Source organism: Eschrichtius robustus, chromosome 12 (assembly GCF_028021215.1).
Source record: "Eschrichtius robustus isolate mEscRob2 chromosome 12, mEscRob2.pri, whole genome shotgun sequence".
NCBI lineage: Eukaryota > Metazoa > Chordata > Mammalia > Artiodactyla > Eschrichtiidae > Eschrichtius > Eschrichtius robustus.
In genome coordinates, this window is record NC_090835.1 from 96,161,570 (window position 1) to 96,233,658 (window position 72,089).

At 41.0% G+C, this 72,089-nt stretch overlaps 2 protein-coding genes across 2 annotated transcripts; both read right to left on the bottom strand.

Annotated features, from left to right (window-relative positions):
- Positions 1 to 3,695: 3,695 nt before the first annotated feature.
- Positions 3,696 to 7,805, bottom strand: LOC137773873 (E3 ubiquitin-protein ligase MYLIP-like). The gene is made up of 2 exons (XM_068558938.1): positions 7,251 to 7,805; positions 3,696 to 5,161 (listed from the first exon to the last, which is right to left on the bottom strand). The coding sequence occupies exons 1-2, from the start codon at positions 7,644 to 7,646 to the stop codon at positions 5,072 to 5,074; spliced, it is 486 nt and encodes a 161-aa protein (XP_068415039.1). The 5' UTR covers positions 7,647 to 7,805; the 3' UTR covers positions 3,696 to 5,071.
- A 781-nt stretch (positions 7,806 to 8,586) lies between these two features.
- Positions 8,587 to 30,280, bottom strand: LOC137774124 (E3 ubiquitin-protein ligase MYLIP-like). The gene is made up of 4 exons (XM_068559230.1): positions 30,140 to 30,280; positions 29,348 to 29,538; positions 9,333 to 9,530; positions 8,587 to 8,776 (listed from the first exon to the last, which is right to left on the bottom strand). The coding sequence occupies exons 1-4, from the start codon at positions 30,278 to 30,280 to the stop codon at positions 8,587 to 8,589; spliced, it is 720 nt and encodes a 239-aa protein (XP_068415331.1).
- Positions 30,281 to 72,089: the final 41,809 nt, after the last annotated feature.

Sequence of the window (72,089 nt, forward strand, 5' to 3'; positions counted from 1 at the left end):
CACCAAACTTAGGATCTTTATTCCAGAAGTCTCTTTATGACTTGGTTCTACTTTCTTCCTATTTTATCACCCTTTGTCCCTCACCTGCAGGCTCTTCCACATCCTCATGCTTTGTTTTCCTTCCCGCCAATCCAAATTCTGTACTGAATGCAAGGCGAAGAACAACTTATCTACTTCAAAAAGCCTTCCGCAAATGCACCCAATCCACAGGGACTTCTTCACATTCTTTAAACATTTATGAAAAATTATAAGCATATATATTTGCATATATACGTATATACGTACATGTATGTGCAATACTATTGGTCTTAGAACTGTTATCATCTTTTTGTTTCACACAAGTGTATAGGAGTTTTCTTCTCAACCAGAAGAATCGCTCCTTGATAGAAGGCTTGCTTGCTTATGCTTTTGAGATTTTTCTTCCCCTTAGCATTAGCACAAGTTTATGAACAACAGATGTTTAGCTTTTGCTTGAAGTGTATTTTTTTTCCATAAGCATCTGGCAGGTGTGTTAAATCTGTGTAATTGGTGTGGTCTTGACATAGTTTTGTTTCTAAAAGGCATAGGGCTCTTTAACATCTTGCAGTTTTTAAACAAACTCATTTCAAGGAGATTCTGCAAATATGAATAAAAGTACTTTGCAATGTTATAGGATTTCTGTGAGAAGGCACTAAATATGATAAGCAATAAGAAAGGCAAAAATGGCTGCATTTGGTCTTAAATTCTGACTGTGCTCAAACTCCACGTAGGCTTCTTCTTCCACTGCTTGGTAAAACTATCTTAAAAACATTGGCTTCCTGGTTTATTCTGAGCTCTCTCAGCGCCAAAGCATCCGTTGCACCATCCTGCTTCAGGCTTACTTGCAGTGACTCATACATGCACTCTCCCAAGGCTTGTGTTTGGAAATCTGCTCAAACTTCTGGGCTATAGGGCATTTCTTTCTCACATTTTTCTTGGAAGAGTTCATGCTTTGCCCGAGAGTAGTCACCCGTGGGGCTTCTGATCCTCAGTGTTCAATGGCAGGGTTAAGGGGACAACCCCAGAATGTACCCACATTGCATTTGAGCTCCACATCTGCAACAGGATCAACGTAGAGTAGACATATAGGGTGGGGGAAATGTCTCTAGCTTCACTGCTAATTTTTGTAACCCTTAATAAAAGGATGAAAGAATGCTTTTGTTCACATCTCATAGATCGTGACTTTTGGCAGAACAGCCTCTTGAGCCTTCTGTTTCTCCAGAGTTCCAACGCTGATTCCTCTCTGCTGTACCTTTTGGCTCACCCTCTCCATGGCCCCCTCCTCTATGCCTACTGAGTCCTCCCATTTAAAATGCAAAACGCAAATGCTTCTCTTGAGCCCGCCTCCTCCTACGGTACCATCTTGACTTAACTCCACCTTGTCACCAATGCATGTCGGCCCCCCTTTATCACTTCCATGTCCCTGTCTCACTTTCATACTCAGCTCACTACAATCTGGCAACCTTGGAGTATGCCCTCAATCTCAGAATACACCCACTCTTTCTTGGAACTTGGGACCACCTGATATTGCCACACTCGTACGGCCTTTTCTGGCCCTCCAGCTCCTTGACTCTGCTGGCCTGCCTGTTTGGACGTAGTGGACACGCCCGTTTGAAGTTGTCTCCGGGCTTGGCTTTCAGTCCCTTGATTTTTCCTCGTCCCTTTGTCTTTCTCAGACTCCTTCCTAGTCTCACCGTCCACCTTAGGTCTAGGTCATTTCAGGGTTCCAGCTTCAGCTTTATTCATTTCCCCCCTTAATGCTCTCCCTATGATGACTTCTTACATTGTCATGTCTTCAAATATCAATTAAATGTAATGGCCACTGAATGCTTCTCTTTACCTTTTCCATCCTCTGTAAGTTCCAGCCCAAGTTTTCAACAGACCCCAGGTTTGCCAGTCATCAAGCATCTCAAATGCATCATGTTCAAAACCAGATTCGATTCCATTCCTACCCCCATGGCTTGCTCCCCCTCTGTTTGTCCCTCTGTTAACGACTATTTGTTCCAAGATATAAGCAGAATTGGTGTATGACTTCTCTGCCTCACTAAATACTGCTCATACTTCCGAAGGCTCTTGATCTGTTTCATTTTCATGTCGATAGATGATCAAAACTGAGTTCTTGCCTCTGCTCTCTTCCTGCTCTTGTGTATGCTTTCCTCTGTGGTTCCTTGTGTTCCCTGTGCAAGAAACCAGATCTGATTGCCACTCTCCCATCCCAAAAGTTCCTGGTTCTGAAGGCAGTGGAGAACCAAGTCCAAATGAAGCCTGGAATTCAAGGTCGCTCACCACGGTAACTCTAACCACGTTCCCTTCAGAACTTCATTTCTTACCACTTCATTGACCACAGGGGGATGGGCCAGCCTCCCAAACTGCATTCTAACCCTGTATGCACCATACACTTTCTTCTCCACCTGATAAAATTCAACTAGAATGTTAAGGCTCAGCTCAAATGGTCTTTGTGAAGCACCCTTACCCTTGGCTCTTAAGGAGAATTAACCATCACCTTCCGTGCCTACACAGCGCTTTTCTTTTAGCTCTCTTAAGTCACCTTGTAATACACTAGTTTTCATGTTAGTCACTGAGCTTGAGGAGTCCATGGTGTAGTGGGGTGAACAATATCTTATCCATTTGTTGGCCTGTCATCCATCCATCCATTATTCTGGTCAGCATTTTGAGACTACCACATTTAAGATCCTCTCCAGTGTTAATATTCTATCATTTTGAATATTATTTAATTTCTATAGAGAGAGAAAATAGTGTAAATTACAGGTTTAAGTACATGACATGGGCATCCTGTATCATTCGTGTCTTGATCATTATTAAATTTCCAGTGCTCAATAGTAACTTAGCAGGTGCTCAATAAATGTGTTGATTGAACAAATAAGTTAATTCCTAGAACCTGATGGGAGGTTGACTTAGGTATAGGAATAGTGGAAAACAAATCTTGTTTTTCTCAATTTTTAAAAAGTTGTTTGCTTGAAATCACTGCACTTGTATCGAACTGAACCTCTGTAGCAGCTGAAATTACTTGACTGCTACAGACAGTTCTGAGTTACATATATTATGTGCACTGTTCTCTACTCCACAAAGTATTTCCTTTGAGCACACACTGGCACACTCAGGGCAGTGAGGTCCCAGCAGCAGCAGGCTAGCCGTCCTATAGAATGCAGCCCTAGAGTCTGTAGGCTGAGGCCATCTCTGCTGGGACCCAGCCCGGCACTCACCTGTCCTGACCAGGCAACGCACTAGCGGCATCATCTGGGTTTACAGTTTTAACTTCCAACTTCGCCATTCCCCTCCTTCTCCAATACTTTACAGTCCTTTTCCCAATTTTTACTTTTCGTCTGCTTGTGTATATTACCCTATTTTCACCTACATTGCAATCCTATAAACCAGAAAACATAGATGAATGAGTAACTGGGTAAATAGTCTCCTCGATTAGAGCCAATACCTTAAACATTTTCAAACTTTCCACGAAGGACCACATTAGATACCAACCATGACATCATCCATGCTCTATTAAATGAATAAAAACTGGCTTAAATGACAATAACTGTGAAGATACAAACACCCGTGTTTGCTTTAACATCTTTATTATCCTGAATATAAAAGACAGAAATTCTTTAAGATATAACAGAGTTCTTTATATGTGAAACATTACTTTTTTACAAGTGAAAAAATAAATACCTCTTGGAATAAAGGCTTATATGCTAATATGTGCCATAAAAAAGTAGAGTTTTAATATCTGACAAAATGTCTGTGCAAAGAAACAAATGCATAAACACATTACTGCTACATTAAGGCAATATGAAAAGTATACTCAGAAATCTCAGTAAAGTGACAGTGTAGGTTTCTAGCTTTAACTTAGCTAGTATTGCACCCAATAAGGTCATCCAGGTTCCAGACATCCTAGAAAACCAACAAGCTGACCAGGTTCCAAAATGCCCAAGTGGGAGTGGAAAACATGATTAAGAATACAGAAACAAAAAACCCCCGAAACCCCTCTAAAACATATAGAGGGACAACAAAAAGTTAATACACTTAAGCATTTACTACCAAAAAAAAAAGCTTACAATATCTAGGATATCTACGATAAGGCTGTAAAAGGCTCGATGGCTCAAGCAAAAGCAACCCCACCGGTTGAAGCTGGAGAAGGGTGCGTCGGAGAACTCACGAACCACCCCTACTTTGTACACGGCGAAGCTTCATCTCAGCGAGCAATGCTCTTCCTTCCAAGGAACATGTGCTCCCTTTGCAATCTTAAAATATTCCACCAACTCAAGAGGCCCAAGGAGTGCTGACTACTCCACAGAAATCGGCTAACCAGACTGGTAGCATTTTATAATTGAAAGGCTTGGGGACAGGGTAAGGAGAGGGGGAGGGGGAAAGAATAGGAAACCATCCAGGTGGAGTGATCTGTTTTCCACTGGTCAGACTGGTTTAAATCTGACAACTTTGTGTCCACTCTAAAAAAGTCCCCGAATCGAGTTTTAAATATGTTTGCCCCCCAATCTTTCTTGAACAAGTTAGAAAAACAGAAATGACATTAAAATGACAACTATCTCTTTAAGAAAAATTTTCCTATTAAAAATGTCCAGAGCTCTGTGACCCGTACAAAAAGAACCAAGTAAATCCTTAAAATGAATTCTTACAAAATTGGCTGCAAGTAGGAAACTTACCTTGGGATACGTTAGGGAGACTTAAACATCATTTTCTAAAAGGTACTCACTTTTGGGCTATGCTGCCACTTAACTGATGTCAAAGATCTTCCTGATTTCTTTACTTGATCATAAAAAGAAGAAAAGTCCAAGGAATGTGTCTGGGTCCCAGAGCTCTTCCTGGTCGCCAACCCAGAGGTGCTGATTCTACGCATGGTACATTTTGGCGGTGAGGAGTAGTCATACTGTTTCTATTCTTCTTTTTTTTTTTTTCCCCTAAACGTTGCATGGCAGATGGGCGTTGGAGTATTTATTCTCTCCACAATCTATCATGTTTATAGTTTATACTAGTGCAGTTCATGGAGACATGGCATGTCCGGTAAGTACACAGCAGATCAGATCACAGTCAGGTTGAGAAGACTGGTGTGGGTCGGCAGGTAGACGTGCTGGACGTGGTCCACCCGTGACCTGCAGACAGGACAGGACTGGAAAAGAGAAGCCGACAGTATGGGTTAGGACACTTCCAAGGATCTGTGTCTTCAGTGTTCACCCGTGGTACCTATTACAGTGCTTTTTCTAAATACGTTGTGGTCACAATTATTTCTAGCTTTCCACTGGGAGAGATCTTTGCTTTCTAACAAGTCTGACATTTTATACTTGACAAAGGATTAAAAATAAATACTATGAAAAAGTATAAATGAATGAAATTAATCAGGTTTTCAGTCAAACTCTAAACAAGGCACCGTGAGTAAAGTGATTACTGAAGACTTCTTGCTGTGCAATGAGGCTGTGGTCCCTACATGGGCTGATTATGAAGTCTCAGGCAGGGATGCAGGAGACCCTTCTGGAGACTGTGTCCTTGGCTCAGGTGGCTCAGGGTGCATCACTGGGTGGATGCCACGTGGCCAGTGAGCATGGCTGCTCCTAGTCACAGGTCACAGCTCCACACCCCTGGCTGGCCTCTCCGCAAGCATGTCCCTTCCTCAGCCACATGGGGAGCCTTAGGCATGACAACCAGACTATGTGGATGAAAGAGGCAAATCCATGACCACTTCTGGGGAAATAACTTGTCTTAGGAGCGTGATCTACTCTAAGGAAGGACCAAGTAAATCCTTGGGCATCCTCTTGGCTCATATGTAGCCCTAAAAATAGTTCTGAAATTAGCAGCTTCTGAGGGACTAGATGTTATTTAGGGTTGATTTTACATAAAATCACAGTGACAGTTAGCCAACGGTTCTGGGAAATGAAAACAAATTGAAAATATTATTGTAAAAGGAAATGCAAGGTGCAAGAAAGAAAAAGATACTACGTAAGAGGTGCTTTTATTTTTTTTACTAATATTAAAATTAGTTTGACTTGCTAAGTGAGAGCTAATCCAAGGGGACCTAGGAGGCATAGGCAGTACTAAAAAGAAATGAATCACCAAAAATTAGGCAACAACCCACCCATGGATAACTGAGAGTTAACTATCACTCAAAACTCTAAGAATTCTTTCCCAAATAATACAAGTAAGTAAAAAAGACCATCCTCCGAAGTGTCAAGAAGCAGAGACAACATGAAAGGGAAGAGAAGGAGGTGACCAGCCCCCAGGAGGCCTGGATTCCAGTGCCCGGCTCAGCCACTAACTAGATGTGGTACCTTGTGAATCTGAACCTCATATCCAGGACTTGAAAGAAGCCTATGATTTAGTAATTACATTGTTGGAAAGAGTGTGCTAATCTAAACTGTTTCCAAAGGGCAACACCTTCCAAGTCACAGATACAAAGACCCTCTGGATGGAGATGGACATTCTCCATCTGTGCCTCCACAAGTCAGCGCCTGGCCCATGCCAGCCGGCTGACCCCTCACCTGGAGCTGGGAGGACCCTCACCTGGGGCTGGGAGGACCCTCACCTGGAACTGGAAACTCCCCCTCACCTGGAGCCAGGAGGACCCTCACCTGGCGCCAGGAGGATCCTCACGTGGAACTGGAAATGCCCCCTCACCTGGAGCCAGGAGGACCCTCACCTGGAGCCGGGAGGATCCTCACCTGGAACTGGAAACGCCCCCTCACCTGGAGCCGGGGGGACCCTCACCTGGAGCCAGGAGGATCCTCACCTGGAACTGGAAATGCCCCCTCACCTGGAGCCGGGGGGACCCTCACCTTGAACCGGGAGGACCCTCACCTGGAGCCGGGAGGCTCCTCACCTGGAACTGGAAACGCCCCCTCACCTGGAGCCAGGAGGACCCTCACCTGGAACTGGAAATGCCCCCTCACCTGGAGCCAGGAGGACCCTCACCTGGAACTGGAAATGCCCCCTCACCTGGAGCCAGGAGGACCCTCACCTGGAGCCAGGAGGATCCTCACCTGGAACTGGAAATGCCCCCTCACCTGGAGCCAGGAGGACCCTCACCTGGAGCCGGGAGGACCCTCACCTGGAACCGGGAGGACCCTCACCTGGAGCTAGAAACGCCCCCTCACCTGGAGCTGGAAACATCCCCTCATCTGGAGGCGGAAGGACCCTCACCTGGAGCCAGGAGGACCCTCACCTGGAGCTGGAAACGCCCCCTCACCTGGAGCTGGGAAGAGCCTCACCTGGAGCTGGGTGGCGCAGCCCTCGCAGCACACAGTGTGGCCGCAGGGGCAGAAGGCTGAGTTGATCTCACCCTCGCAGCACAGCACGCACAGCATGGCCTCCTTGAGCTTGCGCAGCTTCTCCTGGAGGGCCCGGGTCTGCTGGCAGCCAAGGCCCTCGCAGCTGCCGCAGCTCATGCTGCTCTCCGAGGACTTCAGGGGAGAGTTTGGGGGGCTGGGGTCGCTTCTCGGCACGAGATCCACCACACCCGCGTTGTACAGAGCCCTCCTGGCGTGGTCATACGCCTCCTTGGAGGTTCTTTTAATATCGAAGACATACTTCTTGCCCAGGTTGATGTTTTCGTTCAGAAACAGAGAAGCCAAGTGGCCCTTCAGGTCTCGGCTGTACTGCATCATGACGGCACTGGTCACCGTGTCGCACCTACGGACAGAGATGGGACACCCACCTCAGTACGGACAGGCCTGGGCGTCCCCATGAGCCAGACCTTAAACACTGCTGTGAAGAAGGATGCTCATGGGAGCAGACATTAAATATTCTTGTTTGTGTGCTTGAAAATGAATTCTTCCAGTTTCACAGGTGTTAGGTATTTCAATGATTCTACCTCTATGCTTCTCAAGTGTCTCCAAAGGAAGGACCCCTGATCAGGCAGCTGTAAACCAGAGGGCACCTCCACCTCCAGGGACAGAACTACAGTCCAAAGCAGCTTATGGCAAGAAAAAGGACATTTTTCTTTGTAGTCTTAGCTTTCTGTTAAAAATTTCTACAAATTTTCCATTCTGCTCCACAATGAGTGTGTCTACTTTAACATAAAAAAAGGGTTGGTTGCCTGCCAATTAAACTTCTTAGCTTTTAATAAACTTTCCAAATATTTGAGTCAAATCGCAAGTCTACTTTAAAGCACCCTTGGAAATAAGGCTATCAATACAGTTATCGAGACATCCTCACTACACACTGAGGATTCAGGGTAGCAGCTCTCCCAGGAAGGAAAGACGACTTGGGTCATCCTGCGGGAAGAGGGCAAAAGCAGCGGCTGAACAGGCCCCACCGCTCAGTCACCTGGGGGAGGGGGAGCTATGAGGAAACGGGCTAAGAGATAAGCAGTACAGCGAATCCATGCAGCTCACACTCTCACTCACACACACACACACACACACACACATCCTGAGGGAAAAGCAGGATGATGTTGAGAAGGACCCCACTGCTATGGCAGAAATGAAGGGTTTGAAAACAGCCGATTTCTTAAGCTCTGTACAAGGTTCACTGACACAGTGATACCAGGACCCACAGGAGCCTTGCTGTCACCTGGAAACCTCAGCACTGTGGCAGACGCCGGGGTTACGGGGTGCACAGGGGTACGTGCCTGTAAAAAGCATGCGTCTCGGTGATGGCTCGGTAGAGCCCGCTGGCTGCCCTAGTGCTGATCATCTTGAACAGGAGCACGATGCTGTTCCCAGACTCCTTGGTGACGGTGAGGTACACATTCTTCCCTGACTGGGTAGCCATCTGCACGACAGGGTAAGCAATCCTGAAAGGTGGGAAGAGAAAAGTGAGCAAGCCCAGGGGAGATGGGTCACCGTGTGTGTGCTCCCGCAGGGTTCCCACGTGCTCAGGGCCCAGCCATAAAGCTGGACGCTCTGCCTGGGACCATCAGATAAGCACTCTGCTCCCTAGGTAGAAAGGCTCTTTGAAAAGCAGTTGGGGGTAAGTGGAGAGGCGCACTGGAGCAAGTTTTGGAGGGGTGTGTGTGTGTGTGTGTGTGTGTGTGTGTGTGTGTGTGTGTTGTGTGTGTGTGTGGATTTGTGTGTGTGTGTGTGTGTAGGTGAAATGAGATTTTTATAGCTGTGGATGACATTTGAAAAATATTAACTCGGTCACATCAGTACACTTGAGCCTAAATTTTAAAAAAATATTGGAACGGTTATCAAGGCCTGAATAAAATGAATGTACCTACCCAAAATGAAACACATTGTTCCTAAAGGATGACTGTATAGTAAATCCCTCTCCATTTCCTATTTTTACCATCAGAGCTACAAAAGTACGTACACACTTAGGTCTAAACAAAAATTTAAGACTTGGGTTACCTATTAATTGGGCTGAAGTCATCTTTACAAATTGAGATTCCTTCAGGTCCAACCCCAATGAGGAGTTTCTGCCCTTCGCTGTCCCTCACAGAATGCCATTCTGTGCCGTAGTTTTCCATTGCCGACACAATCTGCAAAACTTGGTATTCAGCCGAAGCCTGGCTGGTCCCCTCCAACTCCTTATGCTTTGCCACAATGCTGCAAGACACCAAAAGGGCAGAGAAGCATACAGAGAGATTAACTGATGCAGTCTTCAGAGATAAATCGGTATCATTTTCACTAGTGAATTATACTGACACTGTCATCTACGAATCACAAAAACTCAAAGCTATATACTATTGATGTTTCATTTATTTAGCAAACTTATTGTAGAATACTTTTAAGACACTGTTCAAGATCTCAACTATTAAATAATTAGGAAAAAAAACTATTGGGGATGCCAGACGGGGATGAATGAAAAGAACTATGGAAAATCTCTAAAAACGTACATAAGAGGGGCTTCCCTGGTGGCACAGTGGTTGAGGGTCTGCCTGCCAATGCAGGGGACACGGGTTCGAGCCCTGGTCTGGGAAGATCCCACATGCCGCGGAGCAACCGGGCCCGTGAGCCATAACTACTGAGCCTGCGCATCTGGAGCCTGTGCTCCGCAACAAGAGAGGCTGTGATAGTGAGAGGCCCACGCACCGTGATGAAGAGTGGCCCCTGCTTGCCTCAACTAGAGAAAGCCCTCGCACAGAAACGGAGACCCAACACAGCCAAAAATTAAATAAATAAACAATAAAATTAAAACAAACAAACAAACAAACAAAAAATACGTAAGAAATTTATACATAGCAATGTCTCATGCATTTGTCTAGATTTGCTTTCTAAGTTTCATTATAATATAGCATTAAATGGGATTGATTAGGTCATTTGCAACTGAAAAATGCAGGATCTATTTTATCTATTGGGGCGGACAGCCTCCAATACCGTCCTTAAAGGTCCCCACCTCCTGGTATCCATGCTCTCGTGTAACTTCCTTCACTTGAGTGCACGCTGGAGTAATGACTTGCTTCTAATGAACAGAATAAGGCCAAAGTGATGTGCTGTCACTCACTTCTGAGATTAAGTTAAAAGAGACTTTGAATCCATCTTGGGTGTTTGTTCTTGCTCTGACTCAATTGCTCATCCTTGGGGAAGACAGTCACCACAATATCAAATAGCCCCCCGAAGAGGCCGCCGTGGTGAAGGCACAGGCCAGCCAACAAGCCATCTGAGCCAAACTGGAAGCAGATCCCTCCCTCAGCTGAGCCTTCAGATGAGACTGAACCCCACCAGCAGCTTGACTGCAGCCTCCTGAGAGATCTGGAGCCAGAGAACCCAACCGGGCCACGGCCAGATTCCTGACCCAGAGAACTGTGAGATGATTTTGTTGTTTTAAGCCACTAAGTTTAGAGGGGCAACCCTGTTACCCAGGAAGAGATAATTGAGACATCTTTGTTAGGTCTCTTGGTTTAATCCCTGCTGGGACGAAGAAAATGCCGATAAACATGACAGACTTTTTAAGAGATATGCATTCTTAAAAGGTCAGAGATTTTACAATTCCTGTTATATAGTATTTTGTATAAGGGCATTTATTTGTGTGGATTATATTTTGTGTTTTTAAGTTTCTCAAAGAAAAGGCTAAGAATCTTTTGAAAATAGTGGGTTATATTGGGCAATGGTCTAGTCTCAACCTCACAAATTACCTGTTATCTATCATAGTTTGATTTCCTTCTGGAAACTCTTATAAATTTGCTAGATGTGGGACAGTAAACACGAGCCTGCACTGCAGCCTCACCTGCTCAAGGTGGCACTGGAGAGCTCCTTGGCACACAGCCCCTCAGAGCTGTACTTGGCTGTGTTCTGGCTGTAGTCCCCAAACTTGGTCTGCGCCAGGAGGGCACTGAGTTCCACCGCTTGCTCTGGTGAACACTGGAGGTGGCCTGCCAGGAGGGCCTCCTTGATATGCAAGAAAAAGATATGCCTGCAAAGCAATGTGAGAGTGAGGTTATGCTGGGGGACTAACTTGGTATCGGACCCAACTGCTTAGCAATTTCATAATCCCATTTAAGTAAGGAAAAGAGAGCAAGGAAGAAAGCTGCCTTAAAAATGCTTACTGTTACAGACCTTTTTTTTTTATCATGAGTAGTAAGGCAAAATAAGTCTAAGGATTAAGTTTCTCTGAAACAAAAAGTCTAACCCGAACAAAACAAGTCTAACTATGACAAGTTCAGTAACATTCAAGTTACAAAATAATTATATACATGTTTCTGCATTATACTATTTAAAAGAAATTATCTTAATCAGAAAAACTTTATCTTGATGTGTAATTGTTATCTTAAAATCCTCACCTTTATTCAAATGACCCTCAAATCTCTAGTTTTAACCCCAACTTCTCTCCTAAGGATCATATTCAAATATCCAAGTGCTAACAGACTTCTCCACTGGATGGTCTTCAGTATCCCAATTTCACCTTCTTCAAAGCCAAACTTCCTCCCCAAACCCACTTTTTCTCCCATTGGAAACCAGAGACTGATTTGTTATTTTTACCACAGACTCACTTTTGACTCTTCATCTTCCTTCTGTCTCTGAAAACTCTTTAAATCCAGTTCCGTTTTTCCCATTTTTACCTCCTCTATCCTACTTGCAGCTCTCAACTGTCAAGAGAATTTACAATATCCTCTAAGCTGATCTCTCTTCTAGACTCCGTGAATCCATCTTCCAAGCTGCTTGCTTCTGATATAAACTTGCCATTTCTCTGCTCAGAATCCTTCAAGGGATCCCCATTGTTTGCCAAGGAAGCACACGTCAGCATGAGCCCAGGGTTCTCCACATCTAGCCCCAGATTTCCAGCTACATCTCCTGTCATTCCCTCCAGCCACCATGCCCCAGGAAAGGGACAATTCCTCCTTCTGGAAAAACCAAGCACATTCACGTCCCCACGTCTTGGTGTTGCTGTTCCCTCTGTCCTGAAGGCCACTCCTCCTGTCCCCTCATTTGGATACACTTTTGTCTATATCACATGCAAACTATTTCTTCCTCTATTATAATATTTGACAGGTTCTAACTTCTAGTACATTTAGCTGCGCCTAAGCTGACTTCATAAGTGCCTCTAACATCAGAGAGTTCTATAAATGTACATAAAACTACACGCTGTCTGCAACTAGCTTATATCCCCATCCTAGTTTCATTCCATATGAGCCTGTCCTAATTGTATACAACACTGTATTCTACATTTACCAAAAGGTATGTGAGAATTAGAAGTCCTGGAAAACTTCAGATATCGTTGCCTGCCAATCCGCGTTGCCTAAGATTCCGAACAGAGTATCTAAACTGTCATAGGCAGACTGGCCTGGATTATGAAATTTGTCTCTGGCAAATGTATAACCTTCCTTTGATGACTCAATACAGCCTCTCAATCATGCTGAAATGCCATGCTATTCCTTCTGTTAACAAATGAATTATGATCATCATTGTAAAGCTCTGAACAGGGTTCCTAAATTCAGCTCCCCCCTTCAGCTGGATACCCTTATTCCAGTCCTCGAGATGCTTTTATTTATATGCTAACCTTGTGTCTGACATCCAGGTAGAAGGGATAACGTGAACAATGCAAAAAAAGGAGGCAAGGGAACTTGAGGGTAGAAATAAAAGGAGGGGATCTGTTGAGAGTCTCAAAACTTCAGGCTGACAAGAGCCATTAATCCTCCTTTAAGAAATGTTTAAATTCAATGTTTTGTGCCTTCTATAATGATAAAGAAATGTTTAAAATTATCAGACTCTGCCAAACACTGCAGTTTTTTCTTTATTCAAAGCCCCCTATGAAGAAATCACAGTAAGAATGCATAATAGCACTGGAAGAAGATAAGCATGGTTTTTATTAACCCAAACATCTGCTTGTCTTTAAAGTATTTCTGACATACTGCTAAACTGAGAAGGGGGTCCTTACTGGGGCAAAGAAATAACTACAAAAATAACTTGTTTTAAAATAGCTATCTGAGGACTGAGGTCTAGCCGTCCCTTAAAATCTTGATGTTACAACACTGCTTCAGCCCTCAGAAGGCTTTTTAGAGGACTGTTCGGTAAACGTCATCTTGGTTAATGTACCTCTGTCTCTGCATTCATCAGTGGACATGTTAGTAGGGAACAAAAACCTAAATATATACTTCCATTAAAGAAGAAAGCATGTGCTGAAAGATTTTAAGGGTATCACCCAAAAACCTAAATATATACTTCCATTAAAGAAGAAAGCATGTGCTGAAAGATTTTAAGGGTATCACCCAAAAACCTAAATATATACTTCCATTAAAGAAGAAAGCGAGGATTAACCAAGATGGCGGAGTAGAAGGACGTGCTCTCACTCCCTCTTGCTAGAGCACCAGAATCACAACTGGCTGCTGGACAATCATTGACAGGAAGACCCTGGACTTCACCAAGGAGGATACCCCACGTCCAAGGACAGAGGAGAAGCCACAGTGAGACGGTAGGAGGGGTGCAATCAGAGTAAAATCAAATCCCATAACTGCTGGGTGGGTGGCTCACAGACTGGCGAACACTTATACCACGGAAGTCCACCCACTGGAGTGAAGGTTCTGAGCCCCACGTCAGGCTTCCCAACCTGGGGGTCCGGCTACGGGAGGAGGAATTCCTAGAGAATCAGACTTTGAAGCCTAGTGGGAATTGATTGCAGGACTTTGACAGGACTGGGGGAAACAGAGACCCCACTCTTGGAGGGCACACACAAAGTAATGTGTGCATCGGGACCCAGGGGAAGGAGCAGTGACCCTGGGGGAGACTGAACCAGACCTACCTGCTGGTGTTGGGGGGTCTCCTGCAGAGGCGAGTGGTGGCTCTGTTTCACCGTGGGGATAAGGACACTGGCAGCAGAGGTTCTGGGAAGTTCTCCTTGGCGTGAGCCCTCCCAGAGTCTGCCAATAACCCCACCAAAGAGCACGGGTAGGCTCCAGTGTTGGGTTGCCTCAGGCAAAACAACCAACAGGGAGGGAACCCAGCCCCACCCATCAACAGTCAAGTGGATTAAGGTTTTACTGAGCTTTGACCGCCACAGCAACAGGGAGGGAACCCAGCCCCACCCATCAACAGTCAAGTGGATTAAGGTTTTACTGAGCTCTGACCGCCACAGCAACAGGGAGGGAACCCAGCCCCACCCATCAACAGTCAAGTGGATTAAGGTTTTACTGAGCTCTGACTGCAACAGCAACAGTCAGCTCTACCCACCACCAGAGCCTCCCATCAAGCCTCTTAGATAGCCTCGACCACCAGAGGGCAGACAACAGAAGCAAGAAAAACTACAATCCTGCAGCCTGTGGACCAAAAACCACAGTTACAGAAAGATAGACAAGATGAAAAGGCAGAGGGCTATGTACCAGATGAAGGAACAAGAAAAAACCCCAGAAAAACAACTAAATGAAGTGGAGATAGGCAACCTTCCAGAAAAAGAATTCAGAATAATGATAGTGAAGATGATCCAGGACCTCGGAATAAGAATGGAGGCAAAGATTGAGAAGATGCAAGAAATGATTAACAAAGACCTAGAAGAATTAAAGAACAAACAAACAGAGATGACCAATACAATAACTGAAATGAAAACTACACTAGAAGGAATCAATAGCAGAATAACTGAGGCAGAAGAACGGATAAGTGACCTGGAAGACAGAATGATGGAATTCACTGCTGCGGAACAGACTAAAGAAAAAAGAATGAAAAGAAATGAAGACAGCCTAAGAGACCTCTGGGACAACATTAAATGCAACAACATTCACATTATAGGGGTCCCAGAAGGAGAAGAGAGAGAGAAAGGACCAGAGAAAATATTTGAAGAGATTATAGTCGAAAACTTCCCTAACATGGGAAAGGAAATAGCCACCCAAGTCCAGGAAGCGCAGAGAGTCCCATACAGAATAAACCCAAGGAGAAACACGCCGAGACACATAGTAATCAAAGTGGCAAAAATGAAAGGCAAAGAAAAATTACTGAAAGCAGCAAGGGAAAAACGACAAATAACATACAAGGGAACTCCCATAAGGTTAACAGCTGATTTCTCAGCAGAAACTCTGCAAGCCAGAAGGGAGTGGCATGACATATTTAAAGTGATGAAAGGGAAGAACCTACAACCAAGATTACTCTACCCGGCAAGGATCTCATTCACATTTGATGGAGAAATCAAAAGCTTTACAGACAAGCAAAAGCTAAGAGAATTCAGCACCACCAAACCAGCTCTACAACAAATGCTAAAGGAACTTCTCTAAGTGGGAAACACAAGAGAAGAAAAGGACCTACAAAACCAAACCCAAAACAATTAAGAAAATGGTCATAGGAACGTACATATCGATTATTACCTTAAACGTGAATGGATTAAATGCCCCAACCAAAAGACATAGACTGGCTGAATGGATACAAAAACAAGACCCATATATATGCTGTCTACAAGAGACCCACTTTAGACCTAGGGACACATACAGACTGAAAGTGAGGGGATGGAAAAAGATATTCCATGCAAATGGAAATCAAAAGAAAGCTGGAGTAGCTATACTCATATCAGATAAAATAGACTTTAAAATAAAGAATGTTACAAGAGACAAGGAAGGACACTACATAATGATCCAGGGATCAAACCAAGAAGAAGATATAACAATTATAAATATATATGCACCCAACATAGGAGCACCTCAATACATAAGGCAACTGCTAACAGCTTTAAAAGAGGAAATTGACAGTAACACAATAATAGTGGGGGACTTTAACACTTCACTTACACCAATGGACAGATCATCCAAAATGAAAATAAATAAGGAAACAGAAGCTTTAAATGACACAATAGACCAGATAGATTTAATTGATATATATAGGACATTCCATCCAAAAACAGCAGATTACACGTTCTTCTCAAGTGCGCACGGAACATTCTCCAGGATAGATCACATCTTGGGTCACAAATCAAGCCTCAGTAAATTTAAGAAAATTGAAATCATATCAAGCATCTTTTCTGACCACAACGCTATGAGATTAGAAATGAATTACAGGGAAAAAAACGTAAAAAAGACAAACACATGGAGGCTAAACAATACGTTACTAAATAACCAAGAGATCACTGAAGAAATCAAAGAGGAAATAAAAAAATACCTAGAGACAAATGACAATGAAGACACGACGACCCAAAACCTATGGGATGCAGCAAAAGCGGTTCTAAGAGGGAAGTTTATAGCTATACAAGCCTACCTAAAGAAACAAGAAAAATCGCAAGTAAACAATCTAACCTTACACCTAAAGAAACTAGAGAAAGAAGAACAAACAAAACCCAAAGTTAGCAGAAGGAAAGAAATCATCAAGATCAGAGCAGAAATAAATGAAATAGAAACAAAGAAAACAATAGCAAAGATCAATAAAACTAAAAGCTGGTTCTTTGAGAAGATAAACAAAATTGATAAGCCATTAGCCAGACTCATCAAGAAAAAGAGGGAGAGGACTCAAATCAATAAAATCAGAAATGAAAAAGGAGAAGTTACAACAGACACTGCAGAAATACAAAGCATCCTAAGAGACTACTACAAGCAACTCTATGTCAATAAAATGGAGAACCTGGAAGAAATGGACAAATTCTTAGAAAGGTATAACCTTCCAAGACTGAATCAGGAAGAAATAGAAAATATGAACAGACCAATCACAAGTAATGAAATTGAAACTGTGATTAAAAATCTTCCAACAAACAAAAGTCCAGGACCAGATGGCTTCACAGGTGAATTCTATCAAACATTTAGAGAAGAGCTAACACCCATCCTTCTCAAACTCTTCCAAAAAATTGCAGAGGAAGGAACACTCCCAAACTCATTCTATGAGGCCACCATCACCCTGATACCAAAACCAGACAAAGACACTACAAAAAAAGAAAATTACAGACCAATATCACTGATGAATATAGATGCAAAAATCCTCAACAAAATACTAGCAAACAGAATCCAACAACACATTAAAAGGATCATACACCACGATCAAGTGGGATTTATCCCAGGGATGCAAGGATTCTTCAATATACGCAAATCAATCAATGTGATACACCATATTAACAAATTGAAGAATAAAAACCATATGATCATCTCAATAGATGCAGAAAAAGCTTTTGACAAAATTCAACACCCATTTCTGATAAAAACTCTCCAGAAAGTGGGCATAGAGGGAACCTACCTCAACATAATAAAGGCCATATATGACAAACCCACAGCAAACATCATTCTCAATGGTGAAAAACTGAAAGCATTTCCTCTAAGATCAGGAACGAGACAAGGATGTCCACTCTCACCACTATTATTCAACATAGTTCTGGAAGTCCTAGCCACGGCAATCAGAGAAGAAAAAGAAATAAAAGGAATACAAATTGGAAAAGAAGAAGTAAAACTGGCACTGTTTGCAGATGACATGATACTATACATAGAGAATCCTAAAACTGCCACCAGAAAACTGCTAGAGCTAATTAATGAATATGGTAAAGTTGCAGGATACAAAATTAATGCACAGAAATCTCTTGCATTCCTATACACTAATGATGAAAAATCTGTAAGAGAAATTAAGGAAACACTCCCATTTACCATTGCAACAAAAAGAATAAAATACTTAGGAATAAACCTACCTAGGGAGACAAAAGACCTGTATGCAGAAAACTATAAGACACTGATGAAAGAAATTAAAGATGATACCAACAGATGGAGAGATATACCATGTTCTTGGATTGGAAGAATCAACATTGTGAAAATGAGTATACCACCCAAAGCAATCTACAGATTCAATGCAATCCCTATCAAATTACCAATGGCATTTTTTACGGAGCTAGAACAAATCATCTTAAAATTTGTATGGAGACACAAAAGACCCCGAATAGCCAAAGCAGTCTTGAGGCAAAAAAATGGAGCTGGAGGAATCAGACTCCCTGACTTCAGACTCTACTACAAAGCTACAGTAATCAAGACAATATGGTACTGGCACAAAAACAGAAACATAGATCAATGGAACAAGATAGAAAGCCCAGAGATTACCCCACGCACCTATGGTCAACTAATCTATGACAAAGGAGGCAAAGATATACAATGGAGAAAAGACAGTCTCTTCAATAAGTGGTGCTGGGAAAACTGGACAGCTACATGTAAAAGAATGAAATTAGAATACTCCCTAACACCATACACAAAAATAAACTCAAAATGGATTAGAGACCTAAATATAAGACTGGACACTATAAAACTCTTAGAGGAAAACATAGGAAGAACACTCTTTGACATAAATCACAGCAAGATCTTTTTTGATCCACCTCCTAGAGTAATGGAAATAAAAACAAAAATAAACAAGTGGGACCTAATGAAACTTCAAAGCTTTTGCACAGCAAAGGAAACCATAAACAAGACGAAAAGACAACCCTCAGAATGGGAGAAAATATTTGCAAATGAATCAACGGACAAAGGATTAATCTCCAAAATATATAAACAGCTCATTCAGCTCAATATCAAAGAAACAAACACCCCAATCCAAAAATGGGCAGAAGACCTAAATAGACATTTCTCCAAAGAAGACATACAGACGGCCACGAAGCACATGAAAAGATGATCAACATCACTAATTATTAGAGAAATGCAAATCAAAACTACAATGAGGTATCACCTCACTCCTGTTAGAATGGGCATCATCAGAAAATCTACAAACAACAAATGCTGGAGAGGGTGTGGAGAAAAGGGAACCCTCTTGCACTGTTGGTGGGAATGTAAATTGATACAGCCACTATGGAGAACAATATGGAGGTTCTTTAAAAAACTAAAAATAGAATTACCATATGACCCAGCAATCCCACTACTGGGCATATACCCAGAGAAAACCGTAATTCAAAAAGACACATGCACCCGAATGTTCATTGCAGCACTATTTACAATAGCCAGGTCATGGAAGCAACCTAAATGCCCATCAGCAGACGAATGGATAAAGAAGATGTGGTACATATATACAATGGAATATTACTCAGCCATAAAAAGGAACGAAACTGAGTCATTTGTTGAGACGTGGATGGATCTAGAGACAGTCATACAGAGTGAAGTAAGTCAGAAAGAGAAAAACAAATATCGTATATTAATGCATGTATGTGGAACCTAGAAAAATGGTACAGATGAGCCAGTTTGCAGGGCAGAAGTTGAGACACAGATGTAGAGAATGGACATATGGACACCAAGGGGGGAAAACTGCGGTGAGGTGGGGATGGTGGTGTGCTGAATTGGGCGATTGGGATTGACATGTATACACTGATGTGTATAAAATTGATGCCTAATAAGAACCTGCAGTATAAAAAAACAAACAAAACAACTAATACTAAAGTTTTATTGGGTTATTTGTATGGAAATATGTTAATATAAATGTTTCAGACATTACATGAAATTTCTAAAAATCTTGTATTTGTATGGAAATATGTATGGAAATATGTTAATATAAATGTTTCAGACATTACATGAAATTTCTAAAAATCTTATATGTTCTGGTATAATGTTATAAGTAATAATCCTAGTTATTACTTTAAAATGTATATCTCAGAAATAACTAATTTTCTTGTCAACTGCATTATTATGAACTTTCATCAAATCTTTAACCGTGGTCATTTTTAAGTCTTTTGTCATTTACAGACAGTTCTGGGTGTACTCTGATGATTTTGCAAATATGTTCCTATAAAAGGGTTTCATCTTCAAAAAATTCATGGAAAAGACTCTGACAAGTACAGGTTTCTGGTAACTGACTGTACTGCTGAACTGAATGAATAAGCATTTTCAGAACTCTAATGAAAAACTGATGAACTCATAAAAGTGCTAACAAAAGATCAAGATGAAAAAAAAAATTAATTACATGGGACTGAGTGAACTGATGAGGATGAGTATAATTTTTGTGACTTTCTGTCTGAATTAAAAAAAAAAAAAATCCCACAAGGACTCAGAGGCAAAGAATATACAAATCAATTTTCACTGCAAAGTAAAGGAGCTGTTACAGTGGAGGATTACTGGACTGAATGTCAATATTATGACATAGTATGAGTGTGTTTCATGTTTGGTAATTGCAATCATTGTTGCTTTTGTTGTGGTCATCCATGTACAATGCTTGGTGTCAGTCTATTTATCTCTTGTAAAAATAAAATACAGTGTGTGTGTGTGGGAAAAAAAAAAAAAAAAAAAAGAAGAAAGCATGTGCTGAAAGATTTTAAGGGTATCACCCAAAAACCTAAATATATACTTCCATTAAAGAAGAAAGTATGTGCTGAAAGATTTCAAGGTTTTCACCCAAACTAAGTCTTCTCAATTTAATTACTGCTTATATGAAAGTGTCTTTTAACTTATTTCCTAAGTATTAAGTTAGAGACTAGTTTAGCCTGCAAAAGAAGAGTTTCAGAATTGATCCAATTTCCTTTTCCAAACTATCCACCACGACTTCTGGACAGACAGCTGCCAAAATCAAAGGCAAAGAAGAAGCAGTAACAAAATATTAACAGGTGGTCAGCAGCCTGAGAGTAATGTGATCCTTTCTCGGTGTGTGAGTCAGAATTTTTAAAAAGGAGCTGGGGGACAATAGCCTTTTCAACATACTCCACATTCTAGGCTGCATTGCGGTCGATACCCTGTAAGTACAAAACTCCTCCTCCTTATCATTTACAGAAACTTTCTGGCAGGGCCCTTCCTGCATTTTACCGTTTCATGGCTATAAAGCAACCTTTTCATTTCAAGTCAACAAATTTGCCACACATGGCCACTGTGCCAAGCCCTATGCCGGGGTCCCAGGGTGAATATATCTGATGGCTCCTGTTCCGATGGAAGGTACAGCCTCTTGGTGTGAAGGACTGTATCCTATCAAAATAACTCTGGCTACAAACTGGCTCTTGGGTGATAAGTTTATGCTCTCCAGGAGAAGAGCACATGCAGCAGTGACAGCAAAGGTCACAGCGGCGGCAGGCCATCAGCAGACCCTATTTCATGTGCTCTTTCGAAGAGGGAGAATGGCAGGGCATGCAGAAACACTTCCACAAGGAATCCAGTGATGGCTCAATAATTAGGGGTGGTTTTCAGTCAAGTATTTTTTCCTGTTATTTTCTCTCCAACCATCTGGCCTGTAACTGTCTGGCTCATGGATTCCCCCCCCCCACCTCCCTTTTTGTAAAGTGGTTAAAAGTTACCAATAATCTCAAAATAAGCAGATGTGGTCAAAGAAGTCAGGCCTGCAGTGAATTTTTTTTTTTTTTTAAGTAAAGATCAAAAGTGGTTGGCTTGGGGCTTCCCTGGTGGCGCAGTGGTTGAGAATCTGCCTGCTAATGCAGGGGACACGGGTTCGAGCCCTGGTCTGGGAAGATCCCACATGCCGCAGAGCAACTAGGCCCGTGAGCCACAACTACTGAGCCTGCGCGTCTGGAGCCTGTGCTCCGCAACAAGAGAGGCCACGATAGTGAGAGGCCCGCGCACCGCGATGAAGAGTGGCCCTCACTTGCCACAACTAGAGAAAGCCCTCGCACAGAAACGAAGACCCAACACAGCCATAAAAAAATTAAAAAAAAAAAGAGTGCATAGGCATTATCTTTAAAAAAAAAAAAAAAGAAATCATCTAATAATCAAAGCAGAACTCTCTGCGACCCGATCGGGAGTTGTCGATCCGCTCACCGCAGTTACTCTCAATGACTGCCCTCCAGTTATCTTCCCAGTTACATGATTTTGAAGAGCTTTTCATGACACAAATATAAAACAACTATCTCCACATTTACTATTAAACTCAAAATTAAGTAACTAACCTAAAACATCTCGAAAATGGCTAAGTAGCTATTTTTAAAAAGTCTCCAGTCGTAGTAACTGAAGTGAATTTCTCTCCAAGAGACTGACTGAACTCGGCCCTCCGTTGTAACGGTTGGTTTTTCCCTCACAGAGCGAGACACCCACTGAGATCACCCGTATGCCCGCCTCAGTCCAATGAGTCATTAAACCACAAGCTCTAACTGCCAAGTTATATTTAAAAATTATCAAGTCACAACAGAATTGCTATAGGTTTGTTTTGTATCTTAAATTCCAGTGAAACAAAAATCAGTTCAAGATAGATCACAGGCCTAAATATAAAAGCTAAAACTGTAACCCTTTTAGAACAAAACATAGGAGAGTATCTTCATGACTTGGAGGTAGGTTCCTCAGGATGCAGTAAGCAAAAACCGTAAAAGAAAAAAGTGGATAAATGAGACTTCACCAAGGTTAAAAACTTCTACTCATCAAAAGGCATCAAAAACACAGGCAAACCACAGGAAAAAAAAATACACTTATAAAACATATATCTGACAAAGGACTAGTATATATAAAGAATTTGTGCAGCTCAAAAACAAAGACAACTGCTCAATAAAAAAGGGCCAGTGACTTGAAAAGATACTTCGCAAAAGGTGTACAAAAGGCCAATAAGCACATGAAAAGTGTTATTAATCAACAGAGATGTAAAGCCACAAACTAAAACCACAATGTGCTACCACTGTAAACCCACCTGAAACCTGGCAGGGATGTGGACGAAATGGTCCCCTGTATATTGTCGACAGGAGTACAGAATGGTACAATTGCTTTGGGAAAAGGTCTGGCAGTTACTTATAAGCTAAACAATTACCTCCATGACCCAGCTCTTCCATTCTTATTTACTCAAGAGAAATGAAAACACATGTCTACAAAAAAGACTTGTGCTTGAATGTTCATAGCAGCTTTATTCACGATAGCTGGAAAACAGGTGTTCATCAATAGGAGCATGCATAAACAAACAGCAGTACGTTCCTACAGTGGAATACTATCCAGCAATAAACAGGAACAAGCCACTGATGTATACAACAAGATGATGGGTCTCGAAAAATTTATGATGAACGAAAGGAGCCAGACACAAAAGAGTACATACTGTGCGATTCCACTGACATGAAGTAGAACAGGCATCACTAAACTATGCTGGAAAAACATACAACCTGGTTGTGGGGTGGCGGTAGGGAAGGGGGGGGCGGGAACGACTGCAGAGAGGCATGACAGAACTTTCTGGAGTGATGGTAATACTTGATAAGGGTTTTGTTTAAACAGGTACATCCATTTGCCAAAACTCATTAAGTGGTATATTAGGATTTAGGCATTTCATCATATATAAATTCTGTATCAAAAGAAAAAAAAAGAACTGTAGGCAAATACTGAGTTCTAGTTAGTGATATGCATACTGAAGTATTTAGGGGGATGTGTACTCACACACAACTTATTTTGAAAAGCATCAAAAAATAGACTGATGGATGGATAGAGGGATCAATGAATGGATAAATATGTGATAAAGCAAGTATATTAAACTGTTAATGGTAGAATCTAGGTATTGGGTGTTCACTGTAAAAATTTTCAACTTATCCGTACATTTGAAATTTTTCATAGTAAGAGGTTGAGAAAATAACACCAGTAAAAATCCCTAGGGTCAAGGTTCAGAATTCAAATGAAGAGCCACACCGAAAATGAACCATCACATCTACCGCACTTCATGGAAGGCTTACAATTGAGAAACCTGTCACAGCCAATAATTACCAAGTCAGGTCTCTACTCAGGTGTAAGGAAATCCTTCTCAAAGCCCAAAATGCAAAATGGGAATCACTGATAAATTTGCTTTCTCCTCAGGCTCCAAAGCAGTTAAAAGATAAGGAGGGTACAGGTGAGGGAAATTCCTAATTTCAAAAGTGGTTACAACTCACAGCAGAAAAACACTTGTAAGCATAAAATCTGGACTTCTAAAAAATATGATTACTCGCAGTAGATAGCTGTCCCTAGGCAAACAACAGTCCGGGCAATCTTGTAGTTTAAGAGCATTAACTACAATCTCTTTCTCAACAATTTAGATTTGTGTGGAGGGCTATCAGGTCCAGAAGAGGTCTGGGATCAGGCTTTAGGGGTACACGACTCAGAGAATAAATAAACCTGGAACCTGACCCCACTGGTCACCCTGAATCTGCCCTTTGTGCCATCTAAATATTTAAATTTTATTTATAATGACATTCAAAATGCACAGTTCATTTTGGTTACATAAAAATCAATTTCTCAATGTTCTCTGATATTTCATACACATATATAAGTATCAGAAATTCAAAAAGAGACTGAAGGGGCCCAGGTGGGCGGTCTGTGGCTAAAGTAACCATATATAACACCACAAACATCCCGTACTCTGAACAGAAAAAAACCTTAAAAGATAAATAAGAATTCAGAAATGTAATTAATACTTTCTTTGGAAATAATATACACGTCTGTCTTTACCATTTTTTACTTTCCTGGGGCCTATGTTGTATTTGGGCATACCAAAAAAAAAAAAAAAAGAGACTGTGTCATCCCACTCTTAGGCATGTAGTTGATATGAAGAACATAATACTCCTGCAATGCATCCTATGGAATTTATCCATCCTAAATCACACAAAGGTAAATTCTGTAATCAACCTTTACCATCGTGACAATGTTTTTTGTTTTAAATTTATTTATTTTATTTTTGGCTGCGTTGGGTCTTCGTTGCTGCGCACCGGCTTTTCTCTAGTTGCGGTGAGAGGGGGCTACTCTTCACTGCGATGCATGGGCTTCTCATTGCGTGATGTTTTATAAGACTTTGAATGTGATTACAGGCACTGGCTAGGGTCAATGTGATTCAGCGGTGTACTGATTTGAGATTGTCACCTCCACCTGCCTATAGTTTGCATGTGGCATTTGCTTTGTGGGTTTCAGTGATGCCATCTTCCTTCGATTTTCACTTGTCTAAGTAATATTTGTTGAGAGACAGGGAAAAATTGAGTTTAATAAGTAGCCAGGACCTACAAATTGGTTGAAATTAGATAAAGTGAGCCTGCGGCTTGAAAACTATCTGAACTTCATAAAAGGTCCAGGAGCGTGGTAGTTCACTCGAGATAAGAACTAACAACCACAATGAACAAACGGCTTGGAATGAGGTAGAGGGGGCGAAGGAAGGAAGCAAGCAAACAAAAGAATGCCAAGCACTGAGCAAATTCTTAACTGAGAAAAATCACTACAAAACATTGTTTAGTGGTGAGATTTCTTTTAGACATTCTCAAACTTTTCAGGTTATAGAAGCAAGCTGGCAAACATTTCAATACCTATAAGAAAATTTATATTATCACAGTATCAGTTAACCCCATTTTTTTTTTTATTTCCAAGTTCTTAATTCATTGATTCAACAAATATTTACACACCAAGCACTTGCTAGATTCTGGGTATACAAGGTTGATCAGCTCCTTGCTTAATGGAATTTAGATTATTAGAGCGGCTGACAATAAGCAAATTGTCACATAAGTAAGTGGAGTGTTACACACTCATTAAATGCTATAAAGGAAAGCTACACGATGTCTTGGGAGAGTTTAGTCTCCTGAGCATGCCTGGAGAAGCCTTCCCCGGGGAGTGATGAGTGAACTGGTGAGTGAACTGGGGTCTGAAGTCAAACGCATCACTGCTCGCAACTTTTAAGATCCTAATGAGATGCAACGTTCAGGATTATAGCATTTCCGTGAACATGTAGTTCAGCACTCACGGAGCCCCTGTATTGGGATTGGTTTCTGGGATAGAGGATTCAGGTGTTGGTGAGTCTTAACCAAGCAGGGTGCCTCTAGCAAAGAACACAGAGCTCTGCTAAAATGTGGCAGTCAGGAGAAACAGAAAGATTTTATTGGGGATGGATGGTATAATTACCATCCCTGAAGATGAAGCATATAATTCTCTAATCTCTGGTTTTGAAAATGTTGACAAAATCTGGTCTGAATTGCTGTGAATAACCGAAAGCCTTTGAAAGGTAATAATTTCAAAGACGATTATGATTTCAGATCTACTTCCGGAATATATTAATTTCACGTTTCGTTTTAATCCATAGCATGGCAAACATCTGCTGAAAACACCTGCTGTCGCCAATCTCTGAAAGGTGCCAGCTGAGTCTAAACAAAACTCTCTGGTTACTTTCCAGAATCCCCCATTCCAGAGCAAACATAATAATCCAGGTAAAGAATCAAATCTAAAATTAGGCCACATCAGAGGTCAGACTAACTCTATCTACCAATCTAAGCAGACATTGGATGTATTTTTTCTCTCTTCAGAGAAATGTATTTAGAAAAAGCATTAGGAAAATAATATGGAGAGGAAGCAGAAGCCAAGAAAAAAAAAATCTACTGCTAGAAGGGATTTTAAAGAATCTCTTTCAGGGTTTTCAGTTGGGCTCAAGTCTTGGAAGGCTGTACATGCTGGTGGTAGACTGCTGAGCTGGACCTAGAACGCAGGGGCTTCTGCCTTGCCCCTAGAACTCTCCTCTTACAGACGGGCCTTCCTGCCTGTCATTCTCACAGCAGCTTCCCTAATCTGATGCAAACTAATATATTAACTGCCCCCAGTCAGGCCAGCTCTACTGTGAGCTTTAATTGTCCACAGAGACAACTTGGCTAGGATATTTCAGCACCATTTAATAAACTGTCCAGACACTTTCTGTATATTAAATGGAAATGACTTATGACTTGACCTCATGACTTGACCAAGAGATGGTAAAATATCACCTCTCATAACTGGACTGGCAAAGCTGAGCTTACTCATTATGTAAACAGATCTATTTTATTTTCATGGCATTTTCTATAAATATTTTATAACAAATGATTAAATATCAAAAATGTTTATCAACCAGCTTTATCTTGATAACATAATATTAGGGAAAATAAGTATTTCTGTTCTGTAGTATCATGCACATAAACACAATGCTAATTAGGATCAGCACAACTACTGATCCTAATGAAAAGGTACAATGCTAATTACAACTCACTTTATCTAGTTATTAAAGCAGAATGCTATATAAACTTTAGGTGGCATTTTCTTAAAATTCTGTATTTATTTCAGACAACCCCACAAAAACAAGTAAAATACACCAATATTTTAAAAGTCAAAATCACATGAATTTTTCAGTATGATTTCAAAAGGAATGAAAATCAATTAAAATTACCTAGTCTAACTAGGTATGTGCAATCTTTGAGTGCTATTAGACATGAATCTCGAGTCAAAGTCAATTGAGTCAATAAAGTAGGAAATTTGATTCCAATTCTAATTCATAAAATGTCTCTATTTCTTGCATGAATAGAATGGAGTTGATAATAGTTATTAACTCTATTACAAGAAAGCACAGGTAAAGACTAGTAGCAAATTGTAAAATCTGTAAGCATTTATAATACAGATGTACATATTATATTATGACTGCAGCCATTGGTTTTTTTTAAAGATTTTTTTGATATGGACCATTTTTTAAAAGTCTTTATTGAAGTTTTTACAATATTGCTTCTGTTTTATGTTTTGGTTTTTTGGCCGCGAGGCATGTGGGATCTTAGCTCCCCGACCAGGGATCAAACCCACACCCCCTGCATTGGAAGGCGAAGTCTTAACCACTGGACCGCCAGAGGAGTCCCCTAGTCATTGTTTAAATGATGTATTTGGTCCTCCAAACTTCTGCAGATTTAAAAAATAAATCCGTGTCATCAAAACAGATTTGAATCTGGAGGCCCTGAAATAATTGCAAAATAATGATAAAGCTACACAATGAAAATTCCAAGATGTTGTGTTTTATATATATATGTACTATTTTCTTTTACTCAACTGCAAGTTATCACACTGAACTGCAAAGTGGAAGCATTCACAAATCCGCCTTAAGGTAAAAAAAATTAAAAAATAAAAAACCCAACCTATCCTGATTCATATAGACAGCTAAAACATCCTTAAACATGGAATCACTTGAATACTTTGCAACACATTTTCAGAAGCACTAAGAATTCAATATACTAGCTTCCCTCAGATACACAATTGAACACTTCTCTCACCATTTAGAGCCCCATAAAAAGGCAAAGGAGAGATTTCAAATTCAAATAAACAGTATTTCAAAATATGTGTCTATACGTCCTTTGGTAAACAACCAAAAAAATGACATGTTAAAAAACTCTTAAAGGATATGGCTCACTCATCATTTCTCATAATTCTCACACTCACATTTTTTATGTGCATGGCAAATTTCCAATCCAAAGGATTATGAAAAACATTAGAACTAAGATCCAAAGTTTACCGTGTTTAAAAGTAGTCATTTTCCTTTTTCTTTTTTTTTTTTTTATACATGCCACTCTAAGATTTAGGTCTCCTGCATTTCAGCAGTAAATATTAAACACCAGTTTCCTAGCCTGGCTCATCCTTGAGAAAAGTTATTACAGCCAGTCCAGGGGAGAATCCATCCTCTGTTTGAAAAAGGAAACCACATGCTCCAATTGTCTACCACTACTGGTGGTTTTCTAGAAGAGAGAAATTTAACAATCTGAACTCAACAATCACGTATAACCTATCTGTGGGGTAGCGATGGATTACTGCTGGCCTTAAAAGAGTTTTCTGACTAAGTTTTCAAGAAACTGAAAAACTTTTAAAATTCGGACAGAGCTCTTTGCTACACACTGTAACTTGACACTAGGCTGAAGAAGTTGACCAAGTTTAAGTAACCCAAGAGGAACTGTTTCCTGCTTTCTGTTAGAGCAGACTGCAATGACCTGTAGTAACACTGCTGAGACAGAGGTTACTATCGGGCAGTAGATGCCGCTATCAGGAAGTCAGTTAGGTCTTTTTTTCTTTCTTCCTTTCTTTTTTAAATTATTTTTTAATTTTTTTGCGTTGTGGCACTGATCTCAAGTGTTTGTAAGAATTCAACCTTGCTCTCCCATTGTCTATAAAAATACGAAAAACACCAGAAGAGTTGGAAAATGTACCCCAGGCCAACTATGCAGCTCTCTTTTCACCTCAACAAAAGAACTGTGCTATGGAAAACTTCTAAGTTATAACCAACTCGCTCTGTATCAAAACAAACTTGCCTGTGAACATCTCTGGGAAGGTACAGTGGCCCTTCCTAAATGGAATCAAAGGTCTATTTGACATTGGTTTATTTTAGCGTCACTTTACCTAGTCTGCTCCTGTAAGATGAGATGAGGCTCCACGAAGAACTTGACTTTCAGTTTAAGCCGGTAAGGGGCTAGCCCATCCATCTGCTGGGAGATCCGATTTCTCAGATTTAGCCATAAACTTTCACCTTTGCTACCCGTAAACTGCAGTCCAAAATAATCAACTTCTATAATTCCCAATCGCCTGCACACCTAAAACAAAAATGAATGCAGCGTGGATGAGCAAGTGGTCCATGTGGTCAAAGCAAACCCAAACACTCCATCTGAGTCTAAGATTCCTGCCTACTGTTTTTTTGTTTTTTTTTTTTTTTTAAAAACAAAGCTCAACAACGGTGTTACAATTCCTGTTGTCAGCTAAAACAACAGAGTTCTAAGGCTCCAGTGATGCGAAACCACTAGATGTAGTATAGAGGCACAAAAGGAGTTCTCAAAATGTAGCCTTCCAGAAAGGCTGGGGACGGGAATCCACGGAGTATTTTCCTTCTTATTCCAATCACTGGAATTCCCTCCACTAGCACAATCTGCACAGCTGATTTGGCAGCTTATTATCTGGACAATTTTAACCATCTGGACTCCAAAAAAGCAAACACACTGAGGAAACACGCCACAAGTGTCGGCTAAGCTTTGCAGGAGGTTTTCCAAACATCTCAGGTCGAGGGGGTTGGAGGGCACAGCGTTTCACTTGAGATCAAATTTTCTGTCACACCACTATGCACTGTTTGGAACCGTTCCTCCTCACTCCTAAGGACACGCGTGCTTAAAGACAACCGAGGAGTCCACGACCCAAACCTACCGTCCTTTCGTCCCCCGCGAATCGGGAGATGCAAGGAGGTGCATAGGAAATGCTTCTCCATTTGAGAAGCATCAAGAGATAAGGGCACTGCTTGTCTGCCGAGCAACCCGAGGGACCTGCGACCGCCTCCAGCCACCTCATCCCGGGACGCAGGTGGCGCTGCCAGGCCCCGCGGGGACCCGACAGGAGGCATCATTCACACACCTGAGGCAGGTGTGCTGGGCCGCCTTCTTCCGGGAAAGTCCCGGGCTGGGGGGCAGGGGGGCAGGCCCGCCGCGCGTCCCCCGCGCCCTCCACCCCCACCCCACCACGCGCCCCCGGCGCGCCACGAAGGGGCCGCGCGCCCCACGGCCTCGTGGAGGAGGGGGCGCAGGCCGGGCGCCTGGGGCGCACTAACCCCGCCGCCGCCGCTGCGCCGCCGGCCCCCGGCAAGCGGCGCGTCCCGGCGCCAGAGCGAGGCCCCTGGGCCTCGGGGAACCGGCCTGGACTCCGCGCCTGGCCCCTGGTCCTCACCTGGTTGAGGCAGTCCTCGCCGTTGGCTTTCGCCTCCACCTCCACCTCCATCAGCACCGCGTCCGGCCTCGTCACATAGCACAGCATGGCTGGGGCCGCCGCTGCCGCCACAGCCGCCTCGTCTTTGGTGTGCGCGGGGTTCAGACCCAGCTCCGGGCTCGGCGAGGCTGGCCCTCGGGAGGCTGAAGCCCTGCAGACCACTGCCCTGCGCCCTGCGCCCCGCAGCCGCCTCGCCCTCCCCGCCACCCCCTCTCCAGCCCGCCCGCCAGCTGGCTCTCCGGCTCCCGCGGCGGCGCCGCACTCCAGCAACCCGACCGCCTGCGCCGCAGCGGGGACTTCTCTGATATAGCGGCCCCGCCCCCTTCGGCTGGGGCCCCCGCCAATCACGGAGGCCCCGCCCCTCCGCCGCCGCCCGACCAGCCAATAGCAGCGGCCGCTCGGCCGCCGCCCGACCTCCCAGAGCCGGCTGAGTTCCCCCGGCCGCCGGGGAGGTGGTAGCTTGCGGGAGCTGAGCGCTGCGCAAGGAGGGAGGCCTCGGACGTGCTTGCTACCTCTGCTCGCTGGGAGACGCTGCTCCGAGCCAGCGACCGCCCGGGGCTCCCACGTGGGGTCGCCTTTCTGTCGGGCTTGAATTTACAGTGATTAAACGCCTCCAAGCTACCGCTGTTCTTCAGAAGCCTTGGGTCGCTCCAATAGCGCGTTTGGGGGGCGGGGTGGTGGTCGTCGTGGTGAAAGCAGATAGCAAAGGGAGCAACCCCGAAGCCTGAAAAGAAAATGATGATTTCCCTGGGGTTTGCCTCAGTGGGCTGTAGGAAGGCGGAATTTTTGTTCTTTATTTTAGACCTCGTCATTGAGAAAACAAAATATGAGTATAAAAGTTTTTGCTGTCGTTCAATAAGCCAGGGAGCTTGATCTAGTGCTTTCTCTGTGAAACTTCTCCAAAGGCTTCTATTTACCCGTTGTGCTGAATCAAAACACCGTACGGGTACTAAGGCCCTCTCTCAGGTTGTCCATCCTATCTCACGTCTTAGCTCATTTGTCATTAAACATTAATGGAGCACCTGCTCCAATGCCAGTCCCTTCTCTCAGGCAACCAGGTGTTATCCCCACCCTCAGAGGAACGGACTTATCTCGGAATCTCAATAGAAGGTATTAATAATTGAAGGTCTACAAGTCTTCCCTCATTTACCACTTGTTTCTCTTAGTCAACGCGTTACTCAGCCTACCTCTGGTTTCTTTATAGGAGAAGCCAGAGATGTGGGTTTCAGCTTTGGACCGTTGAAAACTGACTTCATCTCTCTGCAGCTCAGTGTTTCAGCAGTCAGATGGAGACCACAATCTCTGCCCCGCCGTTCCCCAGCATTGCTGTGAAGAGCAGCAGAGATAATGGTCATAAAAGCACTTGAATGACCCGGTACACGATATATATAAGGAAACCTATAACGTCAGCTCTGTCACTGCCTGCCTATGACTTCTGTCCTTATCCCTTTCCCGAAGTTCCAATTATCTCTGTCCTGGTGGCCTTCATTTCTTAAGAAGTAAGAAGGATATCAGAGCAGAAGACTACTGGTTGGGATCCTCTAATAGTCTTTCACTAAAGCCGACTCTGACTAAAACGAAAGCAAGTCCTGACCACCGGTGTTGCAGACGGGCATGCGCACTCACATCTTTCTTTGTGTCTTTTAAGAATACACCTCACGATATTGCGCTGCTGAAAATAGTCCCGTCTTGTATCAGCTCTTGTTCCTCATTCACTTAATTTCAGTTTACTGATCCAGGAAATTTATCTGGGAGATAACATTTGGATAATTGTTATCTAATCTATGCTTAATCTCTAGAAATTTTTGATCCGGGAGAAGAGGTGAGAGGCAAGACGGAGGCCAAGCGTATTGGGTAACATTTTTGTTTATTGAGCGACTAAGCTGGTTAAACCAACGCCGACTAACCAAAAGTTGGCTAATTTAAGCAAAAGGGAATTTAGTGCACAAATTTGGGGAGCTCACAGAATCAGCAGGGACTAGGCATGAAAATGAATGGAAAGGGAGACATATTGATTGGCCAAGAACAAAAATCAAAAACCAAAAACAAAACAACCAAACACCAAATATTTGGGATTTTACCAGGGATATTTCTTAATACAAACCCAGATTATGCTTTGGCTATGGGATGGTTGGTAAAGATTCCAGTTGTTTTTGAAATTGAATCACCAGATAAGACTGAAGTGGAGAAGGATTTCTTAAAACAAAACAATGCTAAAAATAGGAAAAAACGGCACTTGGGGAGGGGATAGAAATCATGATGACCAAGAAGAAAAGGAATACTGGCTTCTCTTAGCATATACAGGAAATGGGAGACCCTAATCTACCTCTCTCTTCCTTGTCTTTCTCTTTCTTTCCTAATTTCTTCCTTGAGTAGAGAGATGGAGAGACAGGTTAGTTAGGAATGAGAAGGCTGAGTATGCTGGTTACTGGGTGAGAAAGCAGATTATGTTCAAAGACCTGGTTCAGGAATAGAGAGCCCACAGTAGAATTGCTTCCTAGAGGATCCCACCGTCTGGTAATGCTAGGAAACGCCTGGAGCCAGTTTCAAGCCTCAGCTGGGTCTAACTCCAAAATAAGCCTGCACACCCAGGCCTGGGGGTGGTAACTATATTGGAATGAGCTGTGACTGGCAGCTCCGGATTAGCCAGAGAGGTGCTACATGTTACTTGTGTCTGCTATCTTATGCTCTCGATTAGCTATCACCTTTTAAAGATAGCATTAAAATTAAGCAGCAAAGTAAAAGGATCAGTTGCATGAAGGTAGATTTTAAAAATAGAAACCATAGCTTAAGTGGCTGTTCAAATACACCCAGACTCCACACTTTTTCTCTCTCAAACATGAGGGCTCAAGACTGAGCACCAGATAATATTTGTAGGATAAGATGTGATGGTCATCTGGCTGCAAACGAAGTCTGATCTGGCTGGCTGCATACCTCTCCATGTGCATTCCTCTCTAAACACGGCACACACCACTGCAGAAATCCTGTGCTGGGTCAAAGGAAAGGCCCTTCTCCCTCTTTACCTCTTGAACGTTCATTTGTAAGAGCATAGAGGGAAGAACAGTTAGCGACTGCCTAAAAAACTGTCCCTGGGCTTTCACACATTGTTCAAGCTAATTATTCTATCAGCAATGCTTCATCGGGCACAAGTGTGTTAAACTGCGTGGAGTGAGCTGAAATCTCTCATTTGAAATGTTAGACTTGTGAAATTCAGGAGTAGTTTAATTTGATGTTGGCCTACCATCAAAGCAGAGCATCTCATTTCCAAAACTGGCTGTCTGAAGAGTCAAAGAAGGAATGGAGAGAGAATAGGCAATGCCCGTGTTACAAACTCTGGAACATATTAAATGGCATTGTCTTAAATAGCAGGCAGTTTAAATGGTTTTTTTCCTAGTTGTGAGAGTTATGGTAATCTACTTAGAAAAGATTGAAAAGTACAAGGGAAAAACAAAGTACGTGTATTTTATCAGGCATTTCCAGTTAGTATTGATGTTTTACTTTTGTACTTTGTATGCAATGTGCTCTAAATTTTGATTGTGATATAATCAAATACTGCATATGAACTTCTGGAGAAATATCAAGAGAGCAAGAGACACTCGCTGTGGGAGTTCCAAATCTAAACATAGTGTTAGGAATATTAGGAAAATTATAAACAATTATAAACAGAAAGAACAACCTCCATGAAAAAATTCCAACTATTACTGTTTCTCAGCTTTCTTCTTTTTTTTTTAATTTTCTGAAATATTACCATTTTCTCTTTGTTTTCCTTCTTACTCCTAGTATGACCTGTTATGTCACACTTTATGACATGTTTACTTCTTTGGCATGTATCATTTAGTTGAGAGATGCTCAGATCTGGGAAATAATTTCCAATTTGGCAGGTTTTGTGTAACAACAAAAATATTTTGTGTAATACTGTAATACCTGTCTTCTATTTACGGAGATGATCAATGCTCAGGCAGTTGCTTCTCAGGTCTGGTGATATGCAAGTGCTATTCCACCCACAACAAGGTGTACAATCATTCTGATCTTGAATGAGGTTGGGTAGATAGATGCTAGGGATGCAGCTGGGATCCATGGAACAGAGGACAGACCCAGCGTGCCCAAGGCTCAAACTCACAAACCTGTCCTAATTGGTAGGTGTTCTAACCAGTTGCTCTGTAATGACACCCCCCTTCCCTGCCCCTCACACCATGTCTGAGCATACCTTTCTGTAAAAAAGGGGTCAGCATGATATATTGTGTGGGGGGCTGTGACACAGAACTTAGTGGGGGTGGCCATTCCCAAAATCAGTGGCTCATGAGGTAGTACCAACTTTCCAGGGATAAAACGACAACTGTTAGAAATGCTATAGAAATAGCGAAAGGACATGAAATCAGTTACATACTTTGGAAGAACCACAAGCTCTTATTAAACAAGATAATAAAAACTGAGTGCTTCGGGGTGAAGCAACTTCTCACTAAGCTTCAATCACACCACCTCTCCCCAGCTTACTTACTGTGCCTGACATCTGCATACATTATAGCACTTGATATGCAAATCTTACCCCTGCTTCAGTTATTCAGTATTTTGTCCTTGCTGTGCTTTTAGAGATTGTGATGATTTGAAAATGACTTGAAAACAAAGGTCTGCTTTCTCCCTGGCAATCTCTCAGTAGCTATAAGTACCCAGCATCCTCTGTCCATTGCTTTTTCCTCCCTCTTGTCTCCCCTGGTTCAGAATTCCTGGGAGAGGTTGGACAAGAAGCCATCTGCATCCATGGATGAGGGAAAGCAACCTTGTCTCTCCCTATGTGCTTTGATGGATCTGAACCTCAGACCCTAGCCCTCCATCAGAGCCACTTTAGCTACCAGAGCCCAGGGACACAGCAGTCATTAGGTGGGGGTTGTGGGAATTTCTCAGGTTGGCTCAAACAAAAGATGCTGCCCTTCCTAAGGCCCAGACTTCCAGGAGAAGAAGAGTCTGAGCACGTGTGCCCCAGTGGTTGGTGTGAATCTGGTGCCCACCAAGAGTTAGGCCTAGATGGGCACTGTGAAGCCCAGAGAGCAAACCAGGTCTTGTGCTGACCTTAGTTTTTATGTAATTGCCCTTGGTTATCCCTTAATCACCTGTAAAACTTGTCCAAACAGCCCAGCCCTGTCTTAGCTTTGTACAGAATATGGTGGGAATGACCTCAGGATCTCCCTTGCATCTGAGTTTTAAATTATACAGAACCACTCTTGGGGCAGTATGGAGGCAATAATAGTAATTACAAGGAGTAATTCTAGAGAAAGGTGAGAAGTCCACCTGCCTACATATATGGAATGTTTACTTCTTATTTTCCACCTTGGAGGATCTAGTTTTTAATTTTGTTCAGTGTTTTAGTTAGCTCAGGCTGCTGTAACAAAATACCATAAATTGGGTGGCTTAAGCAATAGAAATGTCTTCTTTTGCAGTTCTGGAGGCTGGAAAGCCCAAGATCAAGGTGCCAGCATGGTGAGTTTCTGGTGAGGGCTCTCTTCCTGGCTTTTAGACAGCTGCCTTCTCCCCGTATCCTCACATGGTGGAAAGAGAGAGTGAAGAAGCAAGCTCTCTGGTGTCTCTTTTCATAAGGGCACTAATTCCATCAGGAGGGCCCCACCCTCATGACCTCATTTAATCCTAATTGCCTCCAAAGGTCCCACCTCTAAATACCATCATATTGAGGGTTAGGGCTTCAACGTACGAATTGGGGGTGGAGAGGGACACAATTTAGTCCACAGCATTTAGGAATGCACCAATTCCATGTACTCCCACACACATTTCCCATCTTAATACATTTTCTATATAATGAATAAGTTGAAATATATATCTATTCATATTGACCTGAGGAAGGAATTATTAATAGCTCATCAACTGAGGTTTGGTTCACATTTTCACTGAGCAACATAGTAACTTGTTAGCCAAAGTAAAACTCTTTCTAGCACATGCTTACAGGAGACATGAGTGTTTACTGAGCTGAGGGTCTGCTGTGGAATTTGCTTACTACTGTGAAATTTGAACATATTCTTTTATTTATCCACACTAAAAGTAATTTAAAAATTAAAAAAAAGTAAGGACACAAACCAGCAAACAAAATGCTTATAACTGATAGTTTTGGCAGTACACAGTTCATAAATTCGCTCGCTGCTATTATTATTATTGTTGTTATTATTCATTGATAAGCTATTATTGCTATTATTTATTTGGTCTTTAGCATTCACTCATTCATTTATTCAACAGATGAAAGATATGCTAAAAAAGTGTTAGACACTAGGGATGGAATAAATAACAAAACTTCCCTCATGAATCTTACATTCCAGGAAGGTAAATAGACCATAAACAAGATAAGCAAGTAAACTGTAAATGCTAAGCAAAAAATGACTGAGGGAAGGGGGATAGGAAGTATGGGGAGTTGGGGTGGGGTATGATTTGCAGTTTTGGATAAATTGGCCATGGAAGGCTCATGGAGAAAGTTACAGAAGCAAGACCCAAAGGATGCAGGGCATGGATAGATGGAGTCCTGTGAATGAATATCTGTGGGGAAAGCCTTCCCAGAAGAGGAAATCCCCAGTGAAAAGCTTTGGAGTTGGGGGCAGGGTATGAGCTTGAAGGTAAGGAGGAAATTAGGCAGAGGAGTGACAGCAGAATCTGAATTATATCCATTGTTAAAAATGACTGCATTTTATTTGCTTCATATTTGAAGATAAAGTCCAAGAGAATTATACGTGTAAATAATTGACAAATTATCTCTGCTAAAAATCCTTACATTTGAACCTGCCTTTCCTTTAAAATACTGAAAGTTAAAATTCATTATTATTTTTTTCTCTTCCATCAACCCTAAACATTTTTTTTTTCATCCATTTCTCAGAATCTGGCCACCAGTGGTAAATGCAAGGAAAACAATGTTCAAACAGCAAATCTCTTTATCTTGGGGTTGAATTTAGATGGAAAAACTTGTAATACAAAGTTCTAATTAGCTTCATTTTAATAGAGTAGGGCAAATATATACTCATGGAAACAAGATTCTATTTGGTTTGATATCATTGTTCTTCTCATGACTAAAACCTATTTTGATTTATCATAGACAAACAGCCCAAGGCAGGTGTTGGATTTCAGCATTGTGATAGATTAAGAATAAGCAACATTCACATTTTCCAGGTGCCCTGAGAATAATGAAATCCTCCCCTTCCTTTTCTAGCTCCAGTCATTAACAGGTCTTTCTCAGATTGTAGTTGTTTCTAACCAGCTTCAAATATATATAGATTTTTAAAAAATCTCATCTAGCTGTGAAAATGCCTGCTTTAAAAACAGCAAGTCTTAGACGGTACATGAATGCAGGGTATAAAATGAGATAATATGGGCAAAAATACTTAGAAAAGAAAAAGTGATATTCAAATGTACAGTGCAAAATGGTAGTATTCCTTTAAATCGCTCACCTGTGTTCTGTGCCTTTATTATCCATTTGATGTCCTGCTGTGTAAATCAGCTCTCCTAGGGGACAATTCTTGCTGGTGGATGACTGGCGGGATTTGCTGCTTCTGGTGATATATAGTAAGACCAGTTAGATCATTCCTTACTATAAATGTAAAATCATGTTTGGCCATTAATTTTAGTACATGTCATGAAAAGGAAAACACATTATCAATAATTAAAATTATCCTAAGTATTTACAGTGGTGCCTTGCAATATTTATATAATATTAATAAGACCATGTTAAACATTTTTTAAGGTCTAAAAGCCATCTTTTATTATTTAAATTTTTTTTACTTGACATAATATTCAACTTACAGGAGAGAATAGTACAGAGAATTTCCATGCAGTTTTACACCAGAATCCTCAAATATTGATCACTCTAGCTTTATCCTTCTTTCTCTTTATGTATGTAATCTTTTCCTGAACTGTTGGAGAGTAAATTGCAGACATGATGCTACCTTTAACCCTAAATACTTCAAGGATAAGTATTAACTGACATGAATATCCACATATCCTCAAATTAGGATATTATCTTACAGAATCACATGCAATTATCATAATCAGGAAATTAACTTTGATGTGATACTATTATCTAATATCCAGACCTTATTCATATCTCACCAATTGTTCCATTAGTGTCTTTTATAGCAAAAGAAAAACTCTGGGTTATGCTTTGCATTCAATTGTCACACTTTATCCATCTTTGATCTGGAACATTTCATCAGTCTTTCTTTGTCTTTTATGACATTGATATTTTGAAGAGTATAGATCTTGTAGAATATGCCTCAGGTTGAGAATAATCATTTTAAAAGTAAAAGCAAAGATAACACAATGTAACACACCTATTCCAAAGAAATGTAAAGGGTTTATTAAAGGCCAGACCTTCTCCTTAATGTCCCTCACACACTTTTGCAGTTTCTGAAATCAATTGTCGTCATAGATGGGGCTTTCAAACTTGAAATCTTATTTGGAGGTCATAAGGAGAGAAGGTTGACACTTGCCCTTAATTGCTGCGATCAAATTCCAATTAGACGGGTTGACAGTCAGCTTTGTGAGGGCTTGGCCATTCCTCACTGGACTAACCTTCATTTATTTGCAGGTTTTTCAAAGCTACAAAGCCCTCACTGGATGCTTTCATCAAAAGAAATCAAACTATGAAAAGGGTTCACTGTTCACCAGTCCCTCCCTCATCGCTGGGACTATTCAGTTCCCTTGACCTTACCAGTTACAGTAACCTTCCTACCTTCCCTAATAACGAGACTCTGGTCACTTGATGATATTGCTTCACTGCCTCGCAGCTCTCCTGCTGGTGCTCCTCGTCAGCTCTCCTTCCCTTTGTTGTGGCAATGGAAAATGAGTGTCACATCCACCTAAGGAGCAGGAAAAGTATGCAAGTGTCAAGTGGCACATAGCAGGCAAGTCCTGTGTGGTTGGTTTATCAGATACCTCAGCCCTGTCTAACCCTTAGGTGCTCACCTTCAGGGTACTCTCAGCCTCTGTCTGCATATTCCACCCCAGGGGAAGATTCTCCTGTAGGTCTCTGAGGGTGACCAGCCCCTGGGGGCTCAGCATCCCCCATACCCAGCAAAAATAATAGAAGAGAAGAACAGAGAGCGGACAGAATCTGCCAGGGTAGCAGCGCCTTTAGGATCACCCCTCTCTCCTTACTTCACTGTTGATTAAAGTTTAAGAACCAGTGGGGTAATATAACTATTAATAGAATGTAAAATACACACCAAATCTATGAATGAACTAACCTGGAAGGAAATACATAAAAATGTTGGCTGTGATTATTTTGGTTAACAGGAATTTATAAAAAGAAATTTTTTTAAAAACCACCTAATTTTCTTTATTTTAGAAATTTAAATGAGTCGCCATTGCTTTTGCTATCTAAAAAAACAGTATTAAAAATAGTCTTGTTGTAGTTCCTTAGCACTACTCGAAATATTAATGAGGTATTTTAAACTAACCAAAGAAATAGAACACTGATATGGAGTTCCACTATGAATAGACTGAAACTCCATTAGTTACACTTCAAAGGATAATTATTAATATTATTCTACCCACTCTGTCAATTCAAGATACTAATTAACTATTCAGGTTATTTCCCCAAATAATATTTAGCAGGTATTTATACTTGGACAAGTAGGTTACTGGAAAAGTAGTAGTTCTGGTAGTCTTTAAATTCTACTAAGCCCATGTTTCTTATTTTCTAAAATACCATACATTCTAATTACCTGAAAGTCCTTTGAATCTTGTTAATTATAATAATATCATCTCATTGCCCCAGGACAAATATTAAGGCAGAACCTTTTGACAGTTCTTCCAGTAACACCAACATGTAGTTTCAGATATAAAGGAAGGAACCAATTTAACTGGAGGAACAAGTTGTATCATACTAAAGAGATTTTCATACAGAAGGATGTCTTTACATATATATATATATATATATATATATATACACACACACCAAGTATATATTTTAATATGACAATGTCTGAGATACTTCCAGAGAGAAATAAAGCGATGCTTTCTCTAAAAGCTTATGAGCTAAGTTAAACGGTAAGTCATTTGTTACCAACCTCCAATGTTCCCTATTCCTTGACTGTAAGATCATTCCGTTGTAAGTCTGCCACTTTCTATGAGATCATGTGTAAATTACTCATCTTGCTTAGCCTAAGTTTCATAATCTCTGACGAGTTTACTCGCCTGTTTGATTTTGGTGAGGACTAAATGAAATTATGCAGGGTCCTTGGCACTCAATAAGCCTACAATAATTATTGGCCATTATTACAACTCCATAGGTTTCCTCATTTGGAAAAGAAGGTGGTTGATTAGATTACGTCAAAATCATTTTCAGAATTTCCTGCTGCTACCTAAAAAGAACCTGCCTCTTATATGTTCTTCCTTAGTGGAACTTACTTGGTAAATGATTAAAAATCACTTCTGTTGAGTATATATTCTGAAACTTCATTATCAAAATTCTAATTACCAGTTATATTTCATTTTGAGTTTAATTCTACTGGTTTCCAATTTATATGATTTTCTTTCATTTTTTATTGAATATGTGAGAAAATATTTAACTTGGGCTACATTTTGTTGTTGTTGAACTTGATTCATCATTTTATTGAACTGGGCGCATTGTCCTAAATAGCCTTTTGCCTTGGGCTCTTGGAAAGCAGGTCTATCAACACTGTCCTCTGTGGTGACCACAATTCATTCAGCATAGTCATGGCTTACCAATATAATCCAAGTAGGTGGTATGATAGTTGAACGGCAGAAAAGCACTTCTAGATCATCTGTAGAGACCGTAGCATAATCTAGGTAAGTGTAGATGATCAAGTGTGGACTATAGTTCTAAGTCAGGGTTATTTCTATGTGGCCTTTTGTTTCACTACTAAAAAAATCACTAAACTGTTATGCTGGTAGTTTCATTATTATTTGGCTTAGCTAGACTTTTAACTTATAAACAAACAAACAAAAGGACCTATTAGCAAAACAGTTTATTCCAAATGGTTTCTTTGAACTAGCAATACTGATCTTAAGATTAAATGCAGAGCTTTAAAATTATAGAATTCTTTAAAATTGTGCTGATCCTGGAATTTTCTTCTCCTATTTTGTCCTTTTGTTTCAGTAAAAGGACGGCATTCCTTTTTTAGTCTCTACCTTCCTGGTTATGACTTACTGTACATTATACGGTTTTCTAAAGGGTGAGCTGACATACAATATAAAATTATACAGGTGTGAGGAAGCAAAACATTTTATCTTTTTGATCTTCATATGTGGTTAAAAAAATCTACTTTCCTCTATCTTCATGAAAAAGAATCTAATAGCATGGCCTTTCCCCCTCAATCAGAAGTTATTTTCCAGGTCATCAATCCAACTTATTAATAGTTAAAATTCTTCAAAACTCCTAGTTTGAATAGAATCCGCACAGATTGTTATTTTATGTCTGTGGCTTCATTATCTGGTTTCCTCCACTTCCAACCAAAGCTTTCAAAACTTTTCCTCCTCTACTCTTGAAAGTAGAAAATGGGTTGTCATCTGGGCTAATATAACCTGAGTTCTCATTGCTTAATAATGTATTCAGCAGGCTAAACCAGTCCTTTCTGAACTATTTGACAAATAGTAGGGGTATGGAAATGTTTTTGAGTTAATAAATGTTCAGCTCTCAAAGCAAGTTATATTTTAGCAAACTTATGAGTAGATATATATTAAGGGAGTCATTTTTAAAACAAACTTTTTATTTTAGAATAATTTGCAAAGATAGTCCCCGGGGGTTTCCATACACCCTTCACTTAGTTTCCCCTAATGTTAATATCTTGCTGTGATACATTTGTCAAAACTAAGAACTGACATCGGTACAATACCATTAAATAAAACTATAGACATTTTTTGGATTTCACCAGTTTTTCGACTAATGCTCTTTTTCTCTTCCAGGATCCTCTTCAAGATACCACATTACATTTAGTTGTCATGTATCCTTAGTCTCCCCTGATCTGTGACAGTTTTTCAAACGTCCTTCATTTTTCAGAACCTTGACAGTTTTGAAAAGTACAGCTTGGGTATTTTGTAGAATGTCCCTCAATTTGAGTTTGATGCAGAGTTGTAAGTGCCATTCCCGTTGCACCCTGTCGGGGTAGAAAATATCAACATGATTTATCGCTGCCCTTGATCCCTTGGTTAAGGGAATGTATATCAGGTTAATGTAATTATCTCTAATTAAAAAAAAATAAAACTATCAATGCAGCCTCCAGATATAGTAAGGTAAGACATTTACAAACATGAACTTGACATATAAAAGGTATTGAATTTTAATTACAACAATTGCATACCACTTATTCAAATAGTGATTATATATTTATCTCAGTGATATTGCCGTCTCTCCTTTAAATGAATAATTCAATTTATTACTTATCTTAAAATAATCTGTGCAGTGACTGCATTGGAATGCATAGTAAGATTATTTCTGTGTTTTCTTTGCCATATTAAAGTTAAAAAGTTCTAAAAGTAAACTGCACGCAAATCAAAATGTTAAATCATTACGACAATAATGTTGAAGAAACATTTCAACAATCCCCAAACTATCATTCATTGATCCTAGGCTGGAAACCAGTATCAAATGGCAATGCACAATCCTGGAATTTCTGTTCCCAATGGACAATTATCTGGGGAAAATTGGGCTTTGGTAGATCACTTAGCCACCAACCGTACACTGATAAACTGCAGCATATTAATGACAATGATATTTGTTTTTTATTGTATTTATTATAATACTATTTAAATAATGTTTATGTATTTTTTATTAAAATGTGTTTATTCTTGCACTATGGGAGAGTCACTTTAATTTTGATGATTGCAAGTGTGACCTTGAGCAAGTCACTTAAGCTCTCTATGCTTCAGTTTCCTCATCTACAAAATGGAAATAATTGTACATCTTTGCTAGACTATTAGGCATCTCAAACTTAACACACCCAAAAACAAAATTTCTGATTCCAACCTACTTCCACATCTGCCAAATCTGCTCCTTCCTCAGTATCCCCACCTCAATAAATGACAACCTCACCAACTGCTCAGGAGAAAAGCCCTAGAATCTTTGGCTCCTCTCTTTTACACACACCCTACATCTAATCCATCCACAAATCCTGGGCTATTACACTCATGTCCCTACTTCTGCTTTTGCCGCTCTACAGTGTGTCCTCCATAAATAGCCACAGTGATGCTTTAAAATCAAATCACTCCTCTTCTCATAACCCTCCAATGGCTTCTTGTCTCACTCAGAATAAAAGCCAGAAAACTGGTAATGGCCCACGTGATCTGGTCCCCCTCATTCTCCAGCCCACCTCCTACCCCTCCTGCTGGTTGCTCATTGCCCTGCAGCCACACTGGCCCCCTTGCTATTCCTGAATTGAACATGCTTGTGCCTCAGGGCCTCTGCACCAGTTGTTCCCTCTGCTTAGAAAGCTCTGTCCCTGGGTATTTCCACGACCCACTTCCTTACTTCCTTCCACTCTTAACTCAGAGCCTTTCATGACTACATTCCATACCTTCTTTCCTGCTTTCTTGTTTGGCATAGCACCTCTTACCATCAGGCACAGTCCATAATTTGCTTGTTTATAGTTTATTGCTTGACGCCTTCCTCCTCTCCCTGTCTTCTCTCTACCCCCTCCAAATAGAATGTAAGCTCCCTGGAGCAGGTATTTTGTTTTGCTCACTGCTATATCCTCAGGTGCTAGAAAAGTGCTTGGCACATAGGAGGTAATAATTATGTGTGTGTCGGGGGCCCCCAAGGCCACTCCCAGGTCTGGTGATTTTCTAGAAGGACTGGCAGCAGTCATCACAGAGTCGTGCTCACAGCTAAGGCTGCTTACAGAGAAAGGCCACATTCAGCAGGAGAAAAGGCACAGGGGATGAAGTCCAGCGAAACCAGACACGAGCTTCCCAGGGTCTTCTCCCAGTGGAGTCACATAGGACACCCTTAATTCAACCAGCAGTGAGTTGTGACAGGACATACACAATGCTGTCTACCAGGAAATTTCATTAGAGACTCGGGGCCCAGGGTTTGTATTGCAAGTTGGTCACACACACAAGCACCCTCTGCCTGGCAGGTGCCAAAATCTCAGACTCCCCAAAGCAAAGCAGGTGTGCAGCATAAACCACGTTGTTTGCATAGACAGCCCGGGAACCATGAATCATTCTTATCAGTTCTGGGACTGGTGAGAACCCTTCCCAAATCCAAACTCCCAGATGCCAGCCAAGGGCCAACCTTGCAAGCTGGACTTTCTAAAGACAGCAGTCTCAGGCCTGCCACATTTACTCTTTCTGCACAGTATGTTACAATAATCTGTCACTTTTTAATGGACCAAAAATGGAGCACCTTTGAGCTCAAGAGCAAGATAAGATCCATTAAAGAAAATAAAGTTTCTTGTTTCGCACACTGGAATCCCACTGAATAGATTGTGAGCTTATTTATACTCATCAACACAGTTTGCATATTTTTAAAGTAGCCTGGCATGGAAAGAAGACATGGTAAGAACCTCGTGCGTTGCTTGGATTCTATGCATTTTACGATTTGTTTCTGAAGGGAGTGAGAAGAAGCAAGCTCTAGATGAAGCGAGTGTCTATAAGAGGGTGTCTTGTGATAGCCTTTAGTATAATATCTTTATTTTCTTGGATTTTTGCTTTTTGAGTACTCAGTGTTTAGCAAAGTACCTAGCATAGATGAAGAGCTACATAAATATTTGTACAGTGCATAAATGATACTACTATAAATATTTAATAAAATGGTTCTATTTTAGGGGCGTGTAAGTAAAATTCAACTCCTATTTGAGATAATTTGTGACAGATGCTGAATACAACCTGAAGACTGGTTATTACAGCTACTGTGATAAAACAGGTTAAAAGATTTTTTATTGAATCTTACTTAGGTATGTTGGAATTGTAAATAAATAGTTGGCATATATTGCTTTTGTTTGCTCAAGCTAAAAGGAGAGGGGGAAACGTGTGTGCACACAAACACACAAGTGCGTGTGTGCGTGCACACACACACACACCCTTAAAAACCGTCTGGAATGGGAGAAAATATTTGCAAATGAAGCAACTGACAAAGGATTAATCTCCAAAATTTACAAGCAGCTCATGCAGCTCAATAACAAAAAAACAAACAACCCAATCCAAAAATGGGCAGAAGACCTAAAGAGACATTTCTCCAAAGAAGATATACAGATTGCCAACAAACACATGAAAGAATGCTCAACATCATTAATCATTAGAGAAATGCAAATCAAAACTACAATGAGATATCATCTCACACCGGTCAGAATGGCCATCATCAAAAAATCTAGAAACAATAAATGCTGGAGAGGGTGTGGAGAAAAGGGAACTCTCTTGCACTGTTGGTGGGAATGTAAATTGATACAGCCACTATGGAGAACAGTATGGAGGTTCCTTAAAAAACTACAAATAGAACTACCATACGACCCAGCAATCCCACTACTGGGCATATACCCTGAGAAAACCATAATTCAAAAAGAGTCATGTACCAAAATGTTCATTGCAGCTCTATTTACAATAGCCAGGACATGGAAGCAACCTAAGTGTCCATCAACAGGTGAATGGATAAAGAAGATGTGGCACGTATATACAATGGAATATTACTCAGTCATAAAAAGAAACGAAATTGAGTTATTTGTAGTGAGGTGGATGGACCTAGAGTCTGTCATACAGAGTGAAGTAAGTCAGAAAGAGAAAAACAAATACCATATGCTAACACATATATACGGAATCTAAGAAAAAAAAAAAAAAGGTCATGAAGAACCTAGGGGTAAGACGGGAATAAAGACACAGACCTACTAGAGCACGGACTTGAGGATATGGGGAGGGGGAAGGGTAAGCTGTGACAAAGTGAGAGAGTGGCATGGACATATATACACTACCAAACGTAAAATAGATAGCTAGTGGGAAGCAGCCACATAGCACAGGGAGATCAGCTAGGTGGTCTGTGACCACCTAGAGGGGTGGGATAGGGAGGGTGGGAGGGAGGGAGACGCAAGAGGGAAGAGATATGGGAACATATGTATATGTATAACTGATTCACTTTGTTATAAAGCAGAAACTAACAAACAAACAAAAAAACCATCTGGAGTTGTGTAAGGTTGGGGGAAGAGAATCTCTAGTTCTCCAAACCTAGACTTGCTTACAGCAGCCTTCTTAAATGTGAGACTTTCACAGTAATGGTGAGACCGTGGAGAGATTTCTTAGGACAGAATCGCCTAAGAAACTTAAGCCAAATCATTTTCCAAGTTGTAAAGACCAGTGAAAGTAAGGCTGGTTTACTGGGATCTGAAATGAAACAGGTAGAGATTTAAGACAGGTAGAAGTTTAAATGTGCTTATAATCTTGATTTGAATATGATATCTTGTGGTTTAGGACCTTTGCCCAATAAAGCTCCTTTTTATAAATATTATATGTTTTGCCTGATAGATATTTCTAGAGCACTATGTAAGTGGAGCCTGGTAATTAGCTTTTAACATCTGATGAAAATTAGCATGGTTTTCATATATACATAGACCTATATGCCTATATGCATACATACATATGTGTGTGTGTGTGTGTGTTTTAACTTCCCACAACTGGTTAAAAATGTTTACTTACTCCTATCTTGTCAGAAAATCCAAAATTTATGACAGGAGAGAGTAAAACACTCTAGAAGGGTAACATTAACCCTTTCTCACGCAGGCAAACTCAATCCTGATCCACAGTTGTGTTAATAATCATTAACAATATTTTAATGTTCAAGAGTAAAAAGAAGAAGAAACAGTCTTGTAAAAAACACAATGCAGGGCTTCCCTGGTGGCGCAGTGGTTGAGAATCTGCCTGCCAATGCAGGGGACACGGGTTCGAGCCCTGGTCTGGGAAGATCCCACATGCCGCGGAGCAACTAGGCCCGTGAGCCACAATTACTGAGCCTGCGCGTCTGGAGCCTGTGCTCCGCAACAAAAGGGGCCGCGATAGTGAGAGGCCCGCGCACCGCGATGAAGAGTGGCCCCCGCTTGCCGCAACTAGAGAAAGCCCTCGCACAGAAACGAAGACCCAACACAGCCATAAATAAACAAACAAACAAACAAAAAACACACAATGCAAACACACAAAAATGTAACGTGATGAAACACTTAAGGAGTTCTGCATTTTTGCATAGAGTAACTATCTCTGAAATATTATTGTGGAAGTTCTCCTATGTGAATATTAATTGAACAAGTCAAGGAAACTTGGAAAGTATATTTCTAGATATAAGACTTGAAAATGAATGCTGAACAGTTTTTCTAGGCTATAGCACAGCTAGACGTTGCTAGAGTTTTAGCGCTGAGTCTGATCTTAAGAGACCCAGACAAAATTTTGCACTGTGCAGACTGGGAGGCTAGGTCCAGAGATTTAAAGTCATTTGCCTAAGATCACACAACAAATTTTGGGGCCAGCAGAAGAACCCTTGGCTTCCACTCCTAGAATTTTCTCCAGGATATTCTACTGCTTCTTTCAGTCTCCATGAAAAGGAATTCAGGCATTAATTATCTACTATGTATACAATAGCATAGGAGGTTCTGAATTAATACAGCTTTAATCAGAAAGTGATCTTATGCCTCAAACTGAAGTGTGTCAGGCTTTCCTATGTGATGCCATTTTTAGGTTGTACTCAAAGATCAACAGTTGGGGAAACTATATCTTCCTTGGACTTGCCATGGAAACTGGTACTCTCCAAATGTCTACTGAAACTCAGATGACTTTGATGTAAATGCTGCATTTTTGGCAGAAGAATCCTGGGACTTTGGGGGTGGCCTGTATTTTTCTCAAACAAATAACCGCTTTGTAACAGACTTCCTTCCTTTGGCTGGCCGACTTTCCTGAGTTAGCTGAAGCTGGTGACCCTAACACATACAGCTGGCCCAGGCAACTTGAATTTAGGATGGCAGCTTAAATTTAGTTGCAACTGCTATATTAAAACCTAAAGAATATCAGTGGTATATTGCAATATATTCTTAAAGACTGGTTAATTGCTTGTGCCTGGGGATTCTCCATGACAGATGACTCCATAAAGAGAGAGAAAATGGTGGTCCCCTCACTCTGGGGCAGACTGATGTGACACAGCAGTCACCCAGTCTGAGCCACTGCCAAGACCTGTTGCAGGTGTGCTGCGTGTTGCCTGAGATGTGCCTGCAGACTCTGAGGATATTGCCCTCTCCCACCCCCTTGCATGCTCAGGGCCCCCTACAGAGTAGAGAGAAAGAGAATCTCTTGTCCTCTTCTTGCTAGGGATCTAATGGCCGGTGGCATTCAAATTTTCTTGTGTTTCCCTTGTACCCAGTGAGTACAAGCCCACTCTCTGAGCACAACCTTAGCAGCTTAGCAGAAGGTAAACCTATTCCTGGCTCTACCTTCAAAACGAGAAAATGAGTCTTTAATTACACAGGCACAGTGTATTTCAGAACAAACCTCTGGTTTCAGGTTAGGATCAATCCCATTCCTCCTCCTACCCATATTAGCCCAGGCTGGTACCTTTCCAATAAATAATTGCTATAATCCAATACTTCATTTACTTGATGTTCCTATAGGGGCAGCAGTAAGACAGAAATTAGAATGAAGAGTTTCACTTCTTCAGGAGGAGTGAGCACTAATCAACTTTCAGACCACAATAAGAGTTTTCTCTCATTGGATTTCCTTACCAGGATCCAAAGGTTTCAACAAAGTTCTTCTCTCTTTGCTGCTGCCACCCATAACCAGTCTACTTAAGGAAGTTTACGTTTACAGATGCTAGAATAAACAGTGGCTGGAATAAGGAGGAAAGCTCCTTGTCAGTGATTATGGCATCAATCACTGTTTTCAATTTGCCAGCGATAAACTCAGTCCTTGTTGTGGAAGACTGAGACATGCACCATCTGGTATGGCAATTCACAAAACCTCTAGTTGGGACATTCCCAGCAACTGCTGGTTGAAATAGGATTGCAATGTCATCAGATTCAGAGACCCAGGGCCACAAGCAAAGGGAAATACTGAACATCAGAAAGATGCCATCCTCTAGGTAACAAATTTACCATGTGTTTCTCAGACATCTGGCAGAGCATCTGCGGGGGTAGAGGCTAGAGAGATGACCATCTAGTCGGTTATTTTCCATTAACAATACAGAAAATAAAAATAGAAGGGACCACACAGTATGTCTGTGTGATCTGTATACTTGTACCACAACAAGTTTTGACTGCCAATACTATTTGGCATTTTATGCCTGCCAAAAAAAGATATTCTTCCACCCTTCCCTGAACTACAATGGAAAATATTTTCATGGTGAAAAAATGAATGGAAAAAATTTGTCCTTATACATCACAAGTTTGCTTAAAGCCAGTGAGGAACTAAGATATCATCTAAAACTCACCTTGGAATGTTTTCCTCTCATTAGCTACTGTTTACCTAACCATAACAAAATATCTAACTCAGAAACTTCTCAGTGCCTAGATTTTACATGCTTATTTTAAAAATCTTTATACTTTTTCTACATGCTACATTTTAGTCAGTTCTACTTTAGGATAAAACCGTACATTTCAGTACTATGTTAGACTAAAAGAGGAAGCAGTTCAGTTTTAAGACGACAGTTCCAGGATCCTAGTTTAGAATGACATTTTTAAAAAGCAAGATAGTCTGTGCTTTTAGATGTTGTATTATTTTTTCATATCAAAGTCATGCTTCCATTTTTTGGGTAAATTTTATTATACAAAAACACAACAACAGCATGGTTTCCAGTATAACTAATAAAACACGGATTTGATTTTCTTCCTTTGGACATTTCATTTTGGCATAACTCATAGCAATATATCTAATGATCTAAGGAAAGCTCAAATTGTTATATTTTCATATATTTTGTTATATTATATATATTCATATGTTTGTTATACTTTGTATATTTCCTGATATAAAAATGCCCTTGCTTGATCTAACCCACATAGGTAACTACTTTTATGTGTCAGCCATATTGATGTCATCTTAAAGATCTCTGAGCATTAGAAAAAACTAAGTTAAGGGAATTCTTGGAATATGCCTGGGACATGTTATGGGCTGAATGTTTGTGTGCCCTCAAAATTCATATTTTGAAATCTTAACCCCCAATGTGTTGGTATTAGGAGGTGGGGCCTTTGGGAGTTGTTTAGGTCATGAGGTTGGAACCCTCATGAATGGGATTAATGTCTATAAAAGAGACCCCAGAGATATCCCTGTGCCTTCTGCCACGTGAGGATACAGTGAAAAGATGCCCATGAATCAGGATGTGGGCCCTCCTCACCAGACACTGAATCTGCCAGCAACTTGGTCTTGGACTTCCCACCCTCCAGAAGTGGGAGAAATAAATTTCTGAGTTTATAAGCCATGTAGTCTATGGTATTTTTCTTATAGCACCCTGAACAGACTAAGACAGTACAGCAACATCAAAACTCAACTCTTTCCTCTTATTGTCATAATTAACAAGTCTCAACCAAAGCTTTGGCTATGACTTTTTCAATACTATATTTACTGTAACACCTTTAACTTACCAGGCTTTAAACACCTGTTGGTCTTTTGTTGGACTTTGTCTCATCTTTGAAGCAAGATTGACCTGCCGCTGTACCATGTAGCAGCTTTAATCCTTTGTAGGCTGACTTCACACTTGTACTTTAGATCAGATACTGTTGTCAAACTGGGCTGAAAGATTAGTATTAATTACACCTTCGTTTGGTCAAAGTGATTTGATGTGGACGTGGCCCCTCTTGAGGATTCTGAACAATTTAAAAGGACCCAATAAGATACATATGGGAAATAGAAGTGCACTGCTGCTTCCAAAGAATTCTGTGCTGTATGCCTTTCATTCTTCTTTTATAACTACAAAGAAAGGCTGAACAATTATATTCAATAAGCCAATAATGCAGACTCCATGGTCTACTTTTTTTGATTATCTGTAAGGTAAAATCAATTTAACAATAATTAAAATAGTGCCCAAGATGAATTTGGCGAGGAGTCCCCTTAACTGTCATATATTTTAAGACACGTCAGCAAGGGTTACTACTACAGGATTTTGGGTCATTGCTGATCATGACAAAATTCAGACAGCTGCTACAGGCACCTGGTCTTCATCCCAAAATCTTGAAATGCACTCACAGTTCAGGATTGAAACCTTTTTTTCAAAGCAATTCTGTTATCTTAAATGATTTTTTAAAAGTTTTAATCATGCATGCAAATAATTTGATATTTTTAATGCCCTGTATGTCCTTCTTTCCAAATGTTATTTCTCATGACAGACATAGAAAAGTTTAACAGACCAAGAAGAAAATAAAATAATTGAGGTGTGGTAATGTATTACAGGCGTGCCTCGGAGATACTTCAGGTTCGGTTCCAGACCACTGCAATAAAGCGAATATTGCAATAAAGAGAGTCACATGAATGTTTTTGGTTTCCCAGTGCATATAGAAGTTACGTTTATACTATACTGTAGTCTGTTAAGTGTGCAATAGCATTATGTCTAAAAAAAGTACATACCTTAATTCAAAAATACTTTATTGCTACAAAATGCTAACCATCATCTAAGCCTTCAGTGAGTTGTAATCTTTTTGCAATGGTAACATTAAACATCACAGATCACCAATCACCATAAAAAATATAATGGTAATGAAAAATTTTGAAATATTTCGAGAATTACTAAAATGTGACCCAGAGACATGAAGTGAGCAAATGCTGTTGGAAAAAAGGTGCCAATTGACTTGCTGGATGTGGGGTTAACACAAACCTTCACTTCGTAAAAAAAAAAAAATATATATATATAACACAGTATCTGTGAAGTACAATAAAACAAGATATGCCTGTACCAACCTTTGGGTGTTGACAAGCATAACCAAAAAGTCTCATCCATTCTGATCTAAAGCTAGAGTGTTAACTCAGATAGTTGAGCAGGTTTTAATAAAGATACCATATGATGAACATTTTGAACCTCTTCCTACCTGAATGGGGCGGAGTTGGAAGGAGATAGCATATTTCACAGGGACAATCTTCTATGGGTCCATTGCACGATCCTTCAGCTCAGGAGGGATTTCAACATGCTCTTTTATTTTCATGCTGTCAGTCAAGACAGAGGCTCAAGGGAAGAAGATGTAGAAATGGTCAGTGGACAACCCTAGGTCCTCCTCTCTGAAACTATCAACGAGAAAGAGAAATAAGCTCTCATCCAAAATCCTGCCAGGCACTGCTCTGCTTTCCCATGGACTGGTCCAAGTGTTGCTTGGTGTAGATTGAATGATTTTAGGTTTTCTGTGGGAAAAGCTCTCTCTTCCCTGCTGTCCCTTTGCCAAGACAAAGGGTACAAGGTATTCCAGGGCACTGAAGGAAGTGGAACACTAAACAGAAACAATGTTGTTTCTTTTCCACCCTATATTATGGTTTGAATGGTGTCCCCCAAAAGATACATTGGAGTCCTAATCCCCAGCACCTGTGAATGTGACCTTATTTGGAAAAAGACTGAGTTTATACTGGATTGGGGTGAGCCCTAATCCAATGACTGGTGTCCTTAAAAGAAGAGAAAACAGAGATACAGGCACACACAGGGGAGAACGCCATGTGAAGATGGAGACAGAGATTGGATTGATGCACCTACATACCAAGGGATGTCAGCCGCCACCAGAAGGTAGGAGAGAAGCATGAAACAGATTCTCTCTCAGAGCCTCTAGTAGGAGCCAACCTGACAATACCTCGATTTCAGACTTCTAGCTTCCAGAACGGCGAGAGAATACATTTCTGTTGTTTTATGCCACTCAGTTTGTGGGGTTTTGTTACAGAGGCCACAGGAAATGAATACACCCTGCCGTACAACAAGGGAGGGACCATGTTCAGCTTTCTCCCTTCTCTCCCACGGGAGCAGCAGTGTTGCTTTGCTGCTTAAAGATTGCAGAATGGGGCTTGGGCTCTGAAGCCTGTGTGGGCATGAATCCCCACCCCAATGCTACAGCCACCTTTCAGAGTGCTTGCTCCATGCCCGGCTCTGTCTGAGGGCTTTGCATGGTATTTAAGACAGCAACCCTGTGAAGCTGCCCAGATCTCACAGAAGAGGAAACTGGGGTTCAGCTACAGTAATTTACTCAGGGCACAGAGCTCACAGAGGGAGAAGCTGGGATAGGGACTCTGACTGCTTCCCCGAAGAAGACTGCCATCACCTTAGCAATCCTACTGGAATATTTGATGGCACGGCACACAGACGCACAAGGAGGTGGTATCTGAGTCTAGCAGGTGGCAACGCTTTCCTTGCATATCTGGAATTTAATTCAATGACCCTTAAAAACATTTGCCTTGACTCCCTTTTTTAGGGAATTGCAGAGAAAATGGAAAGGTAATAAAGGAAACTAGTTGTTGAATTGGGAAAAAGAATAAAGAGGAGACAGAGAACAGTAGTGACTTAAGATTGGATATTAACTAAAATTCAGCCTTATCTACTGCTGCTCTGTCCTTTGCATACTTTGCTCCAATAATATTAAATAGTTGAAATTTCATACACGTGCCATGCTGAATCATGCACTTGAACATGTGCTTGTCTCTCCTAGAATCTCTTCCTTCCTTCCCTCTAAAACCCAATGGAAAAAAATTCTCATTCTTTCAAATCAGTTCAAGTACCCAGAGATCTTCTCTGAGAGATTTCTCCCAAGTAGAATTAAGCACTCGTTTCTCTGCCCTACTCTTATAACTTGTCAATCTTTCCACTGTTCTGCTTGTCATTTAGTACTTTTATTCTTTATCTCACCCTACTAAGCTTTATAACTATGGTGCTGGGCATGGGGTCTGGCCCACAGAAGGCAATCTATAAATGCTGAGTGCATGAGTGAATGAGTGCTGTAAAACATAACTTGATTCATTAAGTGGCTTTGCCCTTTGCCCTCACTCTTGCTATTTAAAAACTGTTTCAGCCTGTCTGATACCAACTTTCTTCCAATTTGTAATATGAATACAACACAGATGGCTATTGTTAACATAAGAGGTGAAAATATAACAGTACCTGGAATCAGGTCTCCATGACACTTTTGTTCACACTTTCATGCTTCAAATTTATGAACACATTAAATAACCTTTTAAAGTCTTTTAAAGATCTATGTTAGCAAATGCTCCCTCTACTAGTGAATTTTTTTTTTAAAAAAAGGCTTTTGCCTAAAAAAATCTGCATGCAAGAAGAAATGAAGGAGCATCCGCCAGCTAGGAGTCAGGTTACGACCTCATCTGAATTCTTCACACATTGTTTTTAAAAATGTTCTGTTTTGACTATAACCTAAGCCTCCCTCCTCACCACCTTTCTGGAAACTGTTCTGCAGTCCACAAGGGAAGTTAGTTAGGTCTTTGTACTCACAAGTTACCAAACATATAATATAAACTCTAGCCCGTGCTTTTGGTTTTTTTAAAATAAATTTATTTATTTATTTATTTTTGGCTGCATTGGGTCTTCGTTGCTGGGTCTTCGTTGCTGCACGCGGGCTTTCTCTAGTTGCTCCGAGCGGGGGCTACTCTTCACTGCGGTGCGCAGGCTTCTCATTGTGGTGGCTTCTCTTGTTGCAGAACTCAGGCTCTAGGCGTGCGGGCTTCAGTAGTTGTGGCACGCAGGCTCAGTAGCTCTGTAGTATGTGGGATCTTCCCGGACCAGGGCTCAAACCGGTGTCCCCTGCATTGGCAGGCGGATTCTCAACCACTGCGCCACCAGGGAAGTCCCATAGCCCATGTTTTGAAACCAGATCCAAGCATACATTTTGAAAGCAAGGGTAATAAACAAAGTGTGGTATATATCTGAAGAGAGATTCAGGTATCCATTTTAAAAGAAAGGGAGTCACAGTATTTACTGAAGAACAAAAGGACTATGACCTTGAGGGAGTGAAAAATCAGGAATATTTTTGTTAGCTATGTTTTAAACATTTAGAATATATGATATGTGTTATCAAGTTATTTTGATGATGGAGGGGCTAGTCTCCCTTGTCAACCTGCTCCTGGGTGTACGAATCCACACTTAAATCTGTATAGTCATGAAGCTGTGACCATACCTTTCCAAGGATTATGATTATTCATCATCACTGTAAGAGACACTTGAGGGAAATGGTCAAGATGAGAAGAAGGAAGAAGGATCTTCTACTCAGGGAACAGCAAACTACAGCTGCAAGCAAAACTTGTGCACCCTACAATTGGTATTAGCCTGGTGATTTTCTGGTTCATGCTAATAGCCCTGAGATTGTGTCTTCTGCCTCCTTATCCAGTTCTTCAAAACTTGGTTGTGGTCTTGGTTAAATCATTTACCTCTTAGTCTGAAGCTGCCACAAGGCTGTGGAAGGTCCTCTAGGACTTTTCTGAGGTCTTAAATTGTCTCCAAAATTCGCACGAATCCGCCTCATCTTTTTTTTTCTTATGGGAACAATGAAAAAATCCTTAACAAAGTTATTTTTCATCTATTTCAATGTCAATATCTGAAGTGCAGGGCATTCTAGATCCATTTGGTGTGGACCTCACACATTACTGAGAAATGTTCTAAGTATATATGACATTTTTAATTGAGTTTGTCAGCCCCTTAATGGTGGCACGTGGGTGGGTTTACCTCCCCAGCTGAAGACTAATAAATAAGTCTATTTATACCAAAGACCAGATTGTTTGATTTTTTGAATATTATGGGATACTAGCCTCATGTAGTTTGAATGGTAAATCGGATGTGGTTGTGGCTTGTTATCCAAGTGTCTCTGGAAGTGACATAGGGCCAGCTCACAGTGAAATGCTTGTGTCTTTGAGGATGGTCGAGAGAATTTCACAGGGTTCAGTTCGTTGGGGCCAAGGCAGACTTTTTCCAGAATCATCTTTGTAGCCTTGTCTCCTGGCTAGTATGGCTATGTTGGTGAGGGTCCATTGTTGGCCTTTTGCATAGAAAAGACCCGGAAGAGAAGTGGTCACCGACGATGACAGCAAGTGCCCTCCAGGTGTTGGAAGACAGTAGCTGAAAGAGAATGGAAACCTCCTGCTGAGCTCCAGAGTCCTCTGAAATGTAGCCCTCATCTGGTCATTATACGCAGAAGGGCCTCAGGCTGCTAGTGGCCAGTTTTGTTGCAACTGATGATATCTACTATAGAGATTTAGGTGGGAAGCTGCTTGGATTCTCTTGTGACTCCAAGGGGGGGTGCTTCACCTATTTACGGATGTTTTGTCAAGGGTACCTTAAATTCAAGAGGGGAGTGATCACCTGCCCCTCCCCTGGATTCAAGTTAAGCACATGAACTGTTCTTCTGTCAACTACTAGGAGCCCACAGCTCTCCCTCAAGTTGGTAAATCCTTAAGACAAATAAGTGTTGTTCTCCTTCTAACCCTACACCTTGAACTTGATGGGATCACAAGAAATGCCATTTTAAAGATGTTGGAACTTGATGGATTCTCTCATTCTTTTGTTTTAGGACCATACAGCACTTTAAAATACTTAACATTATATTCGATTGAATTTTGGATTCTTTATACGGCTTTGTCTGACTTGAAATGACAACTTCTAAGGTCATTCTACTAATAAATCCCTTGAGTCAGAAACATCCTCTAACTGATGTGTTTACATTTACTAGTTTCTGTTTCTTTCATTGATGCAATAAATAAATCAACAATGCCAATATGATTAAACAACACTTAACAGGAATATTAGTTTGAGCAATATGAATTTGTTAAGGTCACAGATGACAATTTCACATGGTTCAATCAAATTCATTTATTCTACAAGGTGAAATAGTTTGAACTGCATTGTTAAGGTCTTTTATTTTTCTTTCCAATCTCAGGATTCAAATGAGGGAGTCCACCTTTGGCCAAAAGCAGAGGAAATGCAAACTTCTTCAGGGCCATCCACACCAGACCCTTTAGATCCAAGGTCGAATTGTGAAATGGACAGTAATGATCCTTCCGGCTGGCCAGGCTCCCCTAAGCCCTGCACTCCTCTGACCTTGTGTTGAGCACCTGACCTCACCTCGCCTGGACACACAGACCTTTGGCCTACCTTGGATTGGTGTTATCAACATCCATCAGACAGCACTCTGGGTGATTTTCCATTCATATCAGTTACTTCTCATTATCTGTCCTGTTGAGTGACTTTGCTCTGTTTTAATGAAATTGATTGAGACACAAATTCAGAAAATCCTGGAAGGAATATCTTATTTCTATTGAACAAAGTTCTGGTCCCAGGCTTTATTCAGCCATAAAAAGTGAACAATTCCTATACGAATCTGTACGATTGCTTTTGTTTGCCCAAAATATCTGGCCAGAGTTCATCAGGTGCGTGTGAGTTGCCTCACAGTGAAAGCCTCTGCCTGAGCCTGTAGGCATAGAAGTCAGTTAAAATGGCCACAGAAGGTTCTGCTAAATCCACACAGGCCTCTCTATGCCAGGTCCTTGGTCACTCTTCCATTTCCCACCCCAGCCTCACACCTGGACTGTGGCCTCTCAAAGAGCTCTGGTCGGGCTACCCGTGCCTGCCTTGCCTGATCAGTCGTGGCGATTAGGCTTCTGCTCGTGACATTGCCTCCATGGCCGCAGATGACCTTGGATCCCAGTGACTGAGCCAGAGGCCCAGAACTGGCCTCTGCCTATTCCCACTGTGCCAAGATCTGATACGGTCACAAAGTTGTAACACCTTTGTCACATTACTGTCACTCAGATCATCTTCAGTAGTGGCTTGCTCCTCAGTCCATTTTGCAAATGTAGAAAGAACCTCAGGGTATGTATCAATGTGTATGATAAGAATATAGCATAGTAAGTAGTTCAGAAATAGAAACCACATAAAGGGAAGAGCAGTAACCCTCCCCTTCCCCAATCATATAGGGATTGAATAGTTCCTGAAATCAATCGACCCAGTTTATTCATGAGAATTATACCCCCTCCCCCAACACACAGAGTTGGTTTTGTTTCTTTACTTTGGGGAAGAATTTTAAAATAAAGGAAAACTTTATTATAATCTTCTACACTTGCCCCTGGAAATTTCCATTTCTTATTTTAGAAAACTTGCCATTTCCAAAAATAAGTGCAAAGGAGACTGACATTAATTTCCAGATCACATTCCATGTAAAGTAATTTTGAGCTCGTTACCAGCAACAAGTTATTATGTATAACAAGAAGACACACTGGTTATAATGTATTTTCCACCAAAAAGCTCAAGACAGTGTACAGACATGATTTCATTTGGTTTTATAACAGTCTACAAGATAAGACTGAAACAGACTCTATTTCTTTTTGAGCTATTCAGGTAACAGATATTGAAGTAATCAGATTGACACCCCTACACCAAATCACTCTACTGCATACATATTGGAAACCAGAATCTCCTCTTTGACTCCAAACTTCTTCGTTTCTATTGGCTAAACAAGTTTGCAAGCTGCTGAACATCAAACTATAACGGCAGCCAACTTAAATTACAATAATCCAGTGTAAATAAAGCGGCCATGAGTAATATGCTTGGTGCAGCAAACACTTGTACTCAGTTTGAGAACATCACCATATTATGCTGAGTACAAGGATATACAGAAAAACAACATTGACATTATAATTCCTTATCTCGTAAGAGGGAGGTCTACTGGCTACAGCCGTGAAGGTTGAAGCTCTCTCCCTTTTGTATCTAATAATGGCTTTGTATTTTGCTAGTACCTTCTGAGCATCTACTACAGACTACAGCCCTATCTTGGGCTGCACCTGAATACAGTGCTCATGCTAGGTACGATGGCCATACAGCAGAAACATGGACTCTCTCTAGGTCTACAGATTAACTAGATGATACTCCCAGAGTCCTGGGAGTGTTCAAAGGACTTCCCCACATAATGCAGCCCCTGTCAAATTCCAAGGTCCTTCCCTACAAATTCCCCTGCATAATGCAGCCCCTGTCTGTGTATAGATTAAGCTCTGAATGTAGCTGACCTGCAGTTGTTCGTTGAACCCTATGACAGTAGAGCCTGGTGGGTATAGGCACTGATTCTGATAGGCTGCCTGGGTTCAAATTCCAGCTCCACTGCTTCCCAGATATAGGGCTTTGAGCAAGTTACTTAACTTCAGGTTTCTCATCTGCAAAATGGGGATAGTAATACCTACCTAAGAGGGTGAATGTGAGTTAAGTGTAAAGCAGTTAGAATAACACCTAGTACAGAGTAAGTGTTGTGCAAGTATTAGCCATATTCTTGTTATTGTTATTATTACTAGTACTATTTATCATTTGGGACAAAGGCAGTTTCACTAGCAAGTGAGTTACTCTCTCAGATGACGCAATACAAAGACGGTCTGGAGTTAACAGATTGTTGAGAGAGAACAGGCAAGATTGCAGAGAAGACAGTAAAGGTATGTGGAGTGTTCTGAGTTCCTCAAGGCAAAGAAAATGAGGAATGAGTTCTTCAAAACAGTGAAAATTTCAACTGAAGCTGACTGGGGCTTCAGTACATGAGAGGATCTTGGTAAGAAAAGGTACATACATAGATGGATAGTAGTGTTTTGCAGTGAAATGGCATTCAAATATCTGAATTACCTCAGATAAGTCATTAAAAATGCTATACTTATTTTCCTTCATGGGTTCAACTTTTTTCCTTCATGGGTTTCTATATATTTGAAGTGTGTTACAGCTGATAAGAGGAGCTTGGGGATCTTTCACATAAAAAGTACTCAATACAATTTGATGCACGCATGAATGCATAAATTCATCTATACTCATATTTGAAGAGAAACAACCTTCTGGTGGGTTCTACATCTATTTTTCATTTCATTTTAGCATACACGTGTGAAACAAACAGCTATACATTGCAAGATGGTGGCCATACAAGATGAGTATGACAAAATCCGTACCGTTAAGGAATTCACAGTCAAGAGGGAAAGGTAAAACCTGCACTAGTTAAACCCACTCACCAGAGACAAAGTATAGGCTTGAGAGAGAAAGGGTGCCTGTCAAACAAAAAGCTCTCTTCTACTTAATTCTCCTCATGGCAAGGTGTGGAGGGCTGGTTGGGACTGAAGGAACAGGATATAGATAAGCCCTATCAAGTCAGCACTTACTGTGCACATTAGGTAAATAAACACTCTTATTTGACTCAGTACATCAACTCAGCGATCACTGGGCTTATCACTGCCTACATTTTATAGTGGAGAAATTGGCAGTTCAGAAAGGGTAGATCTGTTGGCCCTCATCAGGTAGCTAGCAATGGGCAGAACCAGCGTCTGCTCCTTTCTGCTCCACCTAGAGCCCTTGGCATCCTCCCCTCTGTCCCCCTACTGTCACATCAGTGCAAGGTATAATCCTTCCCAGCCATGCCAGGTCATCTGGACAGCCTAGATCCAATACATTCAAGCTAAGTAATAAAACTATCACCTGATCAATAATTCTGAAAAAGAAGTTGTGGGGTGTAGGGAAGGACAAGACAATGGAAGGCTGGGAACTGACTATTGAGTCCCAATGAATACTTATTCGTACTCAATGATTTTCTTAAAACACACGTGAGCAAATAGGTAAAACCCAGCCACCCACTTTTGATACTATCAAATTCTTGGTAAAAAAGTAGATAGGATGTTTGGTGTATGCAAATGTCAAGCAGATACCTTAGTATTTTTGTCTTTGACACTCAGAAATTATCCTTGAAGTAAATGTTATATTCACATTCTAGGAGGAGAAGAAATCAATGAATTAGTAGGCAGTTTTCCCTGCCAAACAATAGCCTAGTCATTCCAAACAGGAGAGAATTTCTGTTTTCTGGGTCAGACACACTCTCAGTACCAGGATGGTGCAATGTCCTTCCTAATCCTCCTCTCAACTGCTAGCTCTATTTTTTTCTTAAGTTACATTCATTTACTTCTTGGTTTTAGCGCATACCAAGCAATTAAGAAAGTCAACCATCCTAATATAGACTGAATTGTAAATAGTCTAAGAAAGAAATGAGTTTATCGTTAGAATAGATATTTATTTAATAATAAAAATTATAAGCATACAAAGTCAGGTCATGAAGGAGGTACAGAAGAAAGGGAGGCTACATCTACGCAAAATTTGAGTTTGTGTCTACATAGCACTAAAATCATATAAGCTTTGTTAAACCAATATCTTGATAATGATCACTATTCAGTTGATTGATGTATTAGGCTTTTACAGTGGGTTATTTAGATTAAAAAAATCCTTTCCAGAGTTAGGATTATTTCGACTAGCTCTTTTCATTGATTCAATCAACTGGTTAATCGACCAGACCTTTATTTCACATGGGACTGCTGAAACATAAATTTAAACCCTCCAAAGGCATGACTTCCAGTCTCCATTCTAGTTGGCTGAAGGCTATTTTCCGATGCAGCCAGGCTGGGAGGAATTAGAAAGAGGTACTTCTATCTTCCACTCACCATTGCTAGTGTTGCCTGAAACTCAAAGGAGCAAGTGAAGGCCCATAACTCAGATTTCTCTAACACCCTTCTTCTTAGGAGTGCAAACCAACATATGTTAATTAAACTAGATTCTTTCAGTATTTAAGCCATGCTTTTAGAGTACTACAAGGCACATTCAAGCTTTTAAAGTACCCAGCAACCAGAACAGTGGCAGACACGTTGTTGGCACTGGGTAAATATTTGCTGAATAAACAGATAAATGAATGAATGAATTTACAAAAATTTAAAACCACAGTTTTAAATATTTCATTAGAAACACAGAAGCACACTTAGAATGCTTTATTTTCTAAAGCTTTTGTACAAAATGAATCTGAATCCATTACACCTGCTATCTTTAAAGAATCCTAATACAATATACAGAAAATAAATATAACCATTCTTTTCATTTTTCAAACTTCCCACAATGAAGTGAAGTGACTGGTCAGAGTAAATGCAGAGTAAATAGAAACGGAACCTGCCTCTTAGGTCAGAATTTCACAATCCACTTCTCCATGGTTCATTAATTTGCAATTTGCTAAACTAGCAATATAAAAGCCTAAAGAAAATACAGAAAGAAAATAAAGGATTTATTTGACCTACCTCTGCGTTCTCTACTGCACATATATCATTGATTCTTGATTAGCTGAACTCAATTAGGCAAGAAATAAATAAATCCCAGGTAATATGATTTTCATTTTAGTCAACTAATGAAGCTCTTCATCAACCTTTGACCAGAGTGGATAATTGTTAAATTGACTTCTTTGAGTTTCGTCTCCCAACTCCTAGGGTAATGGGGCAGAAAAAAGAGAAATGGAGAAGAAAAGCAAAAGCCCAAATAGCCTACACACTGGATAATCATCCCATTAATAATTATAATATGGGGTCCCTGGGGTTGGTCATAAGAATGTCTCTATGGTAGACTGAAAAGTGGCCCCTGCAAGATATCCATGTCCTAATCAATGGGACCTGTGAATGTTACTTTATAAGGAAAAAAAATGTTTTGCAGATGTGATTAAATTAAGGATCTTTAGATGGGGAGATTATCCTGGATTATGCAGGTAGGCCCTAAATGCAGTCACACATATCCTTATAAGAGGGAGGCAGAAGGAGATTTAACACACAGAGGAGAAGGTGATGTGAAGACAGAGCAGAGAGATTTGAGGATGTTGACCTTGAGGATTGGAGTGAGGCAGCCACAAGCCAAGGAATGCCAGAGCCTAAAAGTTTACTAAAACCTGAAAGAGTCCAGGAAGGCATTTTAGAACCTAGAGCCTCTGGAAGGAGAGAGCCCTGTTGACCCTTGATTTTAGCCCAATGATACTAATTTCAGACTTCTGGCCTCCAAAAGCATGAGAGAATACAGTTCTATTTTTACAAGCCACCAAGATTGTGGTACTTCGTTACAGTAGCTGTAGGAATCTCATACACCCTCTATTTAGGATTCTAGTCAGCTTATGTATGTATCTATATTTCTGTGTGTGCCTGTGTGAGAGAGAAGGGGATCCTTTAGCTTTGCTTGGTTATAATGGTAATAAAGACATTCAATTTACTAATCCCCCTGTCTCCCAACCACTGCAACCTTTAGAAATGTGGCTTCAAGGGACCATGGTCTTTTTGCAGTATCTGATAACTTTTCTATTGGGTAAGTTTCCTGTGTGAAGGTCACTCAGCAATTAAAACCTTTTACAGTGATAATAAGTATGAATTTCTCCATCACCTAACATTAAAAGGAAATAGCTTACAAAATAAGAAACTCTTGTGACTTTGAAGTCCTTGTTTATTTCTATGTCCTTTGAGGGGTGTGTGTGTGTGTGCGTGTGCGTGTGTGTGTGTGTGTATGCTTTCCCTGATCATATAATTCACCTAAGTGCCACAGAGGATAAACAGATGTAAAACCTATTTACTGGCCTTAAGGTACATACAATATGGTGGGGTTGAAAAATCGATCAAAATAAAGCAAAATACAGCCATACGAGAAAAGCTATAAAATACGTGACTGCTTTCTTTTCTGAGATATTATTACCTTGAGTTTTATTCTCTGTATTTCCAGTCTTCCACCCCTGTTTCAAACAAGGAGCTGGGCCCTAACTATTCCTTCTGGTACAGAGCCAACAGCAGTCCTGCCATTTGCATGGACCTGAGTTTACTGCACACATTATTGATATGGACTGAACGTTTATATCCACCCCCTCCAAAAATTAATATGTTGAAGTCCAACCCCTAATGTGATGGTATTCATAAGTGGGGTCTTGGGAGGTGATTAGATTTAGATATGGTCATGAGGGTGAGACCCTCATGTTGGGATTAGTGCCCTCATAAGAAAAGGAAGAAACAGGAGACCTCTCTTGCTCGAAGCCCATGTACTGAGGAAAGGTCGTGTGAGGACACAGTGAGAAGGCAGTTGTCTTCTCCAGATCCCATACATTTTTCAAGATGTGGCTAGAATCCCATCTCCTCTAAGAAGCCTTCCTAGACATTCCCAGTCCAAATTAATCTCCCCTTTCTATACACATTTTATATCTCTATTTTGCACTTACCCCTACTTGCCTGATAGGGTGTGAACGTCCAACAAGTGTCCTTCTGCAGACCGCGAATTCCTGAGGACTGGGCCAGTGGACTGTTGGCTGTGCCCTTGAGCCCTCTTTCCATCTCAGGTCCTACCACCCTCTCACCCCCTACCTCAGCACCCAGCAAAGTGATCTTTTCCCTGGAGGGTTTTCAGTAATTGTTGAATTTAATCTAATCACAGAAGAGGCAGAGAGGTAACTGAGATGAAGTCATCACAGCAGGCTTTTTGGATAAGACAGACCTTAGTCTGGCTGCTCCAGGAGAGGTGAGTTTGTTTTTCTGAACCCCTGGATAACACTTTGCAAATAGGGTAGCCCTCTGGACTCCTGGTAAAGGTAGATGAGTTCCCAATAAGCTACCTTACTTAGAAGGAGTGATTCACCCTGGGAAAAAGCTGACTGAACAAGTTCTTTTCATACATGCAAAAAAAAAAAAACAAACCTCTCATTAGGTTGAGCTTCAGCAATCCAGATTTTGAAATAGTAATAATACCCAACATTTGAACAGTGCTTCCCTGTTTAAGGAGCAATTTTAAAAGCTATAGCATACTTAAAAGCTATTTCATCTTAATACAATCTTTGGAGGTATGGATCAACCTCAAACAGATGAACAAATAAAATCAGAGAAGGGCACCATCAAATCAGAGTTAAAGATCATTTAGCTGCAGACCCCTCTAACACATTCCCTCTAAACCTTGACTACAAAGTGGTATGGCTGAAATCATGCTTTATTAAGCAAATTAACACTGCAAAAAAGATTAAATAGAGATTATTTTAATTACTTAAGTAAATAAACTTGAGAAGTTTGCACCTACACAAGCAAGATTGTAGTAAAATAAAAATAAACCAGGAGTATTGGTGAGCTAATCATAAACCAGTGGTATTTAAGAATACTAATCAGTCTATGAATTGTGATAATTATACTTCATCCTTGTTTATTTGCTAAAGCAAGTCCTCAAAGGACCTTTATCAGACACTACTTGATTAACCTGACTTGAGTTTATCTGTGCTTGAAAGCAAATAAAATTTTATTTCTGTAACTCAAACTTTTTATTGATTTAGTTTGCTTTCTCATCCAATTAGTTTTAAAAAATGTGACACAATTATATTTTTTGCTAGACTTTGCTCTGAGACAGCAGCGTATAGGTACCTGACTTTATCAGGAAAAGTCTAAATCCTCAGCTTTCATAGAAAAATAAAGACCCTCTGCCCCATGCAATAGAACTGAACTGTATAATCACTTTCCTTGTCTAAAGAAAATTCAAGGGCTGAAAACATAACATGCCATGAATTATAAAAAAGACAAATCTTGGTTTTATAAGATTTCAGGACAAAGCACAAAATGGCAAAGAGCATTGTAAAAGCTGAAATAAAAGCTTTGCTTATGTGAAAGAGTTTTTTATGGAGGAGGAGATTTTGGTTTTTTAGAAATCTGTCTTTTCTGGAAGTTTTTGTGAAGCATAAAAATGAAACATAATTTGTTGTGTGAATTCACAGAAGGTATTTGAGCAGAAATGATAACTCTCTGTAGCCTTTGGTTCTCTGGTGCACCGTGGCCCCTCCCTGACCACAGATTGCTCTGCCAGCATTACAACAGGGCAATGATTAAAATCCAGTTTTCTTGGAAGACTTCATTTCTATGCTGAGTATTAAGCTTTGTACACTTTGCACTCTGGGATAACTTTTGTTTTCTTGAAAAGAGACAAGCGTACTCCGCTTGCTTTGGGAAACGGTAAAGTCAGGTCTTAATTGTTATCACTTCTGTGGAAGGAAATACTCTTGCTTCTCCTTTTATATAAGAGATGAAAGAGAAAATGTAAAAATCTCCTTAGCTGTTGCCTGGAGTTTACCAGGCAGTTTGCCAGGGCTTTTTCCAATCATGGTAACAGACTTTGCATGAGCAAAGGTGAAAACTGGAGTAGCTCTGAGTAAATAACAGGCCAACCTTGAACCAACAAAAGTATGTCAAGAGCTATCTCCCATGGATGCTTTATTAGTCTAGACAGCATGGAAGTGTCCTGGACACAGAGGTAGATGCTATTATATGAGACCTCAGTCTGTGCCGTGACACTGTCTAATTCCCATCACTGACTACCGGAAAAGCATCTTGTTATCCCCTAATCCCCAGGTCTCCCCACACATTATCCTTGCAGTACACTCTGCCCCTGGGTCTCCTGCTTCCTGATCTCCAGTAGTTCAATATCCCAGACAAGGTGCCATCCCTTCTAAGCAAGTTCTTCTCATACTTGAATGTGCTTTCAAATCTCCAGGAGACTTGTCTTGGGTTTGAGCTGTTCTACATCTATTGATAAAGTAGAACTTAATTTCTGGATCCCCAGCCATAAAAGCAATAGTACCCAAACTTCAAACCCTGGGCTTGTTCATCTGTTGTGTGGCATTGCAAAGATGAAGCATAGACATCTGACACAGACTTTTTGGTGTTTGTAAAAAGACTAGCACTGATTGGGAAAATGTGACAACAGCAATCACTTTACTTAGAAATTAATGGTATACCTAAATCTCTACTGGCACCTGCACCCCTATGGTGGACATTGTGGGTCATTCCTCAACTCCATCCCAGCCCTCATTCATTGTAGAAGAGCAATGAGGTTTGGAGAATTGATGTCTGTTTCAGAGAAGACCGTGATCAGTTTACATCAGTTACGGTAATCCCACTCCCCTGGCTACTTACTGATTCAGGAACCCAGGCCCCAGGTGTCAGCTGGTGGTTAAGGGCTGGGTATGTGGCCTGATGAGGCCCAATCCGGCTAAAGGGAAGGACTGTCGGCACTCTCTAGCTCCAAACACAAACAGAGAATCGTGCAGCCTTATTTCCTCCAGGAAGCCACCCTGCAAACTTGAAGAGAACCAGCATAAAGCCAATACTACGGAGGGCAGAGTGAGAGATAGAAAGGACTCGGGACCTTGATGCTACCATGGAACTGCTGGGAACTCTGATGCTACTTTGAGTTAGGCTTTCTGTTACTTAGCTGAAAGCATCCTAAGGGATAGATTCCCCACATCCCGTTTTCCCGTTACGGCAATCTACTCATTCAACAAAGATTTTCAGAGCATCTATTGTGTACCTGGCTCAGTTCTAAGTATTAAGGATACAACGACAAATTAGACACAAGTCCTGAGCTCAAGGAATTCCTGAGCTCATATTCTAGCAGAATAGACCAAAGTGTAACTCGATAATTACCATCCATCACGATAAGTGTAAGCAGAGGATTCAGGAAGAGCATGTCAGCTCTGGTTGAACTATTGTGACTGAGCAGATAGGCCTTAAATTGAGAGATGCTGGGTATTTGGGGCATCAGAAGTATCAGATGAGGAGAAATTGATTCAATAGTGCCTAGGGAAGGTTCACCCACTGTAACACCAATCAATTCCCATTTCCCTCCAGTTATTGTGATGGGGGAGGAGGCCAGAGGCCAGTGGAAAATCTACTGGACTCCAATATATGTAGTCAGTCCCTCTGCCCCTGTGCTGTCCCATCACTCTCTCCCGAGTCACATTTTGGTCCTAAATTCAGCAATAGAATCCAAATACCTATCACTTCTCATGGTCTCATGGGCACATAGATTATCATTTCACTCTGAAGTTCTTTAATTCCTGCTAAGAAATTGTCTTAAGCAGGAAATATATGCATATGTTTAAGGGGCTGTGTGCAGATAGAAGAAACATGCTTTGAACTTCTAAAATCTTCATAAACATAAAGAATACTTTTCACAAGCACTTGTTAATAATTCTTGATCATGGCACACATGAGAGATATTACATATCAAAACTACTGAAAAGACATAGACTTAGGCACATGGATACATATACAGTGATTACAGTGAGAACATTACATACTCATATTGAATGTTTTTTGAAAAACACTTTACGCATTGTAATAAGGAAAGGCTTATGACGAAATTATTTCTCCGATGTCATGCAAACATAGAAAACAATCTCCATCTCTCTGGTTATGAGGTGAACCCTTCATGAACTCAGGGGACTTCATTAATTCCTTGGTTGCTCTCATATATATGCGAGTCTCTAGCCAACAAGAGCTTTATTATCAGATCGCTTCTCACCCTACCTGCCGTAACTTCCCAGAGTTTTGGGGCAAGAAGTAAGGATAACAAAGCTTCCTGCAACAAATATTTTTGGTTCTGAAAAGACTTGTTCCAGAAGTGCTGTTTTTACTGACTTGAATTTTGACTCCCGAGAGATTTCATAATGATGTGAATTTTATCTGCTTCAAAATATTTTCATATTGCATCTTTCCATGTACTCAGGATTCGTGGCAGATGAAAAATTTTTAAAAAACACAGTTTTCCCAGTCATACCATATTGTTCAGCCTGAAACATTTGCCTTGTGTAGACACAGCTGGAATTATCCGACATCATTCTTTGCCTTAAGTAAACCAGAATATATATAAGAACATGAATTGTAAAAGTATCTTTGACTCACAGCTGAATTCACATCACTGTTGATTAGAGCCTGACAATCTAAGATGACTGAAAAAGGAATAAGAATCTGTAATGTTAGTTACTTTTAATGTGACCACAAAACTTTATCCCCTCTAATCTTTATTAATACATCCACATTTTATGTTGTAGTTTTCACATATAATATAGCATCAGGAACACTTACTGTCAGAATGGAGGTTTTAACAGAGGTTTTGTTTTGAAAGCTGAGCTTTTGTCTTTAGGTCATGATTAACTCATTAATCTTTTGAAAATATGGTTAAATTTTTTTTCCTTTTTTTTAGTTCACTGCATACACAGCTAGAAGATTCTGGGGAGTAATGCCTTTTGTGCTCCTCATACATGCATGGGTTGTTTAAGGTGAAAAGGAAGGAAGACAGAATGTTTTTTTTCTTTTGGCCATTGAATTCATCTTCTTCTCCAGCTACAGCTTTCAGAAGGCCTTTGAGCTACACGTGGAGAATCTCTGTGTAGTTTAAAGGTACCAGATGTTCCTTTAAACACACGGCATAGTGACAGGCAGGCTGGTGTGACAGCACTGGATGTGCTGGTGATGAGTGTCAGCCGCCTGGTTCCTGACTCTTCACCTGCTGCCTCGGTGTCCTTGGCTAAGTTACACGCATTCTCTGTGTCTTGGTACCAACTTCTTTGCTTTTAAGTTTAAAAGGCACCTTGATACTGTAAGACAAAGCAGACATCAAAGGAGATGTGAACAGGGAGAAAAGATTTTCCTTGCTTATATCCACTCCTAGAGATAAAGAAGCTCTCTCTCAGCTGAAGAGGAGGGGAGTGTTGGGGGAGAAATCAAGAAAGCTTAGAGGGGTGTCCACGTCCTGCCAGGAGGAAGTCTGAGAGCATAGGAAAAGGTTCCAGGAGATGCTCCCATGTGAAGTTTGGGGGATGTGAGAGTAGAAAAGTCCCCTCCCCCACAGGTCCCCTGAGAAGCCCCCGAGTCCTTGGCTGCAGGACGGTGAGGGACGGGGTGAGTGGCTACTGGCCATCCCAAGATGCTGGCGTCTTCCAAATGAGGGACGGGGCTGCGGCTCATCTCAAAGGTCCCAGGGTCCCCACGTGGGAGGAAAACATTACCTGGTGCAAGAGTCAGAGAAAACAGCAATAAGGGAGCTGCTGAGCCTGCAGGGGCTTTAGAGTGGGAACAAGGATAAGGCGGGGCAGGAGGTTGCCGTCTGAGCAGATCCCCAGCACCAGAGCCCAGGGGAACAGTCAGCGTCAGCAGGTTGCCTAGGCGTATTAGTCAGGGTTCTCCACAGAAACAGAACCAGGAGGTGCATATTTATATCTGGAAAGAGATTTATTATAAGATATTGACTCATGTGATTATGGAGGCTGAGAAGCCCCATGGTCTACCATCTGCAAGCTGGAGACCCAGGGAGGCTGGTGGTTTAGTTCAAAGGCCTGAGAACCAGGAGCGCTGTGGGCAGGAGACAACTGATGTTCCAGCTCCACAGTCAGGCAGAAGGAGAGCAGATCCTCCCTTCCTCCACCTTTTTGTTCTATGTAGGCCCCCAGCAGATTGGGATGAGGGCCACTCACCTTGGGGCAGAGGCGGGGGTGGTCAACATGCTTTATTCATTCTACAGATTCAAATGCTAATCTCTTCTGAAACATCCCCATGGGCACATTAAGAAATAATGTTTAACCAGATATCTGGGCATCCTGTGATCCAGCCAAGTTAACATATCAAATTTACAATCACTCGAGGTCTTTGTTTAAGGAGCCTCTCAGTCTTGGGGGTCTCTAAACTTTCCAATGCCTGGACCACACCCCAGTCCAATTAATCACAATCTCTGACAGACAATGATATCCAGGCATCACTGTGTTTTAAAGCTACCCATGTGATTTCAATGTGGAATCAAGGCTGGGAATTGATGATTCAGTTTGGACACTCTTGCTATTTACTCAAAGTGGGGTCCATAGACCGCAGCCTCAGCATCACCTGGACATATGTTAGAAATGTGGAATCTCAGGTCCTATCCCAGAACTTTTATATCGGGATCAACGATTTAAAAAAAAAAACCTCAGGGAGCTCATACACACATTAAGGTTAGAGAAGGCTGCTGTTCACGGTCAGGGGTGAGAACCAGATGAGTTGAGGTTGACCTGCAGTCCCTCAGGTTATAGAGGGTCCCTATGGGGCTTAGATCAGTGACTCTCAGCCCTGTGGATTATTTAAAAATACGGATGCCTGGGCTCCACCCCGACCCTTTGACATCAGAGTATCTATCAATATATGTGGGGTCTGGGCTTTCCCATATTTCAAAAGCGACTTGGTTGATGGTACTGAGCAGCCAGGGTTGAGAACTGCTGATTTAGATGAAGAAGCTGACAGCTCCCTCCCTACAGACAGATGCCTCCAGGAGAGAAGGGCAAGGGAACAGTGAGAAGAGGATTTCAACAAGTCACTGAAACAGACTGAGTTCATGTAGGAGCCACTGGATTAAGCGTCTGCATAAGACAGAACGGGGATTAGAGATGGAACACAACATCGAGTTTTACAAAGATAAAGATACATTTTTGGAAGCCTGAGTCTGTGACTGTGAAATTACTCCATATATAAAATGCTATTAACGTGCCTACACTCAATGAATGGTTATTATTTTAAAGTCGCTAATATATGACCACTATACCTTCTTTTAGATTCTGAATATGAAGATTAGTATCTTGCAACAATTTTAGAAACTATATCTCTTTACTATCTCCTCTGCCTCATTCTCTCTTATAAATAAATTGCCATTAGATGTATATCTGATTTTCTCCTTCTATTCTCCATGACTCTCATTAATCTTTCATATTTTTCATCTCCTTGTCTCTCCATGCTGAATTTTGAGTAATTTCTTCAAATCCATTTTCCTGTTGATTCTTTCTTAAATTGGGCCTATTCTGTTGTTAGTAAGTCCTTTAAGCTTTCCTTTTTAATTATTATATTTTTACTAATAAAATGAATAGTTTTC

Coding starts and splice junctions, on each gene's coding strand:
- LOC137773873 (XM_068558938.1), bottom strand. CDS start 7,646: ATGATGCAGTACAGCCGAGACCTGAAGGGCCACTTGGCTTCTCTGTTT. Junction 5,162..7,250: donor GCTGCGCCACCCAGCTCCAG/GTGAGGCTCTTC, acceptor TCTCTTTTCCAG/TCCTGTCCTGTCTGCAGGTC.
- LOC137774124 (XM_068559230.1), bottom strand. CDS start 30,280: ATGAGGTGGCTGGAGGCGGTCGCAGGTCCCTCGGGTTGCTCGGCAGAC. Junction 29,539..30,139: donor TCGCGGGGGACGAAAGGACG/GTAGGTTTGGGT, acceptor TTTTTGTTTTAG/GTGTGCAGGCGATTGGGAAT. Junction 9,531..29,347: donor ATCTTACAGGAGCAGACTAG/GTAAAGTGACGC, acceptor GGTGTCTTGCAG/CATTGTGGCAAAGCATAAGG.